At 34.9% G+C, this 71,390-nt stretch overlaps 7 protein-coding genes across 8 annotated transcripts in view; 5 read left to right on the top strand and 2 right to left on the bottom strand.

Moving 5' to 3' along the window:
* The first annotated feature begins 23,091 nt into the window (after positions 1 to 23,091).
* Positions 23,092 to 27,015, top strand: LOC131612850 (sodium/hydrogen exchanger 1-like). 2 transcript variants are annotated; one of them, XM_058884604.1, is made up of 15 exons: positions 23,092 to 23,273; positions 23,403 to 23,681; positions 23,776 to 23,894; positions 24,007 to 24,104; positions 24,247 to 24,306; positions 24,397 to 24,443; positions 24,546 to 24,740; positions 24,987 to 25,033; positions 25,129 to 25,195; positions 25,285 to 25,385; positions 25,468 to 25,569; positions 25,870 to 26,008; positions 26,100 to 26,162; positions 26,244 to 26,327; positions 26,421 to 27,015. In XM_058884604.1, the coding sequence occupies exons 2-15, from the start codon at positions 23,526 to 23,528 to the stop codon at positions 26,766 to 26,768; spliced, it is 1,626 nt and encodes a 541-aa protein (XP_058740587.1). In that variant the 5' UTR covers positions 23,092 to 23,273; positions 23,403 to 23,525; the 3' UTR covers positions 26,769 to 27,015. The 2 variants fall into 2 exon arrangements, with proteins under 2 accessions (XP_058740587.1, XP_058740586.1); XM_058884603.1 differs by having other exon boundaries at positions 23,092 to 23,297.
* Positions 27,016 to 31,859: 4,844 nt separating this feature from the next.
* On the bottom strand, positions 31,860 to 34,626 carry LOC131610630 (superoxide dismutase [Cu-Zn]-like). The gene is made up of 8 exons (XM_058882627.1): positions 34,513 to 34,626; positions 33,747 to 33,835; positions 33,537 to 33,638; positions 33,166 to 33,261; positions 33,004 to 33,035; positions 32,827 to 32,902; positions 32,496 to 32,549; positions 31,860 to 32,232 (listed from the first exon to the last, which is right to left on the bottom strand). The coding sequence occupies exons 2-8, from the start codon at positions 33,820 to 33,822 to the stop codon at positions 32,210 to 32,212; spliced, it is 459 nt and encodes a 152-aa protein (XP_058738610.1). The 5' UTR covers positions 33,823 to 33,835; positions 34,513 to 34,626; the 3' UTR covers positions 31,860 to 32,209.
* A 4,400-nt stretch (positions 34,627 to 39,026) lies between these two features.
* Positions 39,027 to 40,375, top strand: LOC131610631 (uncharacterized). Its single transcript, XM_058882628.1, has 2 exons — positions 39,027 to 39,508; positions 40,057 to 40,375. Exons 1-2 carry the CDS (start codon positions 39,071 to 39,073, stop codon positions 40,063 to 40,065), a joined length of 447 nt encoding a protein of 148 aa, XP_058738611.1. The 5' UTR covers positions 39,027 to 39,070; the 3' UTR covers positions 40,066 to 40,375.
* A 1,184-nt stretch (positions 40,376 to 41,559) lies between these two features.
* Positions 41,560 to 47,048, bottom strand: LOC131615046 (coiled-coil domain-containing protein SCD2-like). The gene is made up of 20 exons (XM_058886562.1): positions 46,921 to 47,048; positions 46,485 to 46,802; positions 46,187 to 46,234; positions 46,031 to 46,084; positions 45,224 to 45,675; positions 45,055 to 45,136; positions 44,746 to 44,787; positions 44,448 to 44,510; positions 44,184 to 44,237; positions 44,073 to 44,096; positions 43,904 to 43,966; positions 43,705 to 43,785; positions 43,560 to 43,620; positions 43,102 to 43,209; positions 42,805 to 42,920; positions 42,448 to 42,517; positions 42,274 to 42,315; positions 42,059 to 42,099; positions 41,858 to 41,984; positions 41,560 to 41,681 (listed from the first exon to the last, which is right to left on the bottom strand). Exons 2-20 carry the CDS (start codon positions 46,800 to 46,802, stop codon positions 41,560 to 41,562), a joined length of 1,968 nt encoding a protein of 655 aa, XP_058742545.1. The 5' UTR covers positions 46,921 to 47,048.
* A 2,930-nt stretch (positions 47,049 to 49,978) lies between these two features.
* On the top strand, positions 49,979 to 52,590 carry LOC131612849 (uncharacterized). Its single transcript, XM_058884602.1, has 4 exons — positions 49,979 to 50,302; positions 50,633 to 50,750; positions 50,844 to 51,075; positions 52,163 to 52,590. Exons 1-4 carry the CDS (start codon positions 50,151 to 50,153, stop codon positions 52,189 to 52,191), a joined length of 531 nt encoding a protein of 176 aa, XP_058740585.1. The 5' UTR covers positions 49,979 to 50,150; the 3' UTR covers positions 52,192 to 52,590.
* A 1,814-nt stretch (positions 52,591 to 54,404) lies between these two features.
* Positions 54,405 to 60,297, top strand: LOC131610629 (uncharacterized). Its single transcript, XM_058882626.1, has 2 exons — positions 54,405 to 54,546; positions 56,437 to 60,297. The coding sequence occupies exon 2, from the start codon at positions 56,538 to 56,540 to the stop codon at positions 59,766 to 59,768; it is 3,231 nt and encodes a 1,076-aa protein (XP_058738609.1). The 5' UTR covers positions 54,405 to 54,546; positions 56,437 to 56,537; the 3' UTR covers positions 59,769 to 60,297.
* A 9,894-nt stretch (positions 60,298 to 70,191) lies between these two features.
* LOC131612848 (protein BONZAI 3-like) overlaps positions 70,192 to 71,390 on the top strand; it is a 6,528-nt gene continuing 5,329 nt past the window's right edge. The window contains exon 1 of the mRNA XM_058884601.1: positions 70,192 to 70,512. Within this exon, the coding sequence (XP_058740584.1) occupies positions 70,369 to 70,512 (144 nt within the window). The 5' untranslated portion in view covers positions 70,192 to 70,368. The remainder of the gene's footprint in view (positions 70,513 to 71,390) is intronic.

Below are 71,390 nucleotides of genomic sequence, written 5' to 3'. Positions count from 1 at the left end.
GCTGGATGCATGACAATGATATTGACAGAGATATCATTCTTCCCAAGACAAAGAAAAAAGGAAGGTGTAAACCCTCCCCATCTCCTCAAAGGAGATCTGATCCAGACAATGGTCCATGGGTAGGAATCCATGGGAAAAAGAAACCCCTCTGCATCTATGAGGAAGGACTTAAAATCCTCAGGAAAGAAGGGTTGTTACCACCAGATGATCCGACTCTTATTTCATGGTCACCAACAGACCATTGTAAGCCACTACATCCTCCGGCTGTCACTCAGCCAATTCCTTGTTTTATGTATTCCAATGCAACTCAGGAGTACGACCGGCAATTCCCTGCTTTGGAAAGAAAGATGGATCCAATCACAGGAAGAACATCTAAACCCTTCATTCATCCGAGTGAAGTTCAACCTGATGGGAAATTTAAACCATCAACTCAAGCTGAAGAAGTTCTCAACTGGCAATCAGAAAATATGGTTTCTCAAAATGAAATTCTTCAAAACCTTGATAAAAAGGTAGATAAAATTGCTGAAAAAATAGACGAAACTGATGAGAACCTCACAGTTTTATCCCAAAAAATACAGAAACATTACAGAAGCCTGAAAGCCCAAGTTTCCCAGCTGGATCGAGATTTGCGACAGATGTTAGAAGAAAGAACTTTTGGCAAAACATTTGACCAAAAGGAAAGAGAAATTAGAAGTCTGCAAGGCCAAGTAAAAGAAATAGATGATTTCTTGAAAGCCTCTCATGAACGAAAGCCCAAGCCGGTTGAAAATTCTTTCTTTAACCCTCCTTCTTTTCCTACATATTTCAAACAACTAGAAAGGCCTTCTCCTTTCTATCCCACCTATATTTCACCACCACCAAACCAGGCCAAATACATACCTACAGCCTACAGACCAAGATCTTCCAGAACTACCTCTACCTCAAAGACGAAGGGGAAAGCTGCCTGCTTAAGCGCTTCATCCTCAGACTCCCTAGATATTACTGAAACACTTCCTCCAAATATCCAAAAGGAAGAAGAAGCTCCTGAAAAAGGTTTCCAAGCCATGGCAATCACAACAAATTATGAATCTCCCCGAAAAAATTACTCCAACACATCAACACAAAAGGCAGATGAGTCTTCCTCAAATGGTGACAACGACTCTGATCAAGAATCATCTTCTGATGAAACATTAAAGTCTTTTTCAAATAGATCAGAATCCGAAGACAACTTTATCCCAAGACTCTTCATGGCAAATGTAAAAGATGAAGAATCTTATTTTGAAGAGGAGACTCCTGAAGAAACCTTACTCCCTGAAAAGACTAAACCAAATGGCGGTCCTTGGTTCACCTTTGATGATATTCCACCGAGCCGTTGGAGAAAGAGACTACTTGAATTTGGAGCCTGGCTTGACACCCAGATGATGAAAACAAGTGCCGACAGCTATAAGATCATTGAAGAATTTTGCTGTAGAATGACAGGCACGATGAAAGAATGGTATCACAATCTTGGAGCCTTCAAACAAGATGAGTTACATCGTCTTGAAACTACAGCTAATATTCTTGGAGTTCTTCACCGAGAATTTATCGGTGATATGGAGATATTTGATAGAAAAAATAGGCAAGAATTCTTTGAGATGAAGTGCTGCTCTCTCAAAACAAAGGACCTCGACAAACATTATCACAGGATGGCACAGAGGTATTACGTCCTTAATGGATACAATGACCCCAGTCTCAAGAATACATATGTCTCATCCCTACCACAAGAACTCCAGCCAGAAATTCACAGGATGTTAGCCGCAGCTCAAAAGGATATTAAAACCATGAGTCTTGGACAGATTCATCAGGTGACGTTAGAAGCACTTGAAAAGCTTTGCAGTTTTCATCACCAATTTTCAGAAGTGATAGAACAGAAGTCAAGGTTCACCCAAGCATGTAAGAAGCCTTACCTGGAGATTAAATGTAAAGACAAAAGGTGTAGCTGTACAACAAAAAAGAAATATAAAAAACACACCAAATCTCACAGGAACTTCAAAGGAAAGAAAAGAAAAAATATGAAGTTCTTTAGAAGAAAGTCTTTCAGAGGGAAAGGGAAAAATCAGAGATGCTTTATTTGTGGGAAAAAGGGGCATTTCTCTAAAGAATGTCCTAATAATACCCATAAAGCTGCAAAACTGATTAACTCTCTCCAACCTCTAGAAGGGGATTTGGAATCTTTATACTCTGAACAAAGCTCGGCTGATGAAGAAACAGTCTTTGCACTTCAAGACTCTTCGTCTGATGAAGCATCATTTTCAGAGTCAGAAGATGACAGACATCTCCCTGTTTATTCCTTCAAAGAGATAAGCAGTTCCCTTCCTACAACCCCACTTCCTTGTGTTGAAGTTCACGTCCTTGCAACAAAGTATTCTCGTCCGAAGAAGGTTATAGCTTATATGGACACTGGGGCTCAGATTACAATGATGAATCCCAGCATTCTCCCAGCAGAATCATGGGAATCACATGCCGCATACTTTGTAGCAGCAGATGGAAAAGTCTTCAAGACAAATTTAATGACCAAGGAAAAAATAGGAATTAAATTTTTCCCAGACTGCATAGTCTGGACCAAGGTCATCGGCAGTAATCTCCCTAACAAAGACATTGTGGTAGGAATGGATGTTTACTCGGCAGCAAGTAAACTTCAGATTCTCCCCACTGGAATCAAATTTAAAAGAGAATTCAAATCCTATTCTGGGATATTGAAGCTATATTCACTTGCTAAGATTCCTGCTGGCTATGAGGAAATCAAGTCCAACCTTCTCAAACTATGTGCAGATAGCCATGAAAAATTCCAACACCCAAAACCTCTATGGAAGAATAAAGACTTTTTCGTTCAACTTCCCTTCAAGCTCAACGAAGATGTTAATCCAACTAAGGCCACCCATCCAGGAATGAGTCCATCAGATTACAAATTAGCCAGAGAAGAATGCAATCAGCTGCTCAAACAAGGCTTGATAGAACCCACTAAATCAGAATGGGCTTGCCAAGCATTCTATGTAGAGAAGAGGTCTGAAAAGTTGAGGGGAAAAAAGAGGCTAGTAATTGATTACAAACCTCTAAATCATTTTCTAAAGGATGATAAATTTCCCATTCCAAAAGCCTCGTCCTTGAATGTTTTCATCAAAGATGCTCAGATTTATTCTAAGTTTGACCTCAAGTCAGGATTCTGGCAATTGGGTATCGATCCCGATGATCGTTACAAGACGGCGTTTTGCATTCCTAACGCCCAGTATCAGTGGACGGTATTACCATTTGGACTTAAAGTAGCTCCGTCACTCTTTCAAAAGGCCATGACCAGAATTTTTGAGCCCATCCTCAACAGTATCCTCATCTATATTGATGATGTACTGCTATTCTCAAAAAATGAAAAAACCCATAAACAATTATTGGGCCAATTCCTTCAAATAGCCCAACAGCATGGAATGATGCTCTCTGAAAAGAAAAGTCAATTAGGACAGACAGAAATTGATTTTTTAGGCATGCACTTCTCCCAAGGGAAATACCAACCCCAACCTCACATTGCTCAAGAATTGTTAAACTTTCCTGATGAAAATCTCACAGTCAAACAAATCCAACAATTTCTCGGTATAATTAATTATATCCGGGATTTCCTGCCAAAACTAGCAAAGTACACTAGTCCTCTATCCCAAATGCTGAAGAAAAAACCTCCGCCGTGGGGAACACAGCAAACTGAGGCGGTGAAAGCTTTGAAAAAGATCGCACAAACTCCTCCTGCACTGAAAATCCCTGGAGATGGAAAAAGAATTCTTCAGACTGATGCTAGTGATCACTATTGGGGAGCAGTTCTGATAGAAGAACTCGAAGGGAAAAGATACTATTGTGGTCATGCCAGTGGCCAATTCAAAGAAGCTGAAAAACATTATCACACCACATACAAAGAAGCCCTTGCAGTAAAAATGGGAATCCAAAAGTTTGACTTTCACCTAAGAGGCTACCAATTTGAAGTCCAGATGGACAACTCTTCATTCCCTAAGATCCTTGAATTCAAAAATAAAATGCCCCCTGATCCTCAAACTCTTCGGCTCAAAGATTGGTTTGCCAGATATGATTTCTCGGTAAAACATATCAAAGGAACTCAGAACCTTATCCCTGATCTACTATCTCGACCCATGAAACCCATCCAAATCATCACGGCCAAACACACTTTCCCTCTAATTCTTATGGTCAAACCACTACCAACCCGGGCATCCACAACAAAGAATCTTCCTCCAGGAATAACGATGTCTTCTTCACCGTCCCAGCTCAAACAATATGCCAGAAACAACCTCTTTTATTACATGACAAAGATCATAAGAAATAAACTGCCAGATCATAGTCCCTATTTCCCAGATACACCATTCCTCCTACCAATCCTGATAAACCCAAATAAATTCACAAAGAATCATTTGTGGTATATCTGGTGTGCCACCTGTTTGTATTATATGCCTGTTCTTATTCCCACTGAGGCCATGTATCAACATATAATGGACCCTGAGAAACACAAGTCTTTGATTTGGACTACTCTTGAATGGTATTCTCCATTACAATGGTGGAGGGATCAATTAAAACCAGTCATGGATGAGGTCACAGAACGAAGATTATCTTCAGAAGATATTGGCAAACTCAAGTCTGTTTTCTTTCTACACAGGCCCTATATGACAGATCCTACAACAAAGCTGCTTAACTACAAGAGTTATGTTCACCTATGGGAAACCATTGATGAATATCCTCCCAGTCTAAAAGTCACAAAGGAATTGTTGGAGTATGTTAACTACATCAATCTCCATGATCCAAAAGGCTATGATGTTAGTTCTACTTGCATACATCATGAAAAGTCCAGAAAACCAGAAATTGGGGAATGCTCAGCTCAAGCCACACAAGAAAAACCAGATTCACCAATGGAAGCTGAATTCTCTGAAGGACAGGTGGCAGAAGCTAATGCGAGATTATCGGATCACACTTACATGATGGACGACATCTGGCTGAATGAGTCATCTCGATATGAAGACTGCTTTTCTGATGGAAACTTATCCGATCAGAATATGTCCCCCTCTCATGAACCTATTATCAAAGACTAAATGGACAAGTGTTTTTGAAAAATCACAATAAATGGACAAGTGTCCTCCAAAAATCTCTAGCATGGTCATGAATAGTAACTTTTGTCTTTTTGTATAATAAGACTACAATAATGTAATCCATAAGGGATAAGTGTGTCGTAAAAGGCATTCATATAATTTGAAATGCCATGTTTGTGAATAGTGTTGCTTTTGTCTTATTTGCCCCTCCTTGGCTATAAAAGGAGCACTCTTGTAACATATTTTCATCAAGCAATCATAAATAACTTCTCTTGTGTGCTTAAGAACAAATATGTTCTAAAAATCTCTTCTTTCTCCCTCAAAGCTTTAGTTATTGTATTCATATCATAATTCCCCCATAGATGGAAGTATGCTCTACACCTGCCTCTTTATGAGGATCTTGTGTATCAGAAAACATCTGACCATTGATCCATACTACGGTCCTTGCTGTTATGAAATTTCAGTTTTAATTGTTAGTCTGTGTTATGCCTATGATTGGCTTTTGATGACGAAACAGTTACGACTGGGTTTCATGATATGTGAGGCTCCCGGACAGTGTGGTATCAGAGCCTGCACAGAAGGAAGGGGTGCATATGGTATGAATATAATAAAGAGAGTGAGTAAGGGAGAAAACCTCTTATACATGGAAACCTCTGAAAAACAGTATTCACTTCTTATAACAATTTGTAGTTATTTCAACTAATAACTTTCCAATGACATTCTACTATGTGGATTTGAATCCGCCATATCTTACTTATATGCCTTTAAAGAAGTAGAATTCCAACCACTAAATTTCTTGAAAAAAAAAGAAGAAAAAGGAACTCTATTGTTTGCTATTTTATGTTTTAGTCAACTTTTTTTAAATAAAAGGTATATTTAGTGTGTTTTAAATTAGGCCAGAATTGGGGTCTTGGTCAAATTGGTCCCGTCGATTTTAAGTTTGGAGTTTAAATTTTAATTTAAAATTTTCACTTGCGTGAAAGTGTGAGAGAATTAATCAAAGTTGGTGTGGGGTTTGATTTGAGAGATTCAAGCTAACGACACTAATCCTTGTATTTTTTAACATGTGGGTTTGTAATATTTGCGATTCACAGTGTTTATATGATTTTAGTGTATATGTGGTTATGTCAAATGTGATTTGGTGAAGTTGTTTATGTTCAAGTTCAGTTATTCTTAATGCATGTGTATAGGGTTGTTATCGGTCCGGTCCGGATATTTACTATCCCGAGAATTGGACCGAAACAATAATCGGGTAAGTCCGGACCGGATCGAAACAGTGATGGATATTTTTTTTGACCGAAACTGGACCATTATTTTGGATATCCGACAAAAGTATCCAATAAATATCCAATATAATATCCATTTTTGATATCGGATAAAAAATTATCCATTTCTGGACCGAGTAACATTTCACCCGGTCCATTGATCCGGTTCCACCGGTCTGATTTCCGGTCCGGTTCTCGGATCCAGAGGCCCAAAAACAGCCATACTTTATTGAAAATGCTGTAATGAAAGTGGTTAGTGTTGGTAACTATAATTTCACTTCGTACAAAATTAATGTATAGTTGACAACCATCTAATCACATTTCTACCTTTGTCCAGAATCCACAATTACCTGCATAACAGGCTTTCGTGTATCTGTAAACTCCAACATCAATAATGAAGATGCCTTATGATTTTTATATTAATCTTTGTTATCCTCATTTTGTTCCTCTATTTTCTTATCTTTTTCTTCTGGCCATAGAGTTCCATCTAAACCAGCACAACTCACATCTTATAAAGCTTTTGTCCCCATGTTTTTTCTTTTGTTGAATGTTTGGTTATTGGTTATGGGCTGCTCGCAAGACAATAACAAGTATTGGGCGGACATATGCTTGGGGAACATGTGAAACTTCACTTTAGTTAAGGACATGTGATTTTGGTCTCTAACACATTTCTTATCGTTGGATTTGATCGAACAGTCACACGCATAAGGCACCTAATTTCACGGAGACAACTTCAACCGCTTGTCTTATATAAAACACGACACACTTCATTTTAGGTAATCATCCATTCATACATTCGATCTATTTTCCCAATCATTTACTGACTTAAGCGTTGAAGTGATGTTCGTTGTGCAACAAAAGTAAGTTTTATAATTATCGTATCCATATAAATTGATGGTTTCAAAGACCGTTCAATAGTTTTAAAATCTTAAGTAGAGACGGATTTTATATATTTTGAAACGTGAAAAATAAATGACTGAATAAAATAGAGATTTCGATATTAAGAGTAAAAAAATTTGCTAGGGATAGATTTCGTCATTACTTATTTATCGTACAAATCAAAGGTTAGTAATATATTTCTCTACTAAACTATTGATATTACTATTTATTGCTCCCATTCACATCTCCTTTCAGTCTCAACGTCGTGAGATTGGTGCATTACCTAATAGCTGATATATCGATCTATTAACCAACACAGAGCATTAAGTTTCAACATTTATAAACCAACAAGACTCCACACGATCCTACTACAATACATGCAGATATTGAACCTAATTGTATCTCTAGGCGTTAGTATCCAACAGATGATTATTTTGGATCTAGTAATGACAAGCACCTTTAGATGTCAAGTCACACCATGAAAACAAATTTTAGATAGCAAAACAAAAACATAGATTAAGATTAAAGAGTTATTAATATTAAAGCATGAGTAGAATTACATAGAACGCCATGACTTATTTTGTACATGAATATAATGACTACATTTAACTCCAACAAAGAGATTTTAGCTACGTTTACTTGCCGTAACTGCTAGTAATCCCGCGAAGCCGATCTTGAAAGTTTACCTGCCTTGTCGCTCAAGCAATATTTCCACCTTCAAGCTCCCTCCCTTATCCTCTATTGTAGACTAAAGTGAACCTACTTCAGTTATGTACTATCTCACTCCACCGAAACTCCCTTTGCAATGAATTGGAAGTTTTTATTTATAGCAAATATTTTTGACCCTATACGCACTTCCTTGCACCTAGCGAGCCTGCTTTCTTTCCCACTAAACAATGCTAGTTGTCTGACGACTGACCCTAGTCGTTTTGCCTCACTAATCCTGTTGCCTCAGTGCTTAGCGATCAAACTCTTTCTTCACCATGAAGTACTTGCACCTGGACATGCCATCTAGCATTCTGACTGCACTTAACGCGCCTATGGCTGGACCTAGCGAGCCTAGACTTTCACGGTTTTGCCTTATCTTGGTCTTTGTGTGTTGAATCATGCTTTTCGATATACAATATTTTCATATGAAAGATCTTCAAAGATTCTTCGACCTTTCCTAGAGTTTGGTTGTTTTAATTAAAAAAAATTTTTTCTGGATTTTATTAAAAATAATTTTTATAAATTTTTGGCTTAAATGCACCTTTGGTCCCCGTAAGTTAGCGAGTTTTTGATTTTCGTCCCTGTAAGTTTTTTTTTTTGTCTGAGTCCCTATATTTCACTTTTGCGTTTGTTTTAGTCCCTAAAATCAAAATCCGTAGGAAAATTCGCAGGAAAACCTGCAGATTTTCCTGCGGATTTTGTCTTTAGGGACTAAACCGCAAGCAAAAAGCATGATATAGGGACTCATACCAACAAAAAAAACATACAGGGACGAAAATCAAAAACTCGCTAACTTACGGGGACCAAATGTGCATTTAAGCCTAAATTTTTTTATAAATATAAAAAGTTTTTAAAATTTATTTTTTATAAATTAAAAAATTAATTTTAATATCAAATAACATAAATATACATTATTGAAGATTTAAATATAGTTGTAATCACAATTTTTTTTAAAAATATATCTTTAAAAAATGACTTTTATAAAAGATTATTCAAAATAACTTAAAATTTAAGAGATCTTTGAAATTTTGATATTAAAAAAGTTATAATAAAATGATAAAATACTTGACATTAAATTTTGAAAAAAAATTATTTTAACAAATTTTTTATTTAATCTTTTATTTTAAAAAAAAAATTTGCATATTTTTTTTAACAAAAAATATATATAACACTGTAATAAATAACAATTTTTTTAAAAAAATGTTGAAATAAATGGACCCTTAATTTAATCTATAATCATGACTTATTACACATACCTTATTGACGCCTAATAAGGAGGGAGATAATCAAAAGTTTAAATCTAGAGATGTGAAAGTGTTAGAAATGATTTGATACTGAAAGTGTGTCCTTTGCGACAACATTTATCTTTCTTAGGAACTTCTCGAATGCATCATTTTTAATATGGATACAAGTGTACTCAGACATTTCGCTATGAAGTTTAATCTTAAAAGAAGTTGATGGAAGAATCATTTTTAATTTCTGGAAAATTCAAGTCAATAATGTGTTGATATAAATAAAATTATTCAATGTGTTCATTAGTATACATATATTGATTAACATCGATGTAAGATGTGTTGTGAGATTATATCATTAATTTGAAAAAAAATCTGTAAACATGAAAGTTGCACCTTCAAATGAAGTATACTTTTCATAAAAGAGTATGACAGTTCTTTTGAACTATAACTCTCTGATGAAAAAAGTGTGAAATTATTGAAGTGGTTTTGCCTTCAAGTGAAGTATATATACTTTTCATGGTATAGAATGATAGTTATTTGAACTATGACTATTAGTGAATATAATGTGAAATTTTTAGAATAATTTAACTTCAAATGAAATATATTTTTTATAGTGGAGTATTATAGTTTTTTTAAAACTATGATTGTATGCGTAGATGATGATAACATATGTATTATTTTCAATTTTAAGGTAAGCGAATTCCGTTTCACATCTATTTATATATTTATAAATATATAATAAAGGTATATATACAAATAGAAGACAAACAGATACAAATTGCACCGTTATTTCTTTTTTGATGACCTTATTGGTGTATAAGGTTGAAGATGAAGATGAAAGAAAAGAGAGAAGAGAGAAAACGTGACAAACTCTCAACGGTGCAAATCCAGTTATGATTTTACTGTAACAAACTTATTTAAATACACAAAAATTAAACTGCCATATAGGCACAACCAAAAGTATTCTAAGCTAAGCTAAGAACAACTTCTAGAAAAACTTCTAACTAACAACCTCACTAACTACTGCTTATGATTAACATCCTCAGAAACTTTTGACTCTAACAATCGCTTCTGAATATGCATTACTTCTAACACCATCCCTTAATTCATATTTAATTAACAACACAAATTTCATCTATCGAGTGGTTAAAGTGTTTAGTCTTTATAACTTTAGTCAGAACATCTGCACGTTGCTTCTGAGTGCTACATTGCTCAACTTCTTGCACTCCATTTTGAACCTGATTCCTCAGAAAATGATATTTCATGTCAATGTGCTTGCTCATTCCATGCAACACTGGATTCTTGGCAAGGCTTATAACTATTTTTTTTGTCAAGCATCAACCTTACAGGCTTGCTCACCTTAATCTTTAAATCTTGCAATAAGTTCATAAGTCAAATAGCTTGACACACAGACAAATCACCTGCAATGTATTTAGCATCACAAGTTGACAAGGCAACCACATGTTGCTTCTTGGAGCACCAAGAAATGAGACTTCTTAGATATTTGAAGAAATATTCAGAAGTACTTTTTCTGTCAACTCCGTCTCTACACCAATCAGAGTCTGAATAGCCTATCAGCTTTAAATCATATTTAACACCAGAAAAGAATAAAACTCCATACCTTAGAGTCCCCTTAATATACCACAGTGTCTTGATAATAACTTGGTAATGTGACACTTTGATTTGCTCATAAACCTAATCATCATTCCAACTACATAGCAAATGTCAGGTTTGGTGTTACAAAGATACTGTAATGAGTCAACCAACTGTTTAAAAGTTGTAGCATCTACATCACCCCCCTCAACATCAGAATCCAACTTGTAATTCATTTCAGCAAGTGTGATTGCAGACTTGCAATTTGTTAACTTAAATCTCTTCAAAAGTTCAAGTTCATACTTTAGTTGATGTAAAATTATACCCTTTTCAGAGTACAAAATTTTCAATCGTAAAAAATATACCATGTTTCCAAGGTCAGTCATCTCAAACTCATTCATCAACACCTTCTTGAATATGACTATCTCACTTGAACAACTCCCTGTTAGCAATATATCATCAACATAGAGACACACCAAAATCATATTGCTTTCAGAGGTATGCTGAGCATAACCCCATACTCCATCTCACATTTTCTAAATCCTTGAAGCTTGAAATATGAATCAATTTTTAGATTTCAAGCTCTAGGAGCTTCTTTCAGTCCATACAATGCTTTATCGAACTTATACACCATCCATTCCTGATTCTTTTTCACAAATCCAAAAGGTTATGACACATAAACTTTCTCTTGTAAAGGACCATTCAAAAAAGCATATTTCACATATAAATGCATCAGAGGCCAATTCCTATTTACAGCTATATCAATCACTAATATGATTATTTCATGTATAGCTACAGGCACTAACACTTCAAAGTAGTCTAAACCAGATTTCTATAAAAATTCTCTAGCAACTAACCTTGCTTTGTGTTATGCAATTGACCCATCTAGTTTTAGCTTTATCTTGAAAACTCATCTGACACTAATGTCTTTCGTGTTCTTTGAAAGCTTAGTCAACTCCCAAGTCTTGTTTCTTTCTATAGGCTCAAGTTCTTATTTCACGACCTTCAACCATACTTCCTTCTTGAGAGCTTATTCAATACCTAATGGTTCAGAGTCTACTAACATGGCACACTGAATGGCTTCTCCTTCAGAGTCTATCTCTGTATCTCGCAACATGTCAAACTCTGCAAATCTTCTTGGTATTTGTCTGATTCTTTGTGGCCTCTCAATTTGTTTATAATCTTCTTCAGATGCTGGAACAATATCTAATGATGGATTACCTTCAGAAGTTGGACCACCTTCAGAAGCATGACCACCATCAGAGGTTGGATTACCACCAGAGTCTGGATCATCATTTGAATCTGGATCAGAATCAAATTCACCTTCAGAGTCAGACTCGCCTTTAGACTCGACTTCAACTTCAGACTCTCAATGGTGAAAATTCAGTTATGATTTCACTGTAACAAACTTGTTTAAATACACAAAAACTAAACTGCCATGTAGGCACAACCAAAAGTATTATAAGCTAGCTAAGCTAAGAATAGTTTCTAGAAAAACTTCTAACTAACAACCTCACTAACTACTGCTTCTGATTAACATCTTCATAAACTTCTGACTCTAACAATCGCTTCTGAATATGAATTGCTTCTAAAAAGTCTAACAAATCATCTTAAAAACTACATTCATTGACCTAGAAGACACAACATTGTTATGCATGAGTGTTTGGATTCTCTGTAAAAGATATACTTTCTCTCATGCTAGAAACCAAAAATGTCAAAGAAAAATGGTATGAAAACACGTTAATTATCGGAACACGCTTTCTCATGTTTAACCACTTTATTCGAAGCGGTTTTGAAGGTTGTCTGTTCTATAGTAAAATATTTAGTTCTTAATCCTATTAGTGAGGAAATCCAAGTTAAGTCCACACATGCATGTTTCTCTCCTATCCAATTATACATAGTAACATCTATTGATCTCAGTGTCGATCTCCTCTCATGTGGGTCAATATTGACTAAAATAATTCATATCAAAGAATTATATATATTCACTAGGTTTTTTCTTACAAGATACATTAGTCGAAAATACTTTTGTGTTAGATTATAGGTGTAGCTAAATATTTATCTTAATGAATGTAAATTTAAGAGAATAACCTATATATTTGTAACCGTGTTTTCTTTAAACAATAGTCATACTTTTTGTCTATTTCAAAATTTCCATGTTTTATTTGTTATATTTGTTATTTTCTTTATACAACTTTATCTCAAAATTCTTCATATAAAAGACTCTTGAAGTTCAGATTAAATACACTCTCGTACTATTGAATGCCTAAACATAATTAACACTGTCACCAGCCTCACCAATAAAAGCAGGTCCCCCAATTGTTACCAAAATAAAGAGGGCAGAGCTGTCCATCACTGAGTTGTTTTTTATGAAAGAGCAGCCAGCCATCACTGAGTTGTTAGTTATCATTCATAGATGCTTGTGGTACACCAAGGAATCTGATGCTGGTGGTGTGTACACTTTTTTCTTCATTATTTTCTGAATTAACAACATGCAGTGTATACAATATAGAAACGTGTTATGTTGTGGTCTAAATAAGGTCCATGGAAAAGGAAATCTTCCAAATATTGACAGCCTTATTCTTATTAATCAACGACATGTTAATGAATTTGGGGAGACATGTCATACGTTGTTAGAGGCCAACTCGGTGTCTTTTCGTAGCTGAAAGTAGAAATCAATATATTTTTTGTTGTTTTAAATCTAGTAATAGTTATTGAGGATTTTTTTCCTCAAAAAACCATGTTTTTGAGCAAAATTCTCTACATATCCATGTATTTCTATTAATTTAAACTATTTCAAATAATTTTTTTTCACCGCAGAGCACAAGTTAATTGGATTGTCTTATGTATTGGACAAATTAAAAGACAAGTCAATTTAATTGGCTCCTCTTATAAATCAAACCAATTTAACTGGCGCCTCCTATAAATCAAGTCAATCTAATTGGCGCCTACTATGTATTAATGTTACGATGAGACGCAAATTCATCATACTTAAATGTGTTGCAAGTTTTTTTCAATCATAATAATTAATTAATTAATTAATTAAATTTTTTTAAATAAAAACTAATCATATTTAATTTAAATCGAATTACATACGAGAATATTTTTCTACACTAACGATAACGAGTATATGCCACCAATTCCACACTCCCTAGGTACTCTTTCTCGTACAGGTCTATGTTGATTTACCTGAGGTGTTTGATACAAGGTCCTTGGAGCATCATCATCACCTCATAGATCTGAATGTTGCTTGTCCCAAAGATCTGTACCTATTGTCAGATATCGACCGCCTCATGGACGGATTCTCAGATTACCGTGTGTTGAACTTCATGGATGCATACTCAGAATACAACCAAATTAAGATAGATCCCCTAGATGCTCCCAAAACTGTATTTATGTCCAATCATGGCTACTACTACTACTACTACTACTACTACTACAATGTCATGCCCTTCGGTCTTAAAAACATTGACGCCACATACTAGCGACTCATGGACGTTGTCTTCGCCCATCAGATATGCAAAACCTTGAGGTATATGTCAATGACATGATCATCAAGATGACAGAAGGACACAACCACACCGACGACTTGGAGGACATCCTATAATCATTAAGGAAGTATGATATGCGCTTGACTCCCGGCAAATGCTCCTTCGGAGTACAGGCACATAAATTTTTGGGATTCATATTGACGAGAAAAAGAATTACAATCCAGATAAATTCTAAGAAGTCATCGATATGAGGAGTCCCACTAATGTGGAAGAAGTGCAACAACTTATTGGACACCTCGTCGTCCTTTCCCGCTTCATCTCCTGTGCGGGCGATAAGACTTTCCATTTTCCGCCTCCCTTAAAAAGAGGAAAAATTTGAGTGGACGCCCAAGTGTGAAAAAGCCTTCACAAAGATCAACGAATTCATAACATCTCCCTCGATCTTCATTCGCCCGAAGAAAATATATTTCTAAAATCCATTAAAAATTAATTTTGAGTGTGTTCAATTATGTACTTTTCAAAAGATATTTTAGAATTTTTAGAAATTTATTTTACTCCCTATAAAAGTGCATTAAGAGATTCTCTAATTTTATTGTTCTATTCTTGTGTTAGGAGAAGTTTAATATTGGGTCACCTAGACTAGTGACTTGATAGTGATAACTCTATCTTTAATTTAAGTTTGAGGATAGAGATTTAGATTTTCTTTAGGAATGCTAATTTGTGTTTTTGCCACTTAGTTAATTACAAAATATATACTTGTTTAGTTGCGTGAAAATCTCAAAACTCACAATCATCCCATGAGATTTTAATTAATTATTTTATTTTATTATGAGTGGTGACATTTTTAATGGAGTATTATAAATAGTATAGGTTAATGGGTAACTACGAGAGACCCACGTTGGTTAGCTATTGTTACTGAATTTCGTGTGTCCCATACTTCTTAGCTCTTAGAGTGTCCAATATGTTTTGGTCGAATATACTTACCTACTTATTTATTAACTAGAGTGTATTTTTATAAACTTATTTCAATGCTTTTATTTTAAAAATTAATTTTGTTAAGTATATTTTAAAATCTAATTTTTAATTATGTTATATTTTTTAAATATATAATAAATAGTATATTGTAAATATTAATTAATTTAAATATCAACTAATTCAAGTGTGAGTTTATTTTAATGATTTAGTGTCTATTTGTGAAAGATAAAAACAAGTGGTAAATTGAAGAATTTATAGATAAGTTTTGACGCCAAGTTTGAGTTAATGTGATAAGGAAGAAAATAAATATTTTGAAATCATTCTAGGTGTTTCGACAAGAAGCATGTTTGAAGGAATCCTAGTCGAAGTCACCCTCGTACGAGAGGGAGATGTTGGATTGGATTTAGAAATATTTCTTAAGTTAAACGTGATTTTGACGAACAACAGCGTTGAAGGCGCGTTCGACAGAGAGTATTGAATTTGAATAAGAAATAATTGAATTTTGTCCTTATCTAGTTTCAAAAAAATACGCGTGGAGCCTCGGGATGAATGGAAGACATGCTGAGTGAAACGTGTCATGCTCTGGGAGAAAGGTCATTAATAGCAGTAATTTCGATTTAATATATATAGGGGTCTTAGTGTTAGGATTTTCGGGTGTTCATTCGTTGTACAAAATCTCACAAATACTCAAAGTATATGCTGTATTGAGAAAGAGTCACTGAGAAATATACGTGTAAACACCATAATTTATATTTCAATTTACAGTTTACTTCATATTTACAGAATCTATCATTTCTTGTAATTTATCTTTAAAGTGCCTTTTACTGCATTTCTTTTACAATTCTGCAAAGTTACGTTGCGTTAACTTAGATTAAAACAAACAATCTTAAAGACCATGAAGGTTGTCGAAGTGTTCTCACTTCAAGAAACCATAATCTAAATACAAATAGCACATGTCCTAGGATTAATTGATTGATCCTGCAAGTAACCCATTTTGTTGGAGACCAGAGAATTGTTTACCAATTTTCACGATAAACAACTATTCGTTGACAATCGCTTACCAAAGTGTTTAAAAATGGTAGTTGTCGATAAACATATATTAAAATGGTGATTAATTGTGGTCAAAGTTATGATTAGAGTAATAGTATGAAGTTGTGATTAATGGCGATTTACGATGGTGGGTGGATAGTGGGTAGAGTGGTAGTTAATGATGTAGTCATCAAAAGTAAATGGAGTGGTAATCAAAGAGAGTAAGAGTGGTGATCGATGGTGGTTAGTGGTGGTCGCCCGCTGATTAGAGATTGATGTAATGGTGATTGATGATGATCTGAGTTGAGGCTAATGACGGTCAAGGCTAGATTAAAAAAGAAAATTTCTTTACCCACCTCCCTATGGGGGGTCACCCCCAGCGAAATTCCCAAACTACCCCTGCTTCGGAAATGAACTTTCGAAGCGCTTTTTTTTTAAAAAAAATTTCCTTGATTCGGAAGTTCATCTCCGAAAACACCTCATGGGGGGTGCGTTCGGAGATGAACATCCGAAAACACCTCATGGGGGGTGAATTCGGAAGTTCATTTCCGAATTATGCAGAAACTGTGTTTTTTTTTATGTTTTTTCTTAAACGCAACCGCATTTTAATTAAACGTTACCGGAAAATAAAATAAACAATAGATAGACTGAAAACACTAATATGATAAATAAACAAAAAAAAATACTAATATGAAAATATTATATACAAACTGAAATAAATAAAAATAGTGTGCTAAATATACAATCCAAAATCAAAAAATGAATAAACCCCACCACTACTGGGTGTGCCTAATCCGCTCACCTTGGGCCCTCCTCTGCCGCCTGTACCCCGCCGCACGGCCCGCATCAGTGACGATGATCTCCATCACGGCGACTGCCTCTGGTCCGCCCTGATGAATGACACCTCGATCCAACGCGTCCCGCCCAAGCATCTCTATCCGCTGGCAGATCGGAAGGAGATCAATGGCGTGGTCATCCTCCGCCTACCGGTTCTCTAGGATCTCCTCGTGTGCTGGCCTAGGAGCGCCGGGAACGTCGGGTCTCAAGAGAGGATGGGACACCCGGTAGAACCATGTGACGTACCCCTCCACACTGTGCCAGTCCTGGGTGACCCGCATGTGACGGTACTCCTCCGGTACCACATGATGCTGCCACTCCTCCCATATGGCAGTGAGTTGCACTCTGGTCACTGTGTCAGGAGCAGCCTCGAAGGGTGACCTGGGTATGATCTGCACGAACCCAAACTGCCGCATGCACCGCTCCGGGAGATACCGGACCATGATGCCGGTCCCGCATGCCAACCAGCCTGAATATAGAGCAACCCCGTCGAAGGGGACAACCTGAGCATAGTCGGCGAACGGCCTCCAGGTGACGTCGTCGTGCATCGTGCGGTCCAGGTACAGGCAGTATGGTCCCACCGCATCGTTCCCCCTCTGGAGGGCGTATCTGGCGGCCCTGGGCATGGCGTCAACGTACGCAGGATCGATGTGGAAGCCGTGGATGCGGGAGAAGTAGGAGATGATCCAGCTCTAAAACACAAATACGATAATGTATTAAAAATAAATACGAAACATAAATAAATAAATAAATACGAGAATGTGTTCAAATCAAACGTACCGTAAGCAGAGTGCAGGATCCGACCAGCTGCCTCGTCCTCCAGTTGGAGGCCTCATTCAGCTTCTGGTAGAGATATGCCAGAGTAGCTGCACCCCAGTTCCACTGGTGAACGGTATTCAGGTCCATGAAATAGCGGAGGTAGGTCACGTCGACGTACCTGGCGCTCTTGTCCACAAAGCATGCAGCGCCTACCACATGCATGTACCAGCACCGAAGAGCGCAGCCGCGGTGATACTGTGTGAACAGCTCGTCACCCGCAGCCTCGGCCTCGGCAGCCGCGTCCAGATGGTGCTCAAAATAAGTCTTCAGTGTGGTGAACCGGATATGAGGCCCAGATGTCGTGGCGCACTCAAAGTGAGCAACCTCCTCCTCCATGCCCAGATAGAGCGTCATCCACTCGATGGCCTCGACCCTCTGGATCCGGGAGTGGTCCAACAGCGGCCCCCTAATCGGCAGGTGGAGAAGACACTGCACGTCGTGCAAGGTGATCGTCATCTCCCCAACCGGCAGGTGGAAAGATGACGTCTCCTTGTGCCAGCGCTCCACAAATGCCCCCTGCATGCCGGTGCTAATGGTGGTGTACCCGGTCATGCAGAGCCCGCTAAGCCCTGAACCTCGCACGTGGTCATTAAACCACTGAGCTGCTGGTTTAAACAGACCGAAAATCTTCCTGGAGTGGTTCACCATTTTCAATGGCTCTCTCTCCTGTTAAAAAACACAAATAAGCGAGAAATAAACGGTAAAATTATAAAAAATGGTGACAAATAAACGGCTAAGTTAAAAAAAAATACCTCTCCCTCCCAGATCCGCCGAGCGACGTGATCCTGGTAGTGAATCAGCAGGGAAGTGTCAAAAGGCCCTCCCGGAAAGCTATCCACCTCCTGCTCCTCCTGCTCCTCCTCCTCCCCGACTGGAGGGTCAACATCCGGTATGACCTCCTCCTCATCCTCATCCTCCTCCTCTCGCTGGCGGGAAGAAGATACCCGAGCCAGCCTACTCCTAGAGCCTGAAGCAGATGAACTCTCCACCAAGTCCTGTGGAACGCGGACCCGGCGTCCCCGTCCCTGCCCCCGTCTCTGGGTCGACGCCAGCTGCGCCGCCGCCCGCTCGCGTCTAGCCGACGCAGTCTGGGACTCTCTCCCCTGTCTGATGCGTGCTGGCTGGTCTGACATGATCCTGTAAACAATCGAAATCGATTAATATGCGAGACAAATGAAAAAACAAAAAAAAAATGAACTTCTGGTACAGTTCGGAAGTTCATTTCCGAAAACTGGGATGGAGGTGTTTTCGGAAATGAACTTCCGAAACACCCCCACGCAGAGCTTCTCTGCAACCTCCAATGGCTGACCCAAAAACCTAAACCAAATCCATTTTTTTGCCTACTAAACATCCTAATATCAGTACTAAGCTATCTTAATGTCATTTTTTCAGATTCTAAACACCCTAATATAGTTTAATCAAATAGATCTAAAACTTGAAAAAACAATGATAAACTTACCAATTAGTGTTTAATGATGAGTTTGGTTGAGTTTGGAAGAAGAGTTTGGCTACTTCACACTTGCTTCTGCAGAAATTTCGCCTATGGAAGTGTTTGATGATGATTAGGGTAAATGATTTGGGGGAGGGGGAGAGTTCTGCTTAATCTGCAGAACGCGTTTTATTTCGGAAGTTCATTTCCGAAATTGTAGTTTCGGAAATGAACTTCCGAAATAAGACATTTTTTTCAAAAAAAATGCGCTTTCGGAGATGAACTTCCGAAAACACCTTTTTCATGCATTTCGGAAGTTCATTTCCGAAGTCAGGGGTATAATGGGGTTTTCACCAGAGGTGGACTAGAAGATAGGGAGGTGGCCAAAGAATTTCTCTTAAAAAATGTATTAACTTGGAGAAATCACATGTACTATATGTTTTAAGATGGTGGAGTATACGGTAGAGTGATAGTTTGTTGTGGTTAGAGGTGGACGAAATGGTAATCAACCACTATTTTTAATTTTACTATCATTTCTTGATAATAGAGTGGTTATGGTTAATATTAATTCGAGTGGTAGTCACAATCATCTTTGAGGGCATGCAAGTGGACACCGCACATGATCTCAAAATTTTCAAAATTAAACTATAAATAAATAAGATTTTGTAAATTATTTGTCAGGTTAAATCTAGATTAAATAAGATCTTTATTTATTTTGTCATTAATAAATTATAATTAATTTACACATTATCTTAAAAAACTTTAAAAAGTTGTGATAGCGGTGGTTTGAAATATTATAAATAGAAAAAAATAGATATTAGTTCAACTTTATTTTAATCGAGCCTATTTTAATTTTAAAATTCAAAAATCAAAAACTCACAATCACCCATTAGCAATGGTGACATAGTGGATGGAGTACAAACAATAAATAATGTACCGAAGATATGTTACTCTGAGAGACCCCCGTTGGTTAGGTCAGCCATGGTTTACTAACTTCGTGTCATGTCCAAGTCATTAATTAATTTCGTGTCATGTCAACTCGTCAATCCCTCTCCGCTTTTAAAGGATATTGCTTCTTAGACTGTTCATTTAATTAGAGGTTATTTGATTTAGTTTTGATAAATCATTTTAATTTTAAAAATTTAAAAATGAATTTTGTTAACTAATCTAATTTTACAAAAAAATTAAATGATTTTGTTTAACAAGTTTTTTAAACTAAAAGATTAAAACAAGTTTTTGAGAATTTAACTTTTAATTTTATAGATTGATAAGAAAAAACAAAATAAAATTATATATTTATAGATTTTTAGTTTTACTATATTAAAACAAATTAGTAATATTACACATCTTTAAAATATAAGAAAATATTTTCAGTTTAATATTTTTTGGTCTCTTAATTTAAAAAATCACATTGATTCTTTAGTTTTTTAAAACACAATATTTTAGTTATTTTCTTCTGGTTCACGACAAATTTAATGACTCATTTTCAAAATTAAAAAATTCATTGTTAATTTGATCAAAAGAATTAATATAATACATTTAAAGAGTTAAATAATTTATATAATTTTTTTTTTAAGTTAAGAGATTAAAATCAACACCTATGTCACATATATAAAAAAAATATTAAATATACTTTTTAAGAATTATTAATTCATAAATATCAACATCAATTAATACATAAATAAAATAAATTATTTTAATATCACTTGCTTATAATCATTTAACTCAATTTTATTAGAGAATTTCTTTAAAGATCCCCTTCTCTTCGTGGTCACCCGTGGCGAATTTCTCAGAATGTCCATTTATTTCGGAAATGTATCTCCGATGTTAAAAAATAGGTGTTTCGGAAATGCATCTCCGAAAACTCTTTTTTTTCACTTAAAAAAATATTTTGGAAATACATCTCGGAAAAACAACATTACGGAGATGCATTTCTGAAAATAATACGCGTTTTACTGTTCAAACAAAACAACCTCCCCTCATTTCCATTTTACCCTAAATATTTGAAACCTTCAAATTACTACTCAAGCATTTGCAGAAGCACCAAAGGCTACTTCAAAGACCATCAATTTACTATCCAAAGGCTCATAGGCCACGTCTAAAGCACCTCCAACAACACCACAAATCTGTAAGTTTTCAAAACATTCAATTTATGATTGAAATTGATATTAGGGGTGTTAGAAATTAGTATAATGTAATACATTTAAGTTATTATATGTCACTGAATACGTTAGGGGTGTTAGAAATTAGTAAAAATTTGATTTTGATGCATTAGGGCAAGGATTTCAAGTTCTGCAAAAATGGTGTCGCATGGGGGTTTCAAAAGTGTATTTCCAAAAACATCTCCCAGACCAGTTTCAGAAATGTACTTTCTAAATTTACCCAAAAATGTTTTTTTTTAATTTTTTTGAGTGATTCGCATTCTTATGAATTTCAATTTTTTCAGAAAAATGGCAGGCAATCCCGCACGACTTAGACAGGGCAGAACGCCTAGACACGAGTGGGCGGCGCTTCTGGCATCGACGCAGGGACGGTGTAGAGTACGAGTACCCGTCTTGATGGATGAGGCCGGTTCCTCATCTAGATCGAGGAGTCGGCTGGCTCGGGTGTCTTCTTCCCGGCAGGAGGAGGTACGGGAGGAAGAGGAGGAGGTGAGACATCGGGATGATGAGGAGATACCTGATGTTGACGCTCCGCACGGGGAGGGGGAGGAGGAGGAGGAGGAGGATGGCTTCTCGGAGTGTCCTAGGGACACTTCCGTGTTGATTTCCTACCACGAACACGTCGCTCGACGTGTCTCGGAGGGAGAGGTATTTTTTTTAATTTAACCGACTTTATTATTTAATCGTTTTTTATTTAGCTTTTTTTCCACATTTTCTTCACGGTCTAATTAACAATCCTTTTTGTTGTAACAGGAAAGGGCCAGCGGATAGAGATGCTTGTACGGGATGCACTGGACCGAGGTATCATCGCGCGCGGTGGTCCAGAGGCGGTTGCCATCGTGGAGAGGATGATCGGTGAGGCGGGCGGTGCAACAGCATATACTAGGCAGAGGAGGTCCTAGGGCGTTAGGGTTAGACATACCCAGTAGCTGTTGCCTGTTTATTTTTTAGTCTTGACTTTTTTGTATTCAGGTTGTATTATTTTGACATCTCCGTACGCTGTTATATCTCCAAAAACACTCCCCCATTGGTGTTTTCGGAGATATATCTCCGAATTATTAGAAAATTAAAATAAAAAAAAACTTTAGATTACATCTTCGAAACAGGGGTATTATAGAATTTTCGCTTGAGGTTCTCCCCATAAAAGGGTCTACAAAGAAATTGTCTTTTATAATATCTCCAGAGTTACCTAAGGCAATGTAAAAATAAATATATGAATTATTTTATAAAAAGTTAAAATATCAAAATCACAAATAAGTTCGTAAATAATATTTTTAATACATTTTTTTTCTGTCTTAAATTTCAATATTCTTATAAAGGTATTCTTTTCGATAAAGAAACAAATAGTAATATTTATATTTTCTTTTTTTATTAATTACATTTATTTTATGTGTTGTTCTCCTTGAAATTTTTTAGAAAACAAAATATATTTTCAATTTTAAATTAAAAATAATAGAATAATACTATTTAATTAAAAGTTAAAAAAACATATATTAGAAGTATGATCCAAGAACTACAATAATAGGTATGAGAATTTATATCAAAGCTCTAATAGGTATATAAATGAAAGAGGCTTTCTGAGTTTCTATTACAGTACGTGATTCCCGCGTTACACGCTTCTTTACTTTCCAACGTTTCTCTTCCTTTTTTCTCCGATTTTTCTTCTCTTCCTCTTCCTCTCTTCTCTTTTAACAAATATCTCTAAACTCCGTTTAACGTTCCACTCACCGTTTTATTCTTTTCATCTTTTCCATTATTCTAGTACTTGTTTCTTGTTTTTTGTTGGTATGATTCTGACATAACAGAAACATGCGTGTCTGTTTTTTTGTTCATTTTTGTTATAGAAAATCTCACGCACGTGTTTGTTTATTTGTCTTCTTTTTATTGCAGAAAAGAAAATGTGCTCTTGTTGCTGTTAACAAGATTAAGATCTATATGGAATTGGCTTGTAAACTGTGCATTTGATTGCACAAAGTAATTATAGTAGTTTTCATTATTGAGAGGGTTCAGAAAATGTCTTCTGAGTTTCTTAGAATGTTGAACACTTCGGATTATGCATCCATTATATCAATGAACCTATTCGTAGCATTGTTATGTGCTTGTATAGTCATTGGTCATCTTCTCGAGGATCATCGCTGGGCTAATGAATCTATCACCGCTCTCCTGATAGTAAGTTTTTCGTAATTTACCAAGTTCCCGGTCCAACTGGTTGAAATCTTCGGTTAAAATATTGATGAATTTGATGTGAATTTGTTTTGATCAGGGTCTTTGCACTGGTGAGGTTATTTTGTGGATAAGTCGCGGTAAAAGCTCACATCTTCTTGTTTTCAGTGAAGATCTTTTTTTCATATACCTTCTGCCGCCCATCATATTCAATGCCGGGTAAATTTTGTTTTGCGACATGTTTTTTCTGTGTTTGTTTGATTAAGAGTAGACTTGAAATTGAAAGAACTTATATATTGTTAATTAGAGATTATGATTTGGACTATTTCAGGTTTCAGGTGAAAAAGAAACGGTTTTTTGTTAATTTCATGACAATCATGATGTTTGGTGCTATTGGTACATTGATAAGTTGCAGCATCATAAGTTTTGGTAAGTTTTTCTCTTTAAATGGATCCTAACCTTTATTAATTTATAGAGAAAACTCGGATAGTTGCGTTATGAAAACTGTTCTTATCCTTGTTGAAAACGGCCTAATTCTGATCTGAGTTAATTTTTTGAAGCATTGTTTCAGGTGTAATACAAATTTTTAAGAGACTGGGTTTCAGTGAACTCGATCTAGGAGACGCTATAGGTAATTACTAATTACTACCTTTACATGTCATGTAGCAACTTGTCAAATGTCAAATTCTGTTTGTGACTCACTTTTGAAATAATATTTCAGCAATTGGTGCGATATTTGCCGCGACAGATTCAGTCTGCACATTGCAGGTTTGTAACAATAATTTGTGTCTCTCTCTATCTGCCAAAGCAAGTATAAGGTGTCAATGCTAAGTACTGAATTTTGAAATGATGGTGGTGATGATGATGCAGGTGTTAAACCAGGATGAGACGCCTTTACTATACAGCCTTGTATTTGGCGAGGGTGTTGTGAACGATGCTACTTCAGTGGTGCTTTTCAACGCAATCAAAAGTTTTGATCTTGAACGACTTGACCATGGACTTGCTTTGAAATTTTTCGGCAACTTCTTGTATCTGTTTATAGCAAGCACCATGCTTGGAGTTTTGGTAACTAACTATCATGCTCTCTTTGATTCCCATGTAGACATCACAATCTATCTTTTTTATATAGGTAAACGTTAGGAAGTTAGTGAGTTACGTTAAGTCTCAGAAACTCTCGAATAGTACTCATTCGATGTCCCTCAGTTCACCAACCGAGTTAATTGCTCGGGACATAGACACAAGCTATCTATATCAACACGAGCATTGATATGTGCTTGTGACTCGGGTGTAATGTGTTTTCTTGCCTTGCAGGGTGGTCTACTTAGTGCTTACATTATCAAAAAGCTCTATTTTGGAAGGTATGTATTCTATTGGTTTATAATCGAGTTGGTAATGCTATGTAGAATCTATTACAATTTTTTTGGAAGTTGAACAAGTTTGTCACTCATTGTAGGCACTCAACCGATCGCGAAGTTGCTCTCATGATGCTAATGGCATACCTTACCTATATTCTAGCTGAAGTAAGTTCTAAAGAACTGAAGAAATATTTTTGAACTTTGCATATTCCATCTAATCTATAGTTTCTTACATAAATCTACATGTTCTGCAGTTATGGTATCTGAGTGGCATTCTCACTGTATTCTTTTGTGGAATTGTAATGTCTCACTATACATGGCATAATGTGACAGAGAGTTCAAGAATCACTACCAAGTATGCATATTCTAAACTCTTGAAGCTATATTTGGATCTATTTGGGGTAGCGAAGTAACCCTATCTATCTTTACTTTTACAGACATTCATTTGCAACCTTGTCATTTGTTGCTGAGACATTTCTCTTCCTTTATGTTGGTATGGATGCCTTGGACATGGAAAAATGGAGATTTGTTAGTGATAGGTATGTCACATGTCCTCTTTAACACTTCTTAATAGTAACGAAAGACTGTTGAAACCCTTAGGGGTTGGCCTGTTGGTAAAGGCCTGTGTCCTGGAGAGTGTGCTTCTCTCAAGGTCTCAGGTTCAAATCTCGTTACATGCTAACAAACTTTGTGTCAGATCAGTCCATTCAGAGCTTTGCTCTGGCATTAAATGGGCCTAGCACGTTGGGATTGGTTCCCTTGAATTAGTCAATCCCAAGGCCAGATACCAAGCTTTAAAAAAAAACGAATGACTATTGAATATTCTGATTTCATTGCAGACCTGGGACATCTGTTGTTGTGAGTTCAGTATTATTAGCTCTAGTTCTCATCGGAAGAGCAGCATTTGTTTTTCCCTTATCATTCTTATCCAACTTGACAAAAAACTCACCAAATGAGAAAATAAGCTTTAGGCAACAGGTATGGCTATATTCCTCTCAGCAAGTGCTCTTTTTTTAGATTTCTTGAGTTATAAGTTATCATCACAAGCCCTCCGTTTTTATCGTTTTAGGTGATTATTTGGTGGGCTGGTCTTATGAGAGGTGCTGTTTCAATGGCACTTGCCTATAATCAGGTAGAAGCGTAATTGAACGATTATAATTTATAACATAAACATTTATCATATAAGTACTTATGTATAACCTATGAAATGCAGTTTACTATGTCGGGGCATACTCAACTGCGATTCAACGCTATCATGATCACAAGTACCATCACTGTTGTGCTTGTCAGTACAATGGTAAGGGACATGTTTCCTTGTTGTATTTTTCTGTCATATTGAGGTTGTCTTGTTGTTGTGACTACTAACATAATTTAATTACAATTTTTTCAGGTGTTTGGTATGATGACTAAGCCACTGATAAGGTTCTTGCTTCCACTCAGTCCCGTTCCAAAACGGAAAAACAGCATGGCGAATCTTGATGATACTTCACCGAAATCAGTCACAGTGCCATTCCTCGGAGATAGTCAAGGTTCTGAAGCTGATATTGATGTCAACGATTTTCACCGTCCAAGCAGCCTTCGTGATTTACTCACCACTCCAACACATACCGTTCATCGGTTATGGCGTAAGTTTGATAATGCAGTAATGCGTCCGGTTTTTGGTGGTAGGGGTTTTGTTCCTGTTTGTCCTACTTTGCCGAATCAAAATGACGGCCAACCGCAACCGCAACCGCAGTGACAATGAGAAGAAATTAGGATAAGAAACATGTAATTTGTAATGTAGAATAGAATGTGTGAAAATCTTTTGAGATCTGCTCAAGCAGGATGTACTTGTGTAAGAACAACAGTTAGTTTAGTTAGGACTAGTTCTATGGGTAGTCAGAAGATGTTTGCCACAGGTTATGTATTTTGGCATTGATAGAGTTGATTGCGTAGGTTGTATGATATATATGAGGAAATGAAAAGATCATGATGTATTATCTCAATATATCTAATCTATTATCTATTCTTCTATATTAAATCTGAGTAGTGTCTTATTATCTATTGATAAACGTGCCATTATTTTGACAATTTATTTTCTTACTTCTCACATTTTATCAGATAGAGGGGTTGGGTTCAAAGCTTTTGTTTTCTAAATGGGATCGGCCTCAAGGATGTTGTCTTCCAAATTATGATTATGGTGATGCAAATTGTTCATAGAGGCGTGCAACTTTGCTATGGTTGTCGGAGCTGCTGTCAACTGAAGTCGTTGCTGCTTTGTTCACCATATTGGAGGGGATTGAAAAGACAAACGACGAGTTGGTCGTTAGATATAAAGGTGGTTCATGTCAGTTTTATTAGGGCTTCAAAGTGGATGCCAATTATACTTGCTAAAAAAGTACAATGAATAAAGTCCTGTGTTTGTATGGTGTTTTTGAATATTTTAGTAGTATTTATGGCTAGTTCAAATAGGGTGGTGGTGAGAAGTTGTGTATGTTTGTTTCTGATGAAAAATTGGATTTCTCTCCATCCTTGAGGCTTAGATATTTATAAAGGTCTTTTGGACATAGAGCAGAGAGTTGAAGACTAGTTTCTTTCACTTCTATGACTAGAATATAAGAGGATACTTGTTCTCCATGTAATCATGGGAGAAACGGTTTCTCGTATTAACTCTCTTTAGTCAGTCATGTATGGACATCTCTCATCACCCACGTTTACTGGACAAGTGAGGGTTACTTCGGCTCATTCGGGCGACCTGCCACAGAATCAGGGTGGCCTTATGCAATTTGCCGAGCATCCTGTGGCTTCATGAAGTGACTCGCCTCTCGCCAATGTGATTGGCTTTCCTTTCTTCTTCATAGATTATCCATTCGTAGGGCCTAATAAAATTATCTCAGTATAAAAGTGGAGTATGGATCTCGGTCTACTAGAAAAAAATTTAACGGGATTTTCCTAATCAAGTGTTGAATGAAGTATTTACAAATAAGACATTTGTCTTTGCAACGAATCATGAGATCTTGAGTGAAGGAAATAAGATCAGAACGAGATAAGTTAGAAAATACCTCATGTTCTTCGTCTGATTCTGAACGAGAGCAAGATTCAGATTCTGCACCAGATGATGTAAGAGTCATCAACGTCAAATTTGCTTCTCCTTCATCTTCGTCGGAACTTCCTTCATTATCAAGTTCATCTCATGTTTCCATGAGACTCTTCTTGAATTTATTTATGAAGTTGCCCTTCTGGAAGCTTCCTTTCTTTGACTTGTCCTTTTGTAGATCAGGACAATCAGATCTGATGATGTAAGAGTCATCAACGTCAAATTTGCTTCTCCTTCATCTTCGTCGGAACTTCCTTCATTATCAAGTTCATCTCATGTTTCCATGAGACTCTTCTTGAATTTATTTATGAAGTTTCCCTTCTGGAAGCTTCCTTTCTTTGACTTGTCCTTTTGTAGATCAGGACAATCAGATCTGAAGTGGCCTGGCTTGTTGCAAATGTAGCGGATCTTTTGGTCATCTTTTTTGTCTATGAAACTTGAGTCTCTGAAGGCATTGCTTCTACCAGAGATTCTCTTGTTCCTTTCAGCCAGATGTTGAAATCTCTTAATCATAAATGTCATTTCCTCATCATCTGAATTATCATCAAAATCTCCTTCATCATGTTACACAAGATTTTTTCACTATAATCAGAACCAAATTACAAATTGCTTAGACACACCAGTCCAAAATTTTCTACTCTATCACTCTGAAAGAGACTTCCTTGCCTAAACCAACTGTTCAGGACTTCCTTGCTCAATCACACTAGAAAGAGACTTTCCTGCCTAAATTATTCAGGACTTTTTTGCTCAATCACACTAGAAAAAGACTTCCTTATCTAAAACAATTATTCAGGACTTCCTTGCTCAAACACTCAGTCTGAGACTTTTACAAATTATAAACAAAATATTTAAGATTACAACAAGATATACGTGATATACATTCAAAGATACAAATAATGCAGCACACTAAAGATCTTGGTTATTGAGATTTCTAAGATATACAAGTGTAAGAAACTCTCAAGACTATGTGCAGCCACACCAACTATGTACAGAAACTAAGATAGCGAAACTGATCTTGTTCTTGTTGTGTTTTCTTATTGTATATTCTTATTAATTCTTTTGAATTTTCAACTTCTTATATAGAGAAAACGAAAGAGACGTTGGAAACTTGCTTTCACAAGTGTCTTTGCTAAAGAAGCAGTTTTCAAGAGAGAGACGTTGGAGTTAGTACGATGTGGATCATCATCTTCTGAATAATTTTTTATCTATTGTGTCTTTCTCAAATAAGACGTTCACAAACATGCTAGAGTAGACTGGAGAAGTCATGTCAAGCTTTCTTGAGTCTTATGCTAAAACCTCTAGTTGACATTTTCATAATTCTAACAGTTTGATAAGATGGAGTTGCTTTTGTACAGAGTACGAACAAATGAACGTTGTGCTGAAAACAGCAAGGCGCTTGAAGTTTCATTTGAATGTCAGAGGCTGGATCAACATGGCACTGAAGTGCTATTAGAACATCAGAGGCTGAGATAATTTTGGCTTTTAGGTTTTTTTTAAAAATCATATCCTGGTCCCATAGAATCTGAATTGCCTTTTCTTTATAATTCATTTAATTTGGTCAGAACCTAGTTAAATATTAACTTAATGATCCTGCACACTTAAATAAATTTTAGCATACTAAATTATTTTTTAATTACTTTTGTTATCATCAAAATTCAAAGAATGTGAACTGAATTTATTTCAACACATTATTCTTTAAAGCAATCAAATTATTTTTTTCAAAAAATCTCAAAACAAAACTCCACTACATTTTTGTCTCAATAATCTAAAACACAGTAATCTTATATATAATCTTATAGTTTATGTTTAACAAATTTGAATAACAAAAATAAAATGTAAGTAAATTTATAGTTGATGAAAATTAATTTTAATTTTAAATCGCTTTTGTTATTAATTTGTCTGAAATTATATTATAGAGAATAATATTATAAAAAAAATTGTGTTAAATATGAGTTTTGAATGATTTAAAATTTAAAAAATAAACAATGTTTTCTAAGATTTGCTTCATAATTTGTCATAATTCAGAAGAGATCAATCTCCAATCTTCCCTATCTTACCTTACCTTATGTGTCAATTTTAAACCGGATAACTAAAAGCCTAAATGAGATTTTTTTCACCTTTTCACAAAGAATGAATTATATTTTTTATCGCAAATTTATTCTTAATGTCAAAGATCTAAACCCTGAATATATCATATCTGTTTATTAATTTAAGATTCAAATTTGAAAAAATTACTTCTCAAATATTCATGAAAAAATAGATATTCAAAATCTTTTTAAAAAATCAACAATAATGAGAATTGTTCTTCAGAGAGAAAATTGTTCTTTTAAAAAAAATTTGTTTTTTTTTTCTTTATGAATAACACAATACAAAATGGAGATGAATAATTGGGCTTAGGCCCATACTTAATTCAAAAAAAAAAAATGGAGATGAATAAAGAAGAAAAGGGTAATATATATTTTCTTTTATTATGTTGATTGGAATTAGTGATAATTGAATAAGTAATATTTATTTAATATTATGTTGATTGGAATTAGTGATAATTGAATAAGTGATATTTATTTAATATTATGTTGATTGGAATTAGTGATAATTGAATAAGTGATATTTATTTAATTTAATAACTAAAATGAAAGAAGAAAAAAAGGTATTGTGACAACGGGAAGTACAGGCAACTGGCAGTTAAATTTGGTTTGTCTATGATGGAGGATCTTTCACTTGACAAGACTAAACACCACCAATTTTGACTACCTATAATAAATAATACTCCCATTATACTCAACACCCACCAAATTCAAGAGAGATGAAGATGAGAACGATGGCATCCGATACACTGTCTCTATTTTTTAAAACTCATCTAAAGCATTAATGAACCATCTAATTGATTATTTCATGGCTTACCCTATGCGACACTAAACTTGTGCTTCTATGGTGAAGACTGTAAGAAGTTCCTCTCCAATAAACCACTTTGAACTACCAATAATAGCTTCTATATTAATCAAACACGTATAATTATAATTATGGCTTTCTTTCCCGTTCAAAAGCCACTATAAATTATAATTCTGTTTTTATAAACCTAAACAAAAATCTCTATCTGTGAAGAAAAAACCATGGAAGACCAAAATTGTTAAGAATTATTCATGAAATTGATGGTCTGTACCAAAATAGAGCTAGTCATTGAAGTAAGGGTTGTGTACCAAAATAAAGAGTTTTGGCAATGTTCTAGACTTCACTTTTGTCTTATGGGGAATCTTGACTACCCATATTAAATCACCAAAATCAACCTCCACTAAATGCGGGAAGAGATGAAGATGAGAAAGACAATGAAAGACTGGGACAATGAAAGAAACACATTCCTGGTGGAAATCAAATGTAAAAGTAATTTCTCTTCCAAACCAAACAAGGGAAGTGTGGTGTATTTCTCCAACTTCTATCACCTCCTTATCACCTAAAACAAACACATCCGTAAAGACTAATTGAGAATCAAGTCTTTTTTCTAAGATATCAAATTGAGAATTCACTCTTATTTTATTTTAAGAAATTGCAATTGCAAAAATGTTGGGTTGTTGGAGATCCTTTCATCACTATTTCTCTGCACTAAGAGCATAGGATTGGGAAAGGTTAAAAGGATCCGCTCTCCTCTAGTTTATTTCCTCTGATACTCTATACCAAACTAGAGAAACACTCTCTTTTCCCTATTACTCTTCTACTTGCAATTTCATCAACAACATAAAAAAACACAGCACAAACCAATTAAGGTCTAAGACAATATCAGATCACCATATTGTATTATTATCCTCGTTTACCGAAGATGGTCTAATATTAAGTCTTTATTAAAAACTCATCTCCTTAAGATCATACCTCCAACCCAAAACAAGCATGACAATACCCACAAGCACAGACTTCATGTAGAGTATTAAATTAAGCACCAATGCAGTCATAGCCATTGATATTTCAATACCAAAAAAAAAAACACATTATCCAACAGTACAGATCAGACCTAAACAAGCAAGAGAGAGATGAGTGCAATTTATTCTTCTTCTAAAGCTTCAACAACACACACATTTCCAACTTCATGGATCCCGGAAGTAGAGAGTCGCTATCTATCCTTGCAACCCAATAATACCTACAATAAATGGGGAGCAAATGAGACCAATAGTCAATATAGCGAATCAAGGGGGGAAAACAGAAGATTGAATTTGGATGAAATGTTAGAACCCACAACCCACAAGACAGTAACAGAACAAACTTTTTCAATGTATAGTCATATTCATATTCCTCTAATGATCTTTTTTAAAACCTTACTTTAAGCATCATGGCCTTTTTTTTAAATATTGCACAGGGAATATCTTAAAAAAACAGGATTTACTATTGAACGTGCATGCTTACCACAAGCTACTCTGCCACCAGCATTTCCAGTAGATTTGCTAAGCTCATGACCACCTATACAACAGTACCAAGACGGAGTGTTATGCAAAATACTATGATAGAATAAGAAACATCTGTAACGTGTGAGGAAGATGAAATATAATTGTGGCATATTATCAAAACAATTTTTTGAATACACTCGACTTTTGTCAAGATCAATAAACAACTTTTAAGGCAATTAAATATACTTTTTAAAATATTAACCAATCACAAAGAGTATATTCAAAAGAGTGTGTTAAGATCCCTTTACAATAAATGGGATGATTGATGACTCGGGTGTTCTTTTGAGTACCTTTCCCAAGATCATCAGGATCAGCATGGACGACAACAGCCCTTCCTATGATGGAGTTTGTTCCAGTGAGAGGGATCTGCCAACAATTCGTAACTAATTAAAAGATGAAACTCTCAAGTCTTGTTGTCAATTTAGAATAATTCTTCAGAAATTGTGTTCAAAAGATGAATAACATACCTGGTTGTCAGTAATGGAGAAGCTAACAGTTCCTGAGTTAACAACCAGAGAAACCATTTCAAAATTAAAAACAAACAAATGCAAATTTTAAAGCAGAACTGTCACCAAAAATCAAAATCAAGTGGCCTGGAAAAGCAAATAACTAAAAGAACAAAGTTATACCATCATCACCAACATGGATATTTCCTAAATCACCAGCATGTCTAGTCTCGTCCTCAGGGGCACCATGTTCCTTCCCATTAGGATTGAAATGTGGTCCTGTAATAAAAAATGTAAGTGAAGTTTTGTTACAGAACTAAATGACGATAGAATTGCAGAATTTAAATTTGGTCTCTTCTTACACAATTCATTCCCAGCTAGGAACTTTAATGATATAACGTATGAAACATACACAAAGATAAAAATCTCTCTAGAAAATGTTTCACTTTCTATTCATTCAAGTAAAATGAAGGTTTAATTTATGTTCCGACTCATGCTCAATAGTGCCTCAAGAATATTAAAAATGAAACTAGTTGTTGCCGAAGGACTTTTACCAGTTGAAATGCAACCGTTTGTGGTGTCTCCCAAGGCATGGATATGGAAGCCGTGGAGTCCAGGCTTAAGACCAGCAAGAGTTCCAGTTACAGTGGTTGGACCTGCACAATTAACAATACAAAATTATTTGATCTGGACTTAGCACAGTAGCCGGAAACAAAATCCTAAAACCCTAATCTTCACGAAGATCACAAACTGCCGAAACTTACCATTTCCCTCCTGAATGAAGTTAATAGTACCAGAGACCTCGTTACTGTTACTAAGAACTGCCACAGCCTTCACCATTGTTCAATGTGATCTGAACAAAACAACAAAACAAAAAAATTCTTACAAACTTTTCAAATCTAAAAATATACAGATGTTCAACTGCTATCTATGAAATACGGACACCATAAACACGACACCGACACTATAATTTAAAAAAATAATAAATAATTTGAAAAAATAATAAATTAAAGGTAAATCAGAAGCGTTTCTTAACACACTTGTCCGTTTCGGACTAATAAGAGAATGAAATTGATGATTTAATTTAATTGCAAGTAAAATTAGGGTTATCAAGTTCAGAAGCAGAATCTACAAATTCAACACTGTTTAATTCGCTGTTCATTACACAGATTCAGTCTAGTTAAGACCAAATCAACACATGCAAACACAAACTAATTCCGATTCATTCAAATTCCACACGAATAACGATACAGGTCAAAATTCAATACAACAAATCTAAAATTATTATAATATTTTGGAAAATAATACAGATCCACGAAACAGCTAGGTTTCTGAAACAATCAAAATCAGTATGAAAGCAAGTGATTGATCAGCATCTTGTAATAACGAATCAAACAAACTGCAATTCATCGATATCGTAGATAAAATACGAAAGCGTGAAAAACATATACATGAGAGATCCAAGAACTCAGGAACGAAAAATGAAACGATTGGAATATGAATTGATCGGTGAAAAACGAAGAAGCATACCTCAGGACACCCCAGCAGCGAGTACAGATAGAGAAGAGAAATGAAATGGAATAGTCTAGAAGTAGGTGATGAATGAAGCGACGTGTTTGGTTTGGGTTTTATACACCGTCCGGTTATTACCTTCACCTACCCGGTTGCCACCTCATTAATAAATCTCAATATGATAATTTAATAAAATGAAACAAATTATCTCAAAATAGTTTTTTTTTTTTTTCTTACAATCTTCCTCCCATAATATTTATTGTTGGGCTGAGCAATAAGTTAGTTTTTATTTTACTCACCTTAATAAAAAAAACTTTATTTGGTAACCGTTTTCTAGCACAAATTTGTATTTGTTCCGGTGACCATTTTGATGGACTAGTGTTACTTTTATAATTTTTTTTATCCAAAATATTTTCTTCATAACATTAACAAAGAGTTTAACTGCACGTGCATTCAACGGCTCTCTGTATGCAGCCCGCTTTTAACAAATAGCGAGTTCGTTATTTTCTTTTCTTCCTCACATATCGATATGAGTGTTGGAGTGTTAATCTCGAAGGTCTCCCTCTCCACTGTGTCGAAGGTTTAGATCCACTGTTATTTCCTATCATCACTCCATTTATGGTTCTAGAACAGAATAGTAGCATCGTCTGTGTAAATCGTCTTCTAATTCCTACGATTTCCACGATCTTATTGTAGCTCTCTAATTCATCAGTTCATAACTTCCTCAGGTCACCAAATTAAGAGCATTTAGAATCGAACGCGAATTTTTATTGCATTCAATCCAATCAAGCATCATCTCGATTTCGATTCATCAAAACTCCAAATCTCTAGTTCTTACGACTTCAACGATGGTTGGCTCCAAAACCACTCGATCTACCTCCATGTGTGAAGATTCCGCTGCTGGTCTAACACCTATCAATCATACAGCTTCTACCTCCTCCGTAAGGCATCGCAAATTCTAGAGCAGCGATTCCATTACATCTAAATTCGATCCATGCTCCTTAGATTGTCGTATATGTTTGAGCGCCACAAATTGAACTTTATATTCCACCTCTAGTCTTGCAATCAGAAGCATTATATGACCTCCTAATGTTACACACAAACCTTTATTTGTAAGGTGCGGTTGAACATTATGTACAACCTTATTTGACAACAAATTTAACACACATTTGAATAAAGTCTTCAACGCCTTGAAGAGAGCCTCCACAATGTTTTTCCTCACATAAACACTGCCTAAAAGGTTGAGTAAAAAAGAACTCATATTGTCATCCCGGAGCTGATCGAGGCGTAGAAAGATGAAGCTCCTAGGTCGAGAGATCAACATAGGAGCATGAAGCAACTGACTCTTCCTTAAAGTCCTAAGGAGACCAAGGCAGCCGCAATCCTTCTCCGACTCAACCAAAAAATCAATCGGGAAAGGTGCATTCGAAGCATCCACTACTTGTCTAGAGTTTGGAAAGAACGGTATGGCGAGGATCTTCATCTTCTGAATAATTTCTTTATCCATTGCGTCTTTCTTAAGTAAGGTGTCCATAGGCATGCTGGAGTAGACTGAAGAAATCATGTCAAGCTGACTTGAGCCTTGTGCTAAAACCTCTTAATGTCTTCCTAATTAATTTTAGCAGTTTGATAAAATAGAGCTGCTATTACACATAGTATGGACAAGTGGATGTTGTACTGTATTTACAACAAGGCGCTTGAATTTCCATTTTAGTGTCAGAGGTTGAGTCAACATGGCACTGAAGTATTATTAGAACATCAGAGGCTGAGATGATTTTGGTGTTGAGGTTCTATTTGAAAATTAGATTCTGATCCAATAGAATTTGAATTACTTATGCTTTATAATCTATTTAACTTGGTTAGAACCTACTTAAATACTACCTTAATGATATTGCACACTTAAGCAAATATACTATACCATATTGTTCTTTAAGTACTTTGTTATCATCAAAATCTAAGGACTATGAACAAATTTTGTTCCAACAAGTTGGAAGTTCTGGTGAAGGTGGAAGAGATATGAGTTTTATGTTTTGAACATGAACGTGCATGTAAGCATAAAAATGCATGGTATGTAAAAAATATTTTTTTCATTTTTTTTTTGTTTTTCAAGAAATGCTAAAAGTTTTATTATGGGGATGCAATGCAATGTCGCATGCGAGTTTAGGACAATAACATATATAAGAACACCCATACAGGTTTAGGGATAATAACAAAACATCCTTCGCGAGAAGGTTCCTTATGAAGGACAAGATGTTAATAGAACAACCTATAGGAGGGATCCTGTAAAAGTTTCTAAGTTTTTTCTACCCAACCCCTCATAAGAAGAGCTCTAGGTTTTTTATGAGTATTTTGGGAACAAAAACCCAAGGTCATGGAGCAAAGATGAAATTTCCTAATGAGATTGGGCTAAACAATTCGTGATAAACTCTCAAAGGGTCTCCCTTAGGCAGAGCCTTCGTATAGACCTAGCAAGACGCTTCATCTTCTAGGCCATACAAAGTCTCAACGTTTAGGTTCAAGGTGAGATCCCAAAGTAATAAACCAAGCTCAAAGTTTTGTCTCAAAGATGGGCTAGCCAAATCATGACGTATGGCCCATACCACCCACGTCATCGGAATAGAATCTTCATCATACCGAACTTGCCGAGACGTGGTCGGATGTATTTGTTGATAGGATGCATGAATTCGAAAGATTGAAGAATATCGATAAAACCTCGAATGCAGAAAATTCAAAATTGGAACCACCAATAGATTTAGTCGGCGACAGTTCTTTTGATTTATTTATATAGTTTCAAAGTGTAATATATGCACTCTATAACATTGCAATATAATCCTTTTGTGTTTGTGTGTTTTTGTGTTTATTGTGCGGCTACTGCTTTCTGTTCTGGTTTAAAAATAGCAGGAAAACTTCCGTAGATCCATCTACGGAAGGGTATTAAAATGAAAACTATAGGTCTTTACCATAGATGCATCTACGGAAAGGTGTTACGTATGACCCTTCCATGTGGATACATCTACAGAACTTTCTGTGACAGAGATTGTGTGGTTCATATTCTCCAAAGGCTTCTATAAATTTGGGGTTTTTAGGTTTGCATGACACACAAGCACAAACCCTAAACACAAACACAAACACAAAAATGTCTCGCATTATTAGGCTAGATGGATGTCACCGAACATCAATGAAGTGTCCCGGTCCTGAACCGGAATACCGTATAAGGGATGGGCATGTCATTTTTTCTCCCATCAAACCACCAGTGCCGGTGAAGTTTTGGAATATTCATTCCTTTGACCTACTCAAGAGGACTATCATGTCTTTTTTAGAGGGGGAGTACAAATCCGGAGAAGAAATCAAAAGGATCCAGAGGCTTAGAAGAAGTACCTCGTTTGCGATCGGAAAAACGGAACGTTGGTGGGTTGAAGTGAAATGGAACATCGATTGCATTCAAATGATGCATGGATTAGATGACATTGTTTTAATCGTTGTAATTTCTTAGATCTATTAGTTTTCTTAATTTTCTGTTTGAAATTTCGGTGTAATATCGATTAATCAATGAATCTATGCAATGTCTTTTATGTTTAGAAATGCTTTTGTTTTGGTTTTCTGGGTGCTAGGTTTATTCCGTAGATGCATATACGGAAGGCTTCTGTAGGTGCATCTACGGAACAGAACAACGTTAAATAAAAAAAAAGTGTTTTTGGAGATCCATCTACGAAACAGGGACAAAATGGTCAATTTGATGGTGCGTAAGAGCGTCATGGGGTTGAGAGAGAAATTATATATATATATATATATATATATATATATATATATATATATATATATATATATATATATATATATATATATATATATATATATATATATATATATATATATATATATATATATTCCATGGCACTAACGATACGTACCAATATTAATAATATTGATGTAAAAAGAATAGAAAAATAAAGGCTTAATTGCAGTTTTGGTCCCCCTATTATTCTTTTTTTTTTTGAGTTTTGGTTCCCCTAGTTTAAAATCCGGAATTTTAATCCCTCTATTTTAGTTTTTAGAGGATTTTGGTCCCCTTGCAAATCCGAAGGCAATTTTTAATGAAATAAACCTCACATTGATGACACATTGACATGTTTAACATAAATCTTAAATAAAAATAGTTTTTTTTAACATATCACTGCTGAATTGACATTGGCATGTCATTAATGTGAGCATCATTTCATTTAAAATTGCCTTCGAATTTGCAGGGGACCAAAATCCTCAAAAAACTAAAATATAGGGACTAAAATTCCGAATTTTAAAATAGGGGGACCAAAACTCAAAAAAAAAGAATAATAGGAGGACCAAAACTATAATTAAGCCAAAAATAAATTAACAATAATAATACTAATAATTTAGTGATGGGGTGTCATACAACAAAATGGGTGCAAGTGCAATTATTGTTTGTTTTATTCCTTTGTCTCTTGCTCCCTTTTATATTCATTGTAAAATATAAACAGATAATATATACTAGCTAATCCTTCCATCTCTAACAACTCATTTGATTAAAACATTATTCTCTTTGTACTATAGTATAGCTATGGCAGTGGATTTTTTGTCAAGAATCACTCTGCGGCCATTCAAGTTAAGCGACGTGGACGGTTTCATGTTGGTAACAGGCGATGATAGAGTAACAAACTTCACTAGAAGGAAATCTTTTGTTTCAAGGGAACAAGCTTTAAACTATATCCAAGATGTATGCATTCCTCACCATTGGACACGTTCCATATGCATTGACGATAAAACTATTGGATTCATATCCATTTCTCCAGGTGGATCTGGTGACCATGGTCATGATGATGACAGGTGTAGGGCTGAGATAGGCTATGCTGTAGCTGCAAACTACTGGGGTCAAGGGATTTGCACCAAAGCTGTTAAGGTTGCTGTGTCACAAGTTTTCAAGGATATTCCTTGTTTGGTAAGGTTGCAAGCTTTTGTTGATATGGAGAATCAAGCTTCACAGAGGGTTTTGGAAAAGGTAGGGTTCTTTAGGGAGGGTGTACTTAGAAAGTATTCGTATGTCAAAGGGAGAGTTAAGGATATAGCTTTTTTTAGCTTTTTGTTGGAGGATACTCATTGTCCCTTTTGAGTTACTTCTTCTTCACTATTTAAATAGTAGCTATTTGTGCAATTCATCATTCATTCAAGTTAGGTATCACTATGTTGGTGACAAACACTGCTCAATGGTTTTTGGAATTATGCATTTCTATAAGGCTGAATTTCAATGTCTTAGCATATAATGAATTGCATACTTAATCACTATTTCAACAATTGAAGATGCCTAGTTGTGTTTTTGACAAGTTGCATACAGACATTCCAAAACTAATGGTCATCCATATATGTCTATCTAAAATATGTTCTGATGACATGATATTGTTTCTAAGGTCTAAATGGATCTAAAACTTGTATAAATAGGGGGTCTCCAATTCCCATGTTGTTTATTAAAACACAACACATCAGAATGAATACAAATCTCTATTTTATATTTGTTTATTTCATTGACACAAAGTCCCCATTTCAATTTAGGGTCTCTGAAGACATAAATTTTGTCAATCTAAAACCCAAATTGAATACTCTACTGTGATATCCAGAAAATCGAAGAGTTTTCAAGCTTGAGTATCGCTCACCTTCGAACTGAAGAGGGATGAAGATTTAAAGGTAATGTAGAGTATATTTTACTGTTACTTATCAAAGGGTCCGATTGAAGTGGATGCGACGATTGCAAGATCAACCAAAGATATTATAAAAATATTGCAACATCCTGAAACCACTCGTTTGTAATGAAGTGTAATGTTAAATTTATGTTAATCGATTATCTATGTAACGTTAAGTATTTTGATGTTAATTTGTGTTGTTTTTCTAACATGTTGTCATTGTTTTTGGTTGTTTTTATTTTGAGCTAATAAAAAATATTTCGGATATGCATCTTCAGACTCTCCCTAATATTGATACAGAGATGCATCTCTGAACTAAATTCTGGCAAAATAAAAGTGATTCACCTATATGCACTAATGAGTGTGTAAAAATGATACATTCGGATATGCATATCCAGATTCTAGGGACATTTGTGACTTTTTACCATGATGGGGAAGCACCCCATGGGGGGAAGAGAGTCCTCCCCAATTATTTGTGGGTGCCAGGTCAAATTCTCGTGAGAGAGTGAGACAAACTTGAGATATTTGACAATATCCAACCCGTTTAAGCAAGGCCTATTGCAAAACAATTGACCCAACACGAGGGATCCTACAATCCTAGCTCAAACTCGCAAGCTCGACCACGCCATGAACCTCTAGGGATATTGACTGCATTGCGCATGAAACCATGGACGTTGATTGTAAAATCGTTCCATCCTAAGAGCCAGCTAGCAATCTTGACTAAAATGTAACCAAAATGTATTACATTTGGAAGGTTGCGCTTTCCACCCTTATATGTTATCTCATTCCACCGTAAAAAGTCTCAAACACCCCTTGCGTCTGGAGATGCATATTCGAACGCACTTAAAATCACACTAAGACGTGCGTTATAAGTGAGACGTTCTTTATTTTGCTTTAAAAAATGTCTGGAAATGCATCTTAAGATTCCTCTGGAGATGCATCTCCGTAAAGTGTCATGTTTAATGTATTTTTAGACATTTTCTTTAGGCAAAATATGGGTGTCTCACTTGCAACACCTTTGCTGCTGTGATTTTAGGTGCGTGCGGAGATGCATCTTCAAACACATGAAAGTCTTTTTAGATTTTCAAGGATGTGGGAGGCACATCTAAGGGTTGGAAAGAACATTTCACTATACTTGTAGAGTCAGAAAACATGTTTAAACCATCTTATCAGCCATGGTCCATTATATAAAATAAAATAAAATATGAATCGAATCTATTATTAACACACTTTTTTATATTATCATAACAACAGAGAACATTGTTTCTACTAAATATAATACACTGAAAGTATTGCATATTCATCCAACTCAATGTGAGGGACAACTTGGACAGCAAGAAATTGAAAATAAAAAACCTACTTTAGCTGTCTATCATCAAAAGTCAGATCGACTTGGCACTTTGGAATTGTCAATATCCTGTTCCAATTCTCTGCGAGATTCATCCCACAACTGTGCTTCAATTCCCAATTTCCTTATCTCTGCAAGTCCGCGTTCAACTGCCAAAAGGATATGTTAGAATAGCAAATCTTACAGATTTAGTTTTTACTTATTAAGCAAGTTACTGCAATCCAAATTATGTTACTGTTACTGTAACCTATTTTGTAATAGTTCTTCAGACTTGTAAGTTGCAATGTAATTACAAGGGATAGGAAGAATGGAATTTACTGTGTACCATCAACTGCATCTTGTGAGGAAGGGGTCTTAGAGTTATGACTGATCCAATACTGCAAACGTTCATCTGCGATTTCAGGTTCTATTTCGTGTCGTTTTGCTCTTCTCCAAATATAAGTAAGCCAAGCCTAAACATTTAAAAATAGGACGTTACTGATGAGCACTGTAATGAAATGCGGAGAATTTCATTGTTTGCACGTACCTGCTTAAAAGATACATCTTCAGCCTCCTCCTTGCTCAATTCTGAAAGTAAAAATTTGTTTTTTAAAGAGTTATAACATGTTAATATCACTTTTCTAATGCTAGTTCAGATCCCACAGCAGCGTAAATGTGAATCAAGTTACAGACATGAGAGCTGTTAGGACCATACACAAGGTCATTTGTATGCAAATGCAAAGGGTGACATGGAAAACTTACGAAACGCGTCACACTGCCCTTCAAGCGGTAGCTTTAAGTCATCTATATCCAAAATATCAAGAGTCAGACCCCATACATATAGAAATATTTGACAGAACATAACTCGCTAAGTATGAGATGACAACTACGTTGGCAGATAAAAATTTAACTTATATGCATTATAGAACTTTGCACCTGAAAAACCAGCTTTCAGTAAACTCGGTCGCCTATGTTGAGCCAATGCAACTGCCAATGCTTCTTCTACCTTCAAAACAATTACAAAGAAGAAATGCAGCCATAAGAAACCCCCATTGTTCTCTTTGATAACTATCAATTGCCATTGAATAAATCAAAAGACTGCACAAGGCTCATTGGTCTCATTTAATCTAAAATGAAAAACTGATTATAGTAGTGTTTATCTCTTAAGTTTATATACAGCTTAATCAGAAACTTAATATAACCGCCATCTATTTAACTTAACTAGCGCATAATAATATTAGAGTAGTAAAGGAAATGTGTGCACATTTTAAAATAAAGATATTTAACAAACACCTTTAGAGAAGCCAATTCCCGCAAACCTTGCTCAACAAAAAGCATGTTCTCGATATTTCCCTCTCCAGAAAGTTCATTCAGGTCACGTTGATCTTCTGTATCATCTAAATCAAGGTCTGTGGCGTGGTGCATAAATTGAGAAAAGTTAATATCAGTCCAAATTATACTTATTCATAAATTGATAAATAAATTAAAACAAAATTCAGAAAACCGATTAATAAAAAAAACATATAAACTAGAACGGATTAACTATATCAAGACTACAGAAAATTTTCCAGCGTAGTATATAAACATGACCTGTTTCCTCTTTAGCTTTCTCTCCTGCAGCCAATACGACATCAACAGGATTACCAGCAAAGGTAGACCAGTACTTGCATTTCGTTTCAGCAATCTCGGCATGAATACCTGCCATATATCTCATTGCCATTAACATTAAATGGAACATGAAAATTTCCCCTTTTATTGTTCACTGCCATTACACAATTTTTTTTTCTATTTGTTAAAATTCAAAGTAGTATCACATTTTTTAGGTGATTTTATCTAAATTTTGATCAAGAGAAAAGCGTGTTGATATGTTCAACAGTGTGTTGCTAGCATTATTCATGTAGTATTAAATCTAGGAAAATCAAATAAGTTACACTTGAGATTATCAAAAATATGTGAATTATATGCAGATAATTCATTTTTTTTAACTAAGCAAAGAAAATCATAGAATTCATGTTGTTATATTTTAAAAACTAATCAAATGACCTTACCATGTTGAAGGCATAAATTCCAATACCGAGCTAGCCAACACCTCTTCAAAACAACCTCTTCCTGAGAGACAAAGGAAAATCGCATAACTAATGAAGAATGTTAAAATGAATACATTGTATTGTTATTATCATCATTAAATCCAACCATTTCTTCTGGTGTGAGTATCATTCGTTGAGTCATAAGTCGAAGCTTCTCCAATGCAGATGTTGTTTCCTCCATAGCAGTCTAATTAAAAAAAATGATATATTACATTTGATTTATGAGCATAATATTTCTTTGCATCGAAATTGGCAGAAGAAATTGAAACAAAACCATAGAACGTACAAGGTAAAATGCTGGATACCTCAGCATCTAGTGTTGTATTGCCATGAAAACCTCCATGTTTTGAAGCATTTCTCAGAGCAGCCTGAAAAGGAAAATGATGTCAGCCACTCTTCCTCCTAATGGTTGGTTATATTACGGTGAATGCATAAAGAATAGGAGAGCATTAGTGAAAGGAAAAGTGCACAAACCTCTCTTTGTTGCAGTGCTGCCTCCTTCCTGAAAAATAAAAAGTACAATACATGTTAGGAAAGAGAAAAAAGTTCAGGAAAACTGAACTTATGAGATAATTGGTGCTAAACTTGCCTGCTTAATAGGCGAGCCTCCAAAGTTACCCCTTCTCCAAGATTAGCTACCTGGAAACAAAATGCAGAGAAAGTTGGGATAATTGGTGCTTAATGTTCATGTATAACGAAATGCATGATACTGTTTTGTTAAACTCATAAATTCAATGCACTGTTTTTATTAAGAAAGTATTTAATTTAATTCAATATATTTGGCGATGTATAAAATATCAAATTCATTATATGATGTAGCAATATTAGGTGCTCCCTGAAATGTATTACCTGTTGCTCTAGTTGCCTAACTCTCGATTCAGCTTCCTCGCATCTCTCCTCTGCAAGTCGAAGCTGAGGGAGGGAGGATACACATGTCAATATGGCATGCTCAAAAAGTGTGTATGCAAAACATAATCACTTCTAAGAATGAAGAAAAAAAAATTAATGTTATAATCAACAATGTTTCAACATAAATTATACGAGATTCGTTTCACTCTTCTACATTGTCATGTTACAATTATAAGCATCACAGCTAAAATCTTGAAAAAAACATAGTATCTATAAAGATAACAAATTTATCTATCACCTTTTCGTGTAAATTGTCCCTTTCTTCTTGTAGCATATCAAGCTGCATTGAAATTTACATCTCATTAGTAGATTCCTAAAAAGAGATAACAGTCACATATGAACAAGGCAGTCCAAGATGAACCGACGATAAGGACTCGATGAACCGATGATAAGAACTAAAAGCAATTGTTTTTGAAGTTGCAACGACCGAATCCAAACAAAAATGATTGTACACGGACTTAAAACTATGAAACACTACAATTTTGAAAACTAAAATCATATTTAAATCTAATAACTTCTAAGATTTTATTAATTTCATTCACCATACCTCATCCTCAAGCTCAGTAGTTTGACGTGGCAGCTGATTGACATTCTCTCTTACTTTCATACTGCCCAAATCAAGTGACAATCTACATGTTCATCATCAGATATGCATGGCATTACAAATAAGCATAAAAATCACAGACCAAACAAAAACAACATTTTCTTTATGATACCTTCTATCTCTTTTAGTAATATCCGGAAGAGACTCCGAGGGATGAATACCAAGCGAAGCCGCCGGTCTGAGCGTGATAGGCACACTCGCCGGAACCAATGGAACCACCTTAGAAAGTCCACTAGGCCGCCCTGCGTTCGCTCGAGCAGAAGGCGGTTGATCATTGCTCACATTACTTGATTGTGATGACCTGGAAAAAGCTAAACTGCGTGCGGAAGGAGACATATCGAGAGCTCGATTCCCCGTTGAACGGGCGGAGGGTGGTTGTTGGTCCCCCTGGTTGGCATTGTGTATGGCGATACGTGGCGGAGTTTGGTCAGCGCCGGAGAATGATGATCGGACGCTTGATATGGTTCGTAAAGATTGGGATTGGTCTTGAACGGAGCGAACTGGCGGTGGTGCTGGAGAACGTGATCTTGCAGACGGTGGTTGATCTTGAGACGAGCGAAATGACTGGTTTCAAATTTTCAAATATTAAGTGATTAATTTAGAAATAGTTTTAAAATAAAGACATGAATATGTTTAGATTTTGTGACATTTGTTTATAAATAAAGTACGAGTAGAGTAAGTAATTTCTATGTTTGAAGGAGTATTTATCAAACTTACTATATTAAATGTTGTTGCAATTTTTTTATATTTGAGTTCTACTTCTATATTTCCGAGAAAAAAAGTAAAAGAGTACTACAAAGAAAATTTGTTCATCTTATTGTATGCTACTACTAAGTTATGAAAGGGAAATAAGAAATCAGCTACCAATTAAGGTAACTTGTGTCTTTCATCTTAATGTATGATAAAAAACAAGTCATACCATTGGTGACCGCGATCTTGCAGATGGAGGTTGTTCCGGAGAAGAACGAACTGTCTAATCCAAACAATTACTAAAAAATGAGATTTCAACTTTTCACACAATTTACAAAACATTGTGATCCAAATAACAATTCAAACATTGTGAAGCAAAAATTACCATTGGCGATCTTGCTCGTGGTGGAGGTTGATCTTGAGTACTCTTTGTCTAATATTCAAAGAACAACATTCAATAAATAACAACATCAATGTGAATAGGAGAGAAAGCTACGTAGCACCGACATTTCTAGAAAAAGGCGTATCTAGACTTGCACTAACACTTGTGATTTCATTTAATTTATTTATTTTTTCAAATTATTAACCGTGTCTCCGTAGTAGTGTGTGTCGGGGTTGTTTTTAGACTTCTGTGCTTCATAGAAAGAAAAGAAAGAAGCAATGATAGTTAGTTAGTTAATTACCATGGGAGAACGAGGTCGAACCGCGGGTCTTCTACCGGCAAGTCCAATACCTCCGGTGCCACTGATTGAAGTGTAATCAAGAGCAATGTCGTCGTCTTCTTCTTCCTCTTCGCCGATCGGTTGATGCGACATAACATGTGCAAGTCTCTGAGCGGCAGCTTTTGTGGAGGTATTTTGTGCTCTCTTCGACATGGCAACACCGCCGGTGGAGCCCGTACGTGTATGACGGTGTATCGGCGACATTATCACCGGCGAAGACGGCGATGTCGGCGTCCCCGTTGAACTTTGCTGCCTGTCGTACATTCTCCGGCGATCCATCTACGTAACAGAAATAAATATAAATAGGAATATATAAAAAATGTTAAAAAATGTGATCGCGTTTGCATGGTGATAATATTGATTGACCTTGTTAGGTTATGATTAAAATAACAGTTACCTGAGAAATGAGATGGTGTAAGAAAGTGAAATGGTAATGGTGAGACGGAGATTGGAGTGGTGGATGTTTCTGTTTGGGAAGACGGAGGATTCGTTCATGGACAGAACATAATTGGATGGGAGATGTGACGTGGAATGTTTCCATTTTGTAACAGTCTCCGAACTTTATGTAATTAATACAGCCATTCATTGGCACAAATTGTTTTTTTTCTTTTTTCTATTGGGTAAGTTCATATTGACGATCTACTCGTTAAAGTATATGAATCCATTAATATAGTCTCGACATATTAAAAGTAAAGATTAAATCAACAAGTTTTATATGATTTAGGAATTACAGTATACTTATCGGAATTAAATAGTTGAGAACTGAAATGTCTATGATATGTTAAGACAAAGGTCTTTTAAGGGTTTTTATTTAAAGAGAGTTTGTGATATATGAATTATGAGAGATGTTGTTCTTTTTTCTTCTTTTTAAGTATGTCTACATTGAGTTTAACTTTTATTTTCGTTCAGTGTGGCGAATGACTTATTCCTTTGATATATGAGACGTGAGTTTAGCCAATCAAAAACTTAAAAATGTTCATTTCGTCTAGGGTAGATTATTTCCTATCATGTCGGACGACATGGTGAGCTCAAGGTTAATGTGGTAACTTGGGTCATGGTCTCTGATCGGTCACCAATTGTACGTATATTTCACCAATTATCTGGTAAAAAAGCGGTCATTTCGGTAACACTTTGGTTTATCTTTTCTTTGTTTTGATTCATTTATTTCAATTGTTGAAGTAGTTGTTATTTTTAGTTTTCGGTAGAATTAAACGCTTTTGATTGCTTGTGTTGGTAGTTTTTGGTGATTTCAGGTGCAAAGAAGGATCGCCGAGAAAATGGCACAAGAACGGAAGAAAACGAAGCGAGAAACCACGCAGTGAAAGTTGACACGGGCGCCCGTGTCAGCTAGCAACATTAAAAAGAGGCTTTTTTAGGAGAGGGCAGAAGCTGACACGGGTGCCCGTGTCAAGGGACACAGCCGTGTCAGCTGGAGCGGCCAGATTTTATTGTTTTGCTTTGTTTCACTAATTCAAGTGTCATTAAGGGCTTTTTAGAATTTTCGCATGAAAGGAAAGTAACCTAATACTATTTAGATCTAGATTGAAAGAAGTCTTGGTATCTTGGATCATATTGAAGAATTTTGACGGAGAGAAAGAAGAACAACGAATTCGGAGAACGAAGATCTTCAAGGGCAAAGTGCAATTGAAGATTAAAGAAGACCGGATTTATTGTAATGTCTAACACTTCTTTACTAAATTCTTTGAATTTTATGAATACTATGAGTAGCTAAACCCCCCAATGCTAGGGGGTGTCCCTGAATTGTCATTGTTATGAACCTTATTTCTATCAATTTATGTTATTGAAGTTTTAATGAGTTTATCTTTATTGTGCAAAGTTTTTAATGCATTTTCTATCGAACATATAGTTTTCGGATTTACGGTTGAGGTTTAGGTTGGACAAACCACTCAACGTATTTTGCACAATAATATTACGGTGAAATTGGTTAGGAATGAGAATTAAACTGTAGTAACCGTCTAAGTCTTGATAAATTGCGGTAGATTGCTTGATGTTATCTTTATTGGCTAAGGAATTAGGATTAGAGATAATCACCAAAGGTTTTCAGTTAAGGAATTAATGAAAACAATTCTTGAGATTCGGTAGTAAACCATTCTAACTATATTTCATAAATTGGGGAATCGAGTTCATTGCTAGGCGATTTAAACACCTAACCTAGCATGCTTTCTCATACAGTCAAGAACTTTTATTTTACTCTGGCTTTAATTTGTTATAATTTAGATAATTTCTCAACAAACAAACAAACCCCATGATATTTTGTTCAATTGAATAATTTTAAAACTTGTATTTCCTACGCAGTCCTCGAGTTCGATACTGGGTATAAACCCCTTTTTTAAACTATAGAAGCAAAATAGTACACTTGCTATTTTTTCAATCAGTCTCACTAAATAATATCAAAATGGGCTTGAATTATAACATCAATTCCTTTAGACTTGTAACGACGAAGTGGTTTAACGAAAAACATAATAGCGTACAATCCTTCAAACACGAAGCATGTAAGAGTGAAGTGGTTTAAGGAAAAACAAAACAGTCTACAATTCCTCAAGCATGAGGTCTATAAGAGTGCAATGGTTTAAAAAAAACATAGTTGTTCACAGTCCCTCAAGCACGAGGCCTACAATGATGTTATATATGGATTTAAGATTGAATTTTGTACTTGCGTTGAGTATTATTAATGGACTTTAATTGCGTTATGGAGCATAATAAGGATTTTAGTTTACCAAATGACTCCAAATACAAGAAAGAGTGAATTGTAAAAAATTGAAAATTGAAAATATTTTAAAATTTCCTATTTAAAAAACAATTTATATTAAGTTGAACAAAGATAAAGCATAAAAGAACATAGAAGAAGAAATTAGAAAGGAAAGGAAATAAACGACAGAATTATAAAGAATAGTGTCATTATTATAGAAGACACAAATGCATGTAGGAGTCGAACTAATTGGCGCCTCCTTTATAATTGTATAAGGTGGCACCATCTCATTTGGCTAAGTCAAAAAGTCATGCATGGAGGAGTCATCCCATTTGGCGCATCCCTTATACTTTAAGAGGAGGAGCCATTTTATTTGGCGCCTCCTTTATAACTTTTTCTGAAACATGGTTATTTGCGTAATTTTCTCCAAAACGTAGTTATTTGTGTATTTTTTTTTCAATACTTGATTATTAAAAAAATTATCTCACCATTCCCTCATTTGTCTAAATTATTTTATATATATATATATATATATATATATATATATATATATATATATATATATATATATATATATATATATATATATATATATATATATATATATATATATATATATATATATATATATATATATATAAAGAAACCAAACACGTAAAGAAGGTGTATTAGTAAAATAAAGAGTGGTAATAGACACTTCTTATATTTCAAGTCTAAGCCCGGTTCATAAATAAACTCGGCCTGTTATTGCAGTTTGGTAGCATGCGTGGATCTGAGAGAGGTAACTGAAGCATGACGATGAGCAACGAAATCTAATCAGATTCAAAATCAATCATACTGCAAACAAGCTGATTCAGTTTCTTCCATTTCCTCCATAGCTTCAGAGCGAGAGAGAAAGATATAGAAAAAGAGCGAAAATGGTGAGGGAAGTTTCAGAGAGTTGCGTCGATAGCTTGATGACAGAAATGGTTGCGTGCTATTGCAATCGATTCTACGCCAACAAACCTGAACTCGCTGCTCGCAGGATCGAAGCCATCGGTTATCAGGTCGGTCAACAGCTCTCCGAAAGGTTGTTCTAAACCCTAATTCTCTCTAATCACTTTCATCGTCGAGATCTAGTAACATTGATCATACTTAGTTTTAGTAATTATAATCAATCTTAACCTAAATAGGATTAGTCTATTTCTTGATATGTTATTATGGATTATGGATCCCTGAAGTGAATTGTCATGAAAATGGAATGAATTGATTAAAATTTGATGTGCGTGATTCAGATATACTGGTGAAGTGTTTTTGTATCTAATTGTACGTTATTTTGGATCTCTGATTCTCTGAAGTGAATTATTATGAAATTGTAATTGTAATTGTAAATGATTGGAATGTGATGTGTGTGATTCAGATATACGATGGAGCGGCCTCGGTTTGGCGATCATTTGGAAGCAATCAAGTTTATTTGCAAGGATTTTTGGTCTGAGGTATTTAAGAAGCAGATTGACAACTTGAAAACTAACCATAGGGTGAGTTCAAAGATGAATACTGAGTGGATTGAATTTATAGATTTATTTTATTTTATTTGGTTTTGATGGTTGTTTTATTTGGTTATGTTGCAGGGTACATTTGTATTGCAAGATAATAAATTTCCGTGGCTCGCACGGATGTCGGTTGATCCATCTGCTGATAATGTTAGTTCAGTTGAGGATTATTCTGCACCGACAGCTGAAAGTAAGGCAGCACAGGCTATGAGCATGCATCTGTATTTCCCATGCGGGATCATTAGAGGAGCTCTTTCCAATTTGGGAATTCCATGTGCAGTTTCTGCAGACATATCAAGCCTTCCAGCATGTAAGTATCTCCCTCCTCCCTCTCTCTTTTAGACACATGCGGAGATAAGAAAGGTTACTTAAAGGTAGATAAAAGTTCCGTTCCATTTTTCATGTTTTCCGGATGCATAATTGCATGTGAATAATTCGATTTGTTTGGAAAACTTTAAATAGGTTCTTGACTAGTTCACAGTCAATGGCCTACAGTGAGAAGTTCAAGAGTGTGAGAGCATCATTACTTTTTTAAAGTTCCGTTGTCAGATTTGTGATACAGTTTTCTTGATCAAATTTATGTTGGGTGAAGTTGTATGTCTGTATTTTAATTATGCCCAAAACTGTATGCTTTTGCAAATAGATGTGTATCACTCAGCTCTTCACCATGAAATGACAGCCTAGTGCATAAAGGCATCCACTCTTGTGGGATATGGTATGAAATAGATGTAATCAGCCTTAGCCCTATAAGTGGAGACCTTAGAGGCTCACAAGACTGTCTATGTGCTCGGAAACAGCTCCCTTTCTTACCCTCCCACTATAAATAAACCTGATTTTTTTTTTTGGAGGGTAATGTTTTAGCTTATTAAAATTCTAATCCATGATAATCATGTCACTTAGTTAGCTCTCCAATTATTTGTGATCTATGTTTCTTTCCATTATGGAATAGAATTATTTTAGAAAAAATTTAATTCTAACATTTGTTTGTTAATTTAACAATTCAAACAATTTCCCCCGTTTTCCCTCCTAAGAGGGTATAGAAATTTATTAGTTGGTCTATGCTTTCCATGTTTGTATATAATAAACCATCTCATTATTCATGTATGGGCCTATGCCTCTTGGACTAGTAATATTATTCACATTGCAGTCTGTATCTGGAATGCACGTTGTTGTTGTCATTGACATTACATTGTCGTTAAATGTGTTTTGCCCTCATTATTTATGACAGACTGTTATCAACTTATCATTGCATCAAGCGAAATCTTTCATTTTGCATCAAATATAGTTCTAAGCATCTTTCTCTTTGATATGAAGTTGTCAACCAATACATGAAAATTCCTCTTGTTCAATTGTTTGCACGTCTTTCTCTGATCAATCTTCTTTTTATCATTGAGCAGGTTCATTTGTGGTCCGAATAAAAGCTTGATAAATTTGTACTACTGCTGCAAGGGTAGCATTAACATTGTTCAGAACAATCGCTTGATGTCTGTGACTGTGCTCTTTACCCCAAATTTGCTGGAGTGGGGGAATGTTTCTTTATAATGTTTAAACTATCAAGTACTATTGACTTGGTTGTATAGGAAGAGTTCTTGAGGAAGTGTTTTGATAAACGAGGTCTTGGTTCTTATGTATGCAGATTTGATGGAGATTAGGATAGCATTGTGCTTCATTCACATACTTTGGCACACGGTGGAAAGAGGGTGGGGATTTCAGTCATTGTAATGTTAACCCACTTATATGGAATGAATGCTACCATTATATTTGAAAACTTTTATTTTCCTTACTAGATCACAAATTGGCTCGACCAGGTTTCTTTATACTAAAAGGATGGGTTTAAATTTATAATATTGGAAAATGGAAATATTTCATTAGGAACTTTATCTGATATTTATTCTAATATTTATTCAATAGCAAACCTTTTAAGTTTTAAAGAAAAAAACTTAGGGGAGTACTTATCTCACTTATGGGTGAGTTTGAAGATGCATTTTATTAAAAGCCAGTGAGTTTTTTTTTGAGATGGATCCCTAAAATATGTTTTGTTAGTGAGTTTTTTGGAGTTGCATCCCTAAAATATGTTTTGTTAGGTCAAATCAGAAACAACAAAAAACAATGGGATAATGTTGAAAAACAATATAAATTAACATCAAAATACTTAACATTACATAGATAATTGTTAACATAAATTTAACATTACTTTTCATTTCAACATCCTTAGAGTATCTTCGGTCGATCTAACAATTGTCGCATCCACTTCAATCAGACCTTTTGTTGAGTAACAATAAAATGTACTCCATATAATATTTAAATCTCCATCCGTCTTCAATTCAAACTTGGTGAACCGTATTTTCCCTTCATCATTAATCGAGGGTGAACGATGCCCGAGTTAGACAACATTTTGGTTTTTTGGATATTGCGGTTTTTTGGATATTGCAGGAGAGTATTCAGTTTGAATTTTAAATCAATGAGAGGTATGTCCTCGGAGACCCTAAATTGAAGTAGGGGTTTTGCATCATTGAAATACACAAAAGCAAGATGGGGATATGTATTCATTCTAGTTTGTTGTGTTTTTGTAAAGAGAGGCCCCTTATTTGTACAAGTTTTAGATCAATTTGAAGGTTAGAAACAATATACTTTCATCAGGGCATATTTCAAATATGCATATCCGACAACGCTATATTTTGTACAAAATAAGATTTTTTTCAGAGGTGCACATCCATAAAATCTCCTATTTTTTTTTGCAATTAAAACGGAGGGTGTACATATTCGGACTCACCCAGAGCATCGTTCATATAGGACATAATATACAAGCCAAAATTTTGAAACATAAAAAGTGACTAAAAAGTATTCCCAAATTCTATAAAATTAAAGTAGAATAGACATTACATATATCTCAAATTGTATCGAGATTACATCATTAACAATATTACATAAAAAAATAGTTACATTGGTGGATAATAACTAAAATGTATCAACACATCTGTCATTATCTAAATCTATATTTATTGGTGGTTCCTTCTTTAACCTTTTTCTTATTTGATTATTTTTCAATGTCGCTCAATTTGGTGAACTCTTCGATTGTTTCCACAAAGTGATCTGACCAAGTTTCAGGATCTTTTGTTAAATGTCGTCCACTCCGACGATGTCTATGATATATGACATCCGAATTTCAAATAAACTTAAACAAAATATTGTATTTTTTAAAATCATCCGATACACATGATACATTCAAATGTATTTTGAGGTGGCCTACTCCCAAAATGGAAAAAAAATGAATGTTGCTTAAAAATCATTTCTTATTTCAAAAGTGTTAGTAACAATTTAAAAATTTCGTACAATTGAGTTTTAATAGATAAAATAGCAACTAAGATATGTATATTTCGAAAATAAAAATATCACATCAATTAAATATTTAAACGAAACATTATTCCATCCTTAAACTTTTTTCTTGAAATAGTTAAAGAACTAAAATTGATTTTTTTAGTTTAACTTGTAAGTTAAAAACAAGTGAAACTTATTTTTTCTACAAATCATCTAAAAGTTTTACACATTGAAAAAAAAGAGAGATCATTGAGAGAATATAATGAGTTTCTTCCTTTGAACCTAACCCTTATTTTTACACTTCCCGCTTAAGAGGTTCATTCATTATCTAACACAATAATTAATTAAAAATATAAATAAATATAAATAAATAAACAAACCAGTTCAAAATCACTCAAATAAATATTAAATAAACAAACACCAAAATCACGCAAGTACCAAAATCTTCGCAGCCGCGTTGCAGGTAAGTTCCATCATTTCCGAATTCATCACTTTCTGTACTTGTTCATTTCTCAGATCGAATTTTTAGGGTTCTTGATTGATCTTGTTTTCGTTTCAATTTTTATTGTGAAATCCACTGAAAATTAGGGTTTAGATTATGCTCTCATGTTTTGACCTAACTTTACGGTCATAATTTCAATTATTCATGTGGCAGTAGTTTTTTTTTCGTTACTTGAGCTGAAATGAAATCAACGACATTTTTAGGTTTCTTGTTTATTGCATGTTTAGATCTACTTTTGCAGTTTTGAGAAAAATGTGGATTTTTAATTTGCAGTATGGGGAGAAAATGTTTTTTTTTTTTTTTTTGGGTTTTGTTCTCTTTTCAATTTGTCTCATGTTTTTATTGCATTTTTGGTAAAGTTGTTGTCTTTCTTCTAAGCACTTTAGAATAAGGTTCTATTTGGTAAAACTTATGTATACGATAAGCTAATTGATAGTTGAATAGTTGTTTGATTGAAACTAATGGCATGTTTGGATTGGCTTTTGGAAAACCCATAATCAATTCTAGAGTTGTAGAAATGATTCTGGGTGATTTTGAAGTGTAAGTGTTTGTTTCATCAAAAGTAGAATTGATTATGCTTTCATAATTGATTCTACTTGAAGATAGAATTTGTAATTTCTACCTTCAGAATTGATTCTGGGTGATTTTTACACTGAAATTTATTGTTCACTCACTTTTACATAAATGTATCCAAACATAAATCAAATCTACTAAACTCAATTCTCTTAAAATCAATTCTACTAAACTCAATTCTGCCAAAATCAATTCTGTTCACCGTCAATCTAAACACACCCTAAAAGTGATTGGCAACTTCAGTTGTTGAAATGGGTGATAAATATAAATGACATGAAAGTACAGGTTTTGTTAATTTTTACGTCTTTATAATTTTTCTTGTTCAATATTTTGTAAATTATATGAATTCGATTGAGAATTTTTTGTCTAACTAAACTTGTTTAAGTTCATTATTGTATATTTTAATTAAAATTAAATAGTCAATAGAAATCAAGACGCATCCATACAAAATTTCATTAATAATTGAAAGCATATATGCATGGTCATACAATCGTAGAATAATGGGCAAGTGATAACACATGCAGTTGCTTTTTTCTAGAAACACGTGGGTGGTTAAGTATGCATGCTCATACAATCGGAGAATAATAGGCAAGTGAAAACGCATGCAGTTGCTTTTTTTCTAGAAACACGTGGGCAGTTAAATATGCATGCTCATACAATCGGAGAATAATCAGCAAGTGATAACGCATGCAGTTACTTTTTTCTGTTATTTTATAATGAACAAGGTTAAAAATGAAATTTTTTTAGGCTTATAAGCTATATTCTCAAATGCTATTTGAAATTGCATCTCAAGAAAAGATATAAGCTAGTGAGATTAATCATTATTGATTTAATTTCATACTTATATTTGTTTAGATACCTTAGCAGGTTTATTTATTGATGATCATGGTTTTGTTAAATTGGTTTTAGTGAGTTTTGAATTGATGCAGTTTATGTTTAGATACCTTAATTGATGATAAAAAAATTTAATTGAAAATTCAAGCTGTAAGCAAAAGTATGGGATAATCTGTGACTTCAATGGGATTCTACAACCAAACTTTATTTTAGAGAAAAACATGATTTTCACATAAAAGCACATCTGTTGGTATTTGAATGAGACTTTGGGTTGAAGCATATGTCGACGCAAGCATGTAATAAGTCTTATTAGAAACTTACTTTCGAAGCCTAAGTTTCAGCTAAAACTGATGTTGCCAGCACTCACTTTGTTTTGTTTTTGCAAGCAATTCACGACATTCTTGTTTAATGGTTCATTGATTTTTTTTTGGCTTTGTCAATCAGGTGGAAATGTTGCACTGTGTCTGAAAGGCAGAAGTTTCCCTGTCTGTGTGTTGTATGATTGAGGGAAACTACATTAATCGAGTTTTGCTTTTATCTTACACATGGAGTGCAACAAGGATGAGGCTCTGAGGGCAAAAGAAATTGCTGAGAATAGATTGCAGACTAGTGACTTTGCAGGGGCACTGAAGTTTGCTATGAAAGCTCGGCGACTGTTTCCTGATACCCAGAACATCACTCAGATCATTACTATTTGTGAGGTTCACTGTGCTGCACAGAACAAACTCTCTACGTCTGATATGGACTGGTATGGAATTCTTCTAACTGATAAATTTTCTGAAGAAGCAGCGATAAAGAAACAGTATAGAAAACTTGCACTGCAACTTCATCCTGATAAAAATAAATTCGCTGGGGCAGAGGCTGCTTTCAAGTTGATTGTGGAAGCTAACAGAGTATTAAGTGACCCAGCAAAGCGTTCTTTATATCACATGAAGATTAGCCGCCTTGCAGGAATTAAAGCACCTCAGGCTCCATCCCATCACCATAATAGTTTTCATGCACAGTTCCATTCTCAAAATTCGAATTCGAATAAGCAGGAGACATTTTGGACATCATGCCAACATTGTAATACTAAGTACGAGTACTACAAAAACATTATAAATGCTACCTTGCATTGTCGACAATGTCTTAAACTCTTCAAAGCTCGCGATATAGGGTCGCCGGTTGCACCGTCAGGACATACATCATCATTTTACAGAAATAAAGATATTCCAAACCACATGCCACCAAAAGAAGCATCACAAAGTAATGGTGGAAAACCTTATGGTAAAGGACCGGAGGACATGTTTGTGCCCCTTCGTCCTGAATCTACGACAAAACATGGGGCTGGAGAAGGGGCCTCTTCTAAGGTTCGAAAGAGTAAAGATGGCCATGGTACTGCTGGTGTGACAAAGGCTGCTGCTGGAACTTCCAACCGTGCTACATCTAAGGCCAAGCCCCCACGGACCCAAACAAATGTTGGAAGTAAGAGAGCAAGGCAGTCAGCATCAGCAGATTCAGTTGATGGAAATGGCATGAAATATAGCAATGTTCAAGAAAATGGTGTTGATCCTTCTGGACTTGACACAGGAGTCCATTCTAAGAAATCTTCCAGGAAAAAGCAGCACGCTTCATACACAGAAACTGCTAGAGATGGTGAGTTTGAGAATGCTTCCAAAAGGCCACGACAAGATGAATCTTCTAAGACCACTAAAGTGGAGAGAAGAGATGGGCCTTCAAATGGTGGGTTGTTCAATAAGACAAGTTCAACTAGTTTCACTGCTGATGTGGCTGGTCAGAATGGAGAGACGAGAAACAAAACAAATGGCCAACCTGAAAAAACAGTTTTAAGGAATAAAATGAAAGTTGAGCAATCGAACTCGAAAAGAAAGGAGACATCCAATCCCGATATTATATTATGTCCTGATCCAGAATTCAGTGATTTTGATAAGGTTAGAGCAAAGGATTGTTTTGCTGCTGATCAATACTGGGCTATTTATGATGATACTGATTCTATGCCAAGATTCTATGCTCGCATCAAGAAGGTTCACTCCCCTTTCAAACTGGAATATACTTGGCTGGAACCAAATCCAGATCTCAAAGATGAGATAGAATGGCATGAAGCAGATTTGCCTATTGCGTGCGGTAAGTACAGACGTGGAAGTACTCAGACAACTGGAGATATTGATATATTCTCTCACATGGTGCATTGTATAAAAGGGAGGGCTAGAGGTTCTTATTTGGTATATCCCATGAAGGGAGAAACTTGGGCAATTTTCAGACATTGGGATATAGGATGGGGTTCTAAACCTGAAAAGAATGCAGAATATCAATTTGAATTTGTGGAAGTCCTTGCTGATTTTGATGAGAAAGATGGTGTTAAAGTTACTTATCTGAGCAAAGTGAAAGGGTTTCTTTGTCTCTTTCAGCAAACTGTGCAGAATGGAGTTGGATTATTTTATGTTCCACCTAATGAGTTGTATAGGTTTTCACACCGAGTTCCTTCATTTATGATGTCTGGTGATGAAAGGAAAGATGTTCCAAAAGGATCATTTGAACTTGACCCTGCTGGCCTGCCTAAGAGTGTTTTTCAGGTTCAAGTTGGCGATCCGGGTGATGTGATGGAGGATGGAATGTTAAACAATGGAGTCAGTTCTTGCAAGGAATCCTCCAAGCGTAAAGTTGATCAGGCAAAGTGTAACGAGAGTATTCCCAAAGCAAAATTGCGAGAAAGTGGTGGTCTTGAAAGAGTTCAACCTATCAATAGAAAGTGGTGGTCAAACGCAGAAAATATGGGCAATGGTCATACAAGTACTAGTCAACATATGGTCAGAGAACACGATAAGAACACTAGTCACAGGGACTACAGTCAACCGGAAGGAAATGAAGCTGCTGCAAGCCAGACCAACAAGAATTTCAAGACACCACAGAAACCCAACAAGAGAAATTATCACGCGGAGACATCGACAGTTCGAAGGTCACCTAGAGATTTAAGCAAGAAAAATGATGCAAGAGGCGCTGGTGAATGTGCCACTAGCAAGTTGGCTGATAATCATTCCAACACTAACAATAATATTAAGGAAACTGTGTTTTCTCAGTCGGTGGGAAGTGATCACGCGTGCTTGAAAAAAGAATCCGGAGTTGTGGGAGCAAGTTATGACTTTAATAAGGAAAAATCTAGGGAGATGTTTCGGTTTGGTCAGATATGGGCAATATACGGTGATAGAGATAATATGCCTGTTGTTTATGTTCAAATCAAGAAGATTGAATCCACCTCTAATTTTAGGTTGCATGTATCCGAACTTGAACCCTGCTCGCCCCCAGAAGGTTTCCAGCGAGCAATATCCTGTGGTTCCTTCAAAATAAAAAAAACCAAACCCCAAATTCTCTCTCCCTCAGCATTCTCTCATCAACTAAAAGTTGAACCCATGGAAAACAGTATATATGAAATTTACCCTAAAAAAGGTGAGATTTGGGCTCTATACAAGGACCATAACTATGAACTTACTTCTTCAGACCAGGACAGAGGCAGAAGTGAATGTCATATAGTAGAAGTATTAGCAGATAGTGACAAGAGTATAGAAGTTGTTATTCTGTTGCGTTTTAGCGGTTCTCAGCCAATTTTCAAGGCTCCCATTACGCGGCGATCTAAGACCGGTATAATTGAAATATTAAGAGAAGATGTTGGTAGATTTTCACATCAGGTTCCTGCTTTTCAGCATACTGGAGAAGACGATCTTCATCTCAGAGGGTGTTGGGTGGCAGATCCGTCTTCAATTCCTGGTTTTGCAGTATAGCCATTTTTATTGCGTCTAATTTTGTTTGTTGTTAACTTGTGTTTTACTATACAATTAGACCCAGCTGTTGTATGAAGTATAAGGAATGTATGGAAATGGCAAAAAAGATTTCATCATTCCATATTTTGATCTGTTGTTTTGGTTACAGCTGCTGTTTTTGTCTTCTAGATTCTGTTTAATATCAGTGGATGCTTGATTTGGCACCACCAAAGACTTGTGTTGGCATATGAGTGTATCCTTCACTGTCAAGAGAGAAAAAAGTAGAGGACATGATGACACAGAAAGGGGGTCTTTCATGGGAATTCGTTTCCATCCTTACATGAATAGGCTACACTGTCTATTATCTAGGGGAGAAACTATTTTCACCCTTGTACCATTTTTTGAAAGGTTTTTTTCCTCTTGATCTTGTATTACTATTTCCCATTTGTATTTGTTACATTTTCAAAGCCTATACATTTACAGCTAAATCTGAAATACTTATCCAATTCGACTTGATTTTAATGATAAAAATGGGTTGGCTGTTATCAAATTTGCTTCAACTCTAATGGATTCTGCTCCTATAACAACTCACTTTGGATTATAAATAATTGATTATTATGTAAGAGATTAGAAGGTAATGTATCGGTGGTGTAAGACTTTTTTACAAATGTTTTCATTTTTATATATTGATTTTTAAAATATCTAAACATCGTTACACTATTAGCATATACTCCCTCTGTCCCAAAATAAGTGTCACATTTACTTTTTAGATTCATTGAATATTTAATGTATCTGGTCTCTATACAGATTAGATACATTAAATATTCAATGAACCTAAAAAGTAAATGTGACACTTATTTTGGGACGGAGGTAGTAACTAATAAGTATTTAAGTTTATAGTTTAAAGTTAGGACCAAAACCAAACTTAAGCTGTCAAAAAAAGAAGTTTATAGTTAGTTTATTGAAATGACAATTGCTTCTTTTTACATTTTTATTCATTATACTGTAAGATCCCTTCTAACCACACATAGGGTTGTTCATGGAAGCGGGTTGACCCATGAATCCGATAACCTAGTTCGAGGGTTGACCCATGAATCCGATAACCTAGTTCGAGTCAATCTATAAATTATTTGAACCCGTTAATTTACAGATATATCCAACTCAATCTACAATAATTCATATAGTTTTGGTTCGGATATCGGGTTTGAGTTTTGCAACTCGCGGTCCCGTTGATCCCATCCATTGATGTTACATTAGTAATTTTTTTATTTTTTATTATTATTTTAAATAAAAATATAAAATTATTATTTCAGTAATAACTATCATTTTTCTAAAAAAAACATTATTCTCCACCAATAATAATACTAAATCAACGAGTTTATGTAATTGTAATACTAAATGGTCTTTTATTTTTTTTTGTATCATTTCCAACTTACTTATTTTATAAAAGTAATGTGTCTTGAGGAATTTTATACTATTATCTAGTGTTATGTCAGGTTGATGAATATTATTATATACTATATGACGTGCTTCATCCATTTCGTATTTTGTATGTTAAAAGTGAGTATAAATGTATTGAATTGTGTTATAATATTTTAAATTTTTTTTTTTAAAATTTGAAACACAATCCACGAACCCAATCCAACCCATAAATAAATAGATCAGTTCAGGTTGGTTTTGATAATGAAATTGCGGGTTGGACTGCAAACCCAACCAGTTGAAGTTTGAACGGGTTGGATAACAGGTTAGGCCAAACCCGGTCCAACCAACCCATATACACCCCTAACCACAGTACCACACAGCTATGCATAATTGTTTTTCATAAAATATTGGGAATTTTTTAGTCCACCCTATGAGGTGGAAAAGAACTTTATGGAAAATAAAAAATGCCTATAAGTTTTTGGAAATATATTTTAGGATGCACCGTTTGTATTATCTAGCATGCACAAAGATATCATCACCCTATAGTCAAATAAAATTTATTTTGAAGCTAAATCTCTGTTCAATAGTTTGCAATGAATTTTTTGATGCGCTTCAGTGAGTTATTCAGAGATGTATTTTTGAATATTTGAAGTGAGAATTTTATAATCCGTCACCTCTGCATGCAAGATTATTCTAGAGATAAATCTTCAGAAAAATCAAATGTGCAATTGTTAAAAACAACCACATACATGATCAGACCTCATATCTATTTTTTCCATAAATCCGCCTTCAAAAATCTTTCGATTATCAATCTAGATTTTTACTCAAAAACTTCATTATTATGTTTAATCAAATCAAAAGGTGCAAAAGAAATTGGAATTCAAGGTATAGTTCATTTAATTCAAGGTAAAGTTCAATGTAGAAGCTCTTACCATACGACGACAATTACAAAAATGTGAAGATCGAATACCACTTGCCTTTCGTTGACAAAGAATGAAAGATTGAGTTCAGCAACTATAAGCTAAAGACGGTCGCTGATTTAGGGCTATGAGGGATACTTTTTTCCGTTTAAAATCAAAAGTTCTGATCGAGCTGTATGCAAATGTTTCGAGATCGGTCGATGATATTATCAAGATGTTGTAACGTTCGCCTGGATATTGAAATATAGTGTTTGATTTATGTTAAAATCTCTTATGTATTGTTAATTTTATGATATCGTTAATTTTATTTTGTCAATAGGCTGCTTTTTGCTTATGTTTTTCTGCTTATGCTTCAGGACACTCCAGAAATACATCTTTGTAAATTTTACAAAGATACATCTTTGGGATAAAAGTTGGCACAAATTTAGGACCTTGTTCGAAAACAAACTAAATAGTACGCATTTAGTGTGTTCGAAGATGTATCTCTGAAATACGGAGACATAATCGTATTTTCATGCGGCGTGCTAAAGATGTCTAGGTGTATTAAGAAATCTCCAGAATATTTACACTTATTTGTTTCCTCTAATTTTCACCATTATGAATCTCAATACGTTTTTTTTGTGAATATAATTTTTATAATATTATATATTTTGATCAACAAAAAATTTAAAAAGATCTTTTTTAAAAATATTTTGAATGAAAATTTAATTTAAATAATTTTAATCTAAAATATAACTTTAAATATTTTATCTTTTTTATATATTAAAATTTTAAATAATTACTTACATCTAAATTAAAAAATATATTTTAAAACAAAACTAGGTAAAAGGAGATGGTGTGAAATCGTGATACAGACATATTGACATTTAAAGTAGGGATGACAACGAGTAGGATAGGATCAGATGCGGATTTCACACTACCCAAACTCGCACCCAAACCCGAACCCAAACTCAAAGGCTATTCGGGTGGCAAAATATCATCCATGTCCATACCCGTTGAGTTTGGGTTTTTTCACTCAAACCCGAAATAAAACTCACAAAATACAACAACAATATTGAAAATTTTCATTAATTTTTCTACAACTTTCCAACAACAACATTACAATTTTTTCATCGATTTTACTACAACTTTCCAACATCAACATTACAATTTTCCATCAACATTGAAATTTAAATTAAAGTCTAAAACTTTTCATCAAGCTTGTTACACTTATATATATTTAGGGACACTTATGTAAATTCAGGTCTAAGCGGGTGTGGTTTCAGGTTTGAGTTTTACACTACCCAAATTTGCACCCTAAATATTGGGTGGCACCCTGTTGAAGCTGTATAGCGGCATGCAACAAAATTTTTGGAAATATTTATCCGGGAATTATCGTGTCCACATAGAATGATATAAAATGTCATTCAACAGTTTCTATGGTTTTCAACTCGGGTTGAATGGGTAAAAAGGATAAAAACAGAAAAGTAAATATCAACACAAAAGAATTCATTCTTCAGAAAGATAAGATTTATCAAGCATTGCATATAATCTACTTCTCACAAACTTAAACTTATCAACTAGTTATACTCAACCTATGATACTCGTTTATGTCATCACGAGGGTCCATTTCTGGAGCACCTACGAGATCAACTCACAACCAAGATTACCTCTAACGCAAAGTTGCGAGAACATCCGTATTCTTGCATCTAGGATCTCTCGCGCGCCGCTCAAACACGAAAGCATTAAGTACATATACCCATAATGAATTTTAGCTCTAAATATATCTCTAGAGTTCAGAAACTATCAGATAATCATCATATATAAGGATTCAAGAAGTTTATCTCTAAAGCAACCCAAATCCCGAGCACAGAGAAAAAATCTAAGACAATAATCAACACAAATTTATAAAGCAAGTTTTATATAACGCCATGGGCGACAAATATACATGAGTTCAAAGTAAATACATACACAAAATCCAACTATAAGAGAAAACACAAAGAGGAAGAGAAATGAACCGAAGATCTCCCGGGTTGTCAGCTCCGTTCGACGATCACTCCACCTCCAATCATCCAAATGCAAGCTCCATAGTTGTTTTCTAACCTTATCTAACCTAAGAATGATAGTTTGATGAGTTGGGAACAAATACCCCAAAACATAACCTAAAAATGTGATTTTTGCCCCTTTTAAGGAGCTGCTGTCTCAGACAATCTCGTTAAGCGAGCTTAGCTCGTAAGTGGTAGCAGATAAAACCAAATTTTGTTTTCACCATAACTTGAGAACCGTAACTCCGAATTGCACCCGGTTCGAAGCGTTCGAAAGTTTATTCAATGTTCTATCTAACAATGACTAAATGGTAACCAAATAGATGATTTTTATCATCCTTATTTTGAGCCTTATTCTTTGATGAATTGGTAAAATTTGCATTCTTGAAGCTTAGCCTATGGCCTTTATTACTCAATGCTCCAAATATGCATGAATACCTACAAAATGAATGAAAAACTATTAATCGGTATACAAATGAATCAAAAACACAAGTATGCACATATTTACACAAAAATTAGGATATTATTATAAAAACAGAATGAATAGAATCAATAAGTGCCATGATAATATACTAAAAATATCGACATTTTGGCACTTATCACACCCGAACCCGAACCCAGTCAACTCGAGTTTTGACCCGTTGACTCGAGTTCGAGTGCGGGTGGGCCCCGTGAATTTTGATCTACCAGCCATCCCTAATTTAAAGTGCTTGCGGTACACAAATCTCTTCACTTTTCATTTGGGAATTCCTAATTCAATCTACAGTGGTGGAAAAATATCTCACGAAAATTTAAGAATGTTCTTTTAATTTTAGAATTGCATCTTTGAACACATTTCGAACTTTACTAAAACACGCCCCAACTGAGCCTAACCCCATATTTTTTTAAAATTTATTTCGGTAATACATCTTCCTACGCACATATCAAAAATTTCCTAATTTAATAATTTAGTGACCTTTTTGGAAGTGCATTTTTGAATTTGTAAAGCGGGAATTTGAAAACATGCTACATTTGCATATTAGTCAAATCTGGAGATGCTTTTTGGAACTGCCAATCATGATTTTGATTAAAAAAGAATACTGAATGATCAAACACCATTATCATTTTTTCTCAAAACCCTTACAAAAAATCATCCATTCTCAATCAAGATTTCCACTCAAAAACTTCACACTTGTGTTTCATCATATCAAAAGGAGTTGAAATTCAAGGTAAAGATAATTTATTCCATCCCCCATTGCTTACATTAATCTTGTTTTTTAGGTGTAAAAGTTACGTTACGTCCGAAAATGCATTTCTGGATTCTGTATGAATTCCTACTAAAGTGCATTTTTAGAATAGTTGTGTTCATTTCATTCTGTACTACAGTATAACGTCAACTTTTTCTTCTTGAACTTTAGATGCTTACATAGTGAGTTGGAAGAAAAAGAATGAACTTTGAATTCTTCAAAACTTCAAGTCTTCAAAGTCTTCAGAACTGCGTCTTCAGAGTGTTCAAAACCGCGTCTTCAGAGTCTGCAACCCTTGCTCTTCATAATCCTTTTGTCTTCAGAAACTTGAGACTTCCGAACTTCAAGTCTTCAGAGTCTTCAGAACCACGTCTTCAGAGTCTTTCAACACTTGGTTTTCAGAGCTGGTTTCTTCAAAACTTCTATCAGAGGGATTACTTCAAATGCTTCTGCTTATGAAGTTGTTGTTACTGTTCAACAGAACCTTGTAACGCGAAAATATAACCTGATGGCTTCTGATGTTTTGGCCACGCCTTCTCGTCAGATTCAAACCTGTTTGTTAAGTACTCAACAATAACAAATATTAGTATAACAAAATTGTTCATACACATTGTTATCATAAAAATTCAGAGACGTATTGCATAACCAAATCTTGTTCTAACAAGATATTGTCAACCAATTTACATATGCTTCAATAGATTCGCACGGAAGGTTCGCTGTTGTAACCGGAAGGTTCAATAATGGTTTTGATAAAAGAGTTGCATTTTTCATAATGATATGTGAAATAAGTGGGAGGTATAAAACTCCTCTTCGGAAATTTAAATGATATGACATAGCTTCGAGAAAATGTGTCCATTTAAGTTGCGTGGTTATCTTTTGTCAAATAACAAATGGAGATTTAATGTGATTTGTGATTTACATAACCATGACATGTGTGATAAGTTATCTGGTTATCTAATTGAATGTCGCCTTATGTTGAAAGATAAGGAAATTTTTTTAGACATGACATTGAATATGGTGCAGCCCAAAACCATATTTGCAACTTTGAAACATGAAAGATCCGAAAATATCTCAAATATCAAGCAAGTGTACAATATTTCTGTCCTTAACGGCAAAGCGTTAAGGGGGGATGAAACTGAAGTGCAACAACCGTTGAAACTTCTAGATGATAACAATTATGTATCTATGTAGCGAGCGTGCGAGGATGAAGGCCCCGTTTGAGATATATTTTGGGCTCATCATGATTCCATGATGCTGTTCAACACATTTCCTGTAACACCCGAGGTTGAAGAGGGCGAGAAGTGGTCGTTGAATTCACATTTGAATTAGAGGAATCCTGAGGCTGTGCATGGATGAGAGTGCATGGTTGAAGGAATACTTACAGATTAATTGGTATTACCTATATCAAAAAGATGCATATTCTTTTCGGTAGCCTAACAAATAAGAACTATATATTCAAGAAGGATTGATTTTGAGTAATGCTTGGATAGGTGACCTTCTAGAAAGATTCTCGGAAAATGTGTGAGTGAGGACAAAATACGTTGAAAAGACTCGTGTTGGTTTGTGGGGTTAGTCGATAATCTTGAAAGTAGTATGTGTTGAACTTGAGACTTCACACATAAGAGGGGGGTGTGTGAATTGTGTGGTTTAAAAAAACATGGTTTTGAAAAATTTTTGGGATTAAAATTAGAGTTTAAAAGCATTTTTCTATTTCTAAGTAGCGAAATATAAAAATAAAGTGCAGAAAGTAAAAGAGTTAAGGGAAGAAGAAAAACACCAAGAATTTTAGAGTTTTGATCAAATCAAAAGGACCTACTCATCTCCTCAATAATCGATCTTGAGAGTTTTCATTAAATATTTGAGAGCTTTTAGTAGGTGAAGCTCACAAACCCCCTTATACAAGAAAATGGTGGTTGTCCTACAACCATGATAATACAAGACGAAATATATGATCGTTTGCGTCTTTTCCATTAAAATGCTGAGACCGAAGTGGCCAAGCTTCCTTCCGAAATGTAGATTGAAGTGACTAATCTTTTCTCGATGAAATATCTGAGCTCAACTCAGTTTAACAGGATAACCAATAACCTCTTAAGATTTTAACAGGATGATCTTCTAACCTATCGTTTTAAACGAACTAACCATAAACCTAATGGTAAGTTCATCAAAATTGAGAAACTTCATCCTTCAAATAAACAAGGCTTTCTAAGAGCCTTAAGGGAAGTTCATCAATATTAACGGTCATCAACTTAAATAAATATCAATCACTTGTCACACAATCCCCAACCAAAGCTTTTAACGAGTTTAGCTTCCAACCACATATTTTTATCCCTAAATGATTTATGTTAATCCAAGATGCATAAACAACATTCTTGGAGAACCTATACAATGCTACCCATCCAGAATTACAAAGACATCTCACTCACAAAAGATCTTTCTTCACAAAAGCATTTACCTATGAGAACTAGTGAGAGAAAGTGAAAAATAAAAACTTAGAGAGAGAGGGATAATGTGTCAATACACAAATCGAGTTCTGGATGAAATGAAACGAGGAATGAGACCTCTATTTATAGGCTTGAAATCCTCAAAAATAAAAAACAACATTAATAAAAAATGGCCGTTACTAATCGATTAAGCCAATTGATTAGATCATTTAAATATAATGGTTATGAGTTCTAAAATAGGTAAGTAGTGATATATAGTCGTTGTTAATCGATTAAGTGCATTCCAATTGCCTTGTTCCTCAAAAGTGCGCCAATCTAATTGATTGACATAATCAATTAGATTCAGTCAAAAAATATTTTCTGGCTTTTTGAATGCTCCCATCATTTTCTATGCAACTTCTATATATACTTCTCAAGGATTATTCTTTTTAAAATATTTTAAAAAGGTTTTAAGTGTGTGTGTGTGTGTGTTTTTATAGCCATCTACTTCTACAGAGAAAGACTTTTGCGTTCACAAAAGTTTCACTCACTTGCTAAATTAGGAGATTAGCTCCTCTAAGCCATATCTAATAGATTCTTTTGTGTTGACACTTGCTTTGAGATTTCTTTTGAGACTTTAGATGTAATTTATTTGTTTGCATTTGTCTGAAACTTTGTTGATGTCCGAAAGCTTTATCTGAAACTTTGTCAATCCTTTATCAAACCCATGACTTGCATCTTTAACCACTTAAGTGCATTGGTTGACTTTCTTGGTTGTTGCATATTTTCTATGCTAAATGTTATCTGTTCTGATCTTTATCATGTTGCATCTTTATTATGTTGAATATCTGTTTTGTTCTTCACAGTTGCTATCATGTTGATGTTATTTTTCTTTTTTGATCTTTTACAGTTCTTCACAGTTGTCATCATCAAAACAAAAATCTATTACCTACAAATAGGGATGGCAATGGGCAGGGTACTATAATACCCGTCCCCATACCCGCAGTTTAAAAAAAATCCCCGTACCCGAGCCCAAACCCGCGTGAGTATCAATATTCATGCCCGTACCCTGTGGGTACCTCAATGCCCATACCCGTACCTGCTTATCCGCATTTATAGTAAAATTAAATAGTTTAATTACAAAATATCATATAATTTAAGTCTTTTTTACAATATTAAAAAAATTATGTATGTTATTGTTGAGTTAAGAAACAAATAAACACTTTTATTAAAATGTGTAATGATTTAATAACTATATATTTTTTTAAAAATTTAGAATCGTGCATTTTTATATAATAATATAAATGACATTATAGAAATATGTAGTGTGGGTATGAGGCGGGTTGGGTAGTAAGGTACCTGTGCCCGCACCCATACTCGCATATTTTAATGGGTAATTACCAGTGCCCGTGCCCATTTTTATGGGTATTTACCCTACCCGATATGGGATTTTTTGTGGGTACCCACTGGGGATGGACCAAATTGCCATCCCTACCTACAAAAGACGGTTCCACATTTTCTTTTTTTTTGATGATGACAACACATCTCTCAAGAGAGGTGGTAAAAAAACAAAACAATATATATTTTTAGAATGATAATCCTCCCCGTGACTTAGATAGAGTGCATATCCACGAAGGATAGACTTTGCCGGTTTGAAGTTTCTATTAAAAAAATTGCAACTTTTGTGAAAGAGAGGAAAGCATGGGACATTTATTCTTTGAGTGTAACACAAATGTATTTGAAACGAAATTCGGAACTGGATGAGCATTCATAACAACCCTCTAAAGTGGAGCATGGAGAAAGAATGGTTGATAAATGAGACTAAGAGAAAAGGTTGAGGTTGGAGAATGAATATTCTAAATATTGCTGTTGCAAAAACCATGTACTATGAATTATGGAGAGGTAGAAACGATAAGGTATTCTCATAAAAGAGCTTAGACCCTATGGTAAAAGATAGAATTATTCATAGTATTGTTACCGTGAACACTTTTTTTTTTTTCTTTATACCACCGGTTTAGTCCGGTTCAGGGGCGAGTTTTGGCATCAAGTGGTTCCATCCCCCTCCCGATCGCAGTTGCGGGGAGCACTTTATGCACACAATAGTTGTGTTTGTTTGATTTTGACCTGTGTACCTATTGTTTTTGGTAAATAAAAGTTATGCTATTTCTTAAAAAAAAGACCACAGAATAAGAACTAACTTTTTTATTATAAAAAATACTTTTTATATTATTATTTTACATGAAATATATATTTTTAAAATTTGCACAAAGAAATGAATCACCAGGACACAATATTTATTTTGTTTACTGTTTCTCTTTATTTTTTTTTTTGACGGAACTATTTCTCTTTATTTATTTAGTACTAACGGACACTTATTTCCAAATTTATACCTAGAGGTTTCTTCTCTGAAAAGTTTTGCAGTCTTACACCTAGTCAATACAGACTTGTTCATCATGTCAGAATAATCAATTAATTAATAAAAATTAATTTTCCGAGTAACTGCCTCGCATTTTCCCAGCATAAACACATTATATATATAAAGCCACAAATCAAAAGCTTCAACCGATCGATTTCTAACTGTTTCATTGAAAAGAAAATTAGGGTTTACAATGGGAGCGTGTTTCTCAGATATGAATGGAGCTAAACAAGCTGTGGGAGCTCAACAAGCCTCAACCAGCAACAACAATGACAATGACGCCGTTGATTTCTTCTATACCGCTCAAGGTTTTCAGCCATTGTTCACTCAAGTTGAGGTACTATTTCTTATCTATCATCATCACTGGTCTATGAAAAATTGAGTAAGAACCACCGCATTGTAGAGTTAAAAGGTCAGTAGCACCCACACTGAAAAAAGGTGTGTCAGTGTCAGTGTTGTATTTCCGGTGCTCGTGCTTGATAGGTTAAAAGCAATTTTAAAGACAACAATCAATTTCAATCGACGAAGTTTGAATATATGCAGAAATCAATTCAATGTTGTGTGCGTAATTACTTCTGTTCTTTGTAAAACCAAATGCACAATAAGAATGTCGATATTGTTAAGTTGGATAAATTTCCTCTAGTTTGAATAAGAGATTTCATAGTTGTGCATATGAATTTGAGACGATTATTGTCGTCTACATGCTAAATGAAGCACACGAGATCAATTCAGGTACAACTAAATTGGTTCCATAGATAGGTAAAATTTAACCTCAATTTTTTCCGACTAAGATCCTAATTCGGGTAGCTAGTCACCTAGTTATTATTAATAATGTAAATACGAAAAATATCACTCTCTTGACATAAAATAACATACTACATAACTGACAAAAATTAAGTGGTTGGATTGAATATGATCTCGAATCGGGATCTTCCCTATTTAAAGAAGAAAGCGTGGCTCGGATTATATTGGTGTGTTACTCAAATGTAAAAAGCTGAGAGTAATTGGACGGAATAAAAGCTCAATCGGTCACTTTTTATAAAAAAAAAGTACGCAAGCCTTTCAGATGAGTCTTTCCGTTACAAACTCTATTGATATGGCTTTCTTAAATATTATTTCTTAAGTTCTTCTAGATAAAAAGTAAGAATGTTCAAATAACACAACTTTCTTGATTCGACTCTAGTTTTATCAAATTATTTTTGCAAGTGGCGAATA

The sequence above is a fragment of the Vicia villosa genome, linkage group LG6 (assembly GCF_029867415.1).
Source record: "Vicia villosa cultivar HV-30 ecotype Madison, WI linkage group LG6, Vvil1.0, whole genome shotgun sequence".
Lineage (NCBI taxonomy): Eukaryota > Viridiplantae > Streptophyta > Magnoliopsida > Fabales > Fabaceae > Vicia > Vicia villosa.
The sequence above is the reverse complement of the archived record's forward strand: the minus strand, read 5'-3'. Positions and strand labels throughout refer to the sequence as shown.

Bases quoted from the DNA above. Each gene is read 5' to 3' on its own strand.
- LOC131612850 (XM_058884604.1), top strand. From the start codon at position 23,526: ATGTCTTCTGAGTTTCTTAGAATGTTGAACACTTCGGATTATGCATCC. The intron at 24,105-24,246 runs GTAAGTTTTTCT...GCATTGTTTCAG, and splicing joins TTGCAGCATCATAAGTTTTG to GTGTAATACAAATTTTTAAG. The intron at 24,307-24,396 runs GTAATTACTAAT...ATAATATTTCAG, and splicing joins CGATCTAGGAGACGCTATAG to CAATTGGTGCGATATTTGCC.
- LOC131610630 (XM_058882627.1), bottom strand. From the start codon at position 33,822: ATGGTGAAGGCTGTGGCAGTTCTTAGTAACAGTAACGAGGTCTCTGGT. The intron at 33,036-33,165 runs GTATAACTTTGT...TTGTTAACTCAG, and splicing joins TATCCATGTTGGTGATGATG to GAACTGTTAGCTTCTCCATT. The intron at 32,550-32,826 runs GTACTCAAAAGA...ACTGTTGTATAG, and splicing joins TCCTGATGATCTTGGGAAAG to GTGGTCATGAGCTTAGCAAA.
- LOC131610631 (XM_058882628.1), top strand. From the start codon at position 39,071: ATGGCAGTGGATTTTTTGTCAAGAATCACTCTGCGGCCATTCAAGTTA.
- LOC131615046 (XM_058886562.1), bottom strand. From the start codon at position 46,802: ATGGATCGCCGGAGAATGTACGACAGGCAGCAAAGTTCAACGGGGACG. The intron at 43,621-43,704 runs GTTGGATTTAAT...TTTGTCTCTCAG, and splicing joins TACTCACACCAGAAGAAATG to GAAGAGGTTGTTTTGAAGAG. The intron at 41,682-41,857 runs GTACACAGTAAA...TCCTTTTGGCAG, and splicing joins CTCACAAGATGCAGTTGATG to TTGAACGCGGACTTGCAGAG.
- LOC131612849 (XM_058884602.1), top strand. From the start codon at position 50,151: ATGGTGAGGGAAGTTTCAGAGAGTTGCGTCGATAGCTTGATGACAGAA. The intron at 50,303-50,632 runs GTTGTTCTAAAC...TGTGTGATTCAG, and splicing joins GGTCAACAGCTCTCCGAAAG to ATATACGATGGAGCGGCCTC. The intron at 50,751-50,843 runs GTGAGTTCAAAG...GTTATGTTGCAG, and splicing joins ACTTGAAAACTAACCATAGG to GGTACATTTGTATTGCAAGA.
- LOC131610629 (XM_058882626.1), top strand. From the start codon at position 56,538: ATGGAGTGCAACAAGGATGAGGCTCTGAGGGCAAAAGAAATTGCTGAG.